The sequence below is a fragment of the Triticum aestivum genome, chromosome 2B (genome assembly GCF_018294505.1).
Source record: "Triticum aestivum cultivar Chinese Spring chromosome 2B, IWGSC CS RefSeq v2.1, whole genome shotgun sequence".
Classification (NCBI taxonomy): Eukaryota; Viridiplantae; Streptophyta; class Magnoliopsida; order Poales; family Poaceae; genus Triticum; species Triticum aestivum.
Genome location: NC_057798.1, coordinates 126,057,271 through 126,129,359, shown reverse-complemented (window position 1 = coordinate 126,129,359; position 72,089 = coordinate 126,057,271).

Sequence of the window (72,089 nt, the reverse complement as noted above, 5' to 3'; positions counted from 1 at the left end):
CAGGTTTGGAGTCCGGTCACCTCTTCCGAATTACCCCACGACGGGCCCGTCTCTTTCCAAGAGGTGAGCCGTGTGGGGATGCCAGATCGGAATTCGGGGGCTGCTGCCCATTCAGGGTCAAGCGGCTCGGTGATGTAGAACCACCCCGATTGCCAACCCTTGATGGTTTCCAGAAAGGAGCCCTCGAACCATGTGACATTGGGCATTTTGCCCACCATGGCGCCTCCGCACTCCGCTTGCCGGCCGCCCACTACCTTCGGCTTGACATTGAAGGTCTTTAGCCATAAGCCGAAGTGGGGCTTAATGCGGAGGAAGGCCTCGCACACGACGATAAACGCCGAGATGTTGAGGATGAAGTTCGGGGCCAGATCGTGGAAGTCCAGGCTGTAATAGAACATGAGCCCCCGGACAAATGGGTGGAGTGGGAAGCCCAGTCCACGGAGGAAATGGGGGAGGAACACCACCCTCTCATGGGGCCTAGGGGTGGGGATGAGCTGCCCCTCATCTGGGAGCCGGTGCGCGATGTCGTTGGAGAAGTATCCGACCTTCCTCAACTTTTTGATGTGCCCCTCTGTGACGGAGGAGGCCATGCACCTACCTCCCGCTCCAGACTTGACTGGAGAAGGTTGAGGTGGGAAGTGCGGGCTTGGGCGCTGGAGCTCGAGTGCACGGAGATGGATAAGCAAAGGAGGAAGAAGGCATAAATGGAAAGAGTGGATCCTTATCCCCTTATATGGGAGGACGAAGATATGTACCCCCACCAGCCTGGTAAAACTCGCTTATCTCCCACGCGGCGTGATTAATGGCGCGGTTGGGTTACCCACACCCGTATTGATGAGAATCCCAGAATAAGGGGACACGATCTCTACTTTGACAAGACATGCCAAGGAAACCGCCTCGCTAAACGCGCTGAGGTGGGACAATAAAACGATTCGAATGAAGGCTTGGCCGTGGCGTGATGTCACGCTACGGAATACGTCAGCAGATTAGATTTGTTCAAATGTTATTCTCTCTACGGTGGTATGTGGAACTTATTTTGCAGAGCCGGACACTATCCTTGTGTTCAACATCTTCTACAAAGTATTCGGAGGAGGAACCCGCCTTGCAATGCCGAAGACAATTGGCGCGCCGGACTCGTCGTCATTGAAGCCTGGTTCAGGGGCTACTGAGGGAGTCCCGGATTAGGGGGTGTCCGGATGACCGGACTATAACCTTTGGCCGGACTCCTGGACTATGAAGATACAAGATTGAAGACTTTGTCCCATGTCCGGATGGGACATTCCTTGGCGTGGAAGGCAAGCTTGGCGATACAGATATGTAGATCTCCTCCCATTGTAACCGACTCTGTGTAACCCTAGCCCTCTCCGGTGTCTATATAAACCGGAGGGTTTTAGTCCATAGGACGAACAACAATCATACCATAGGCTAGCTTCTAGGGTTTAGTCTCTCTGATCTCGTGGTAGATCTACTCTTGTACTACCCATATCATCAATATTAATCAAGCAGGAGTAGGGTTTTACCTCCATCGAGAGGGCCCGAACCTGGGTAAAAATATCGTGTCCCTTGTCTCCTGTTACCATCCGCCTAGACGCACAGTTCGGGACCCCCTACCCGAGATCCGCCAGTTTTGACACCGACAATAAGTTCTAAAATAGTTGTGGGGCACATATCGAGGCAGCAATGAATAGCATGTCTATCTAATATCTGGTTCACCTAGGGTATGCCTATGTTGTTCATCTTGGGTGAGAAACAAATAGTAAAGCAATCATCATCTGTCTTTTTATTAAATTAAAGCAATCATCAGTCTGCTATCATTATTTTTGGATCCATCCACTGGTTGTTACCATAATCTCACCATATTTTTTTCGAATGCATGTGATTGTACACAGTCATGCTGAACATGTAGAGAAAAGGAGAAGAGTTTTGTGCAGCAATACAATGTCATGCAGACATTGCTCCATGGTGGGTTCAATGGCAAACCCTCCCCACCCCTCTCCAGATTGTAATCCAGAGGAAGATATCTGTTCTGAGGCGGATTCAGACGCCGCTGACCACTCCTATTTACCCCCCCCCCCCCCCCCCCCGCCCCAAGGTGTTTCCTCTACCTTGGCATGATGTTAGTCATATCATGCATATGTTGCCTTGCAGTGCCTACTTTAGACATCATATATGTCATCTGCTTAGTTTAGACATGTTCTGTAATGCCACCTATTTAGTTTCTATATCATATATGGGAATTATGCAGTCTCGTGTCTTTTAGCCAGCCATAATATATGTGAAATGTTCAATGCCATCCAGTTTAACCAGGCATCATATATTTGAATGATACCTTTCCCATCCATTTCTTCATTACATTTCCATTTGTCGACAATGTTTGTACAATCAACTACTCTTCCTGTGAATCAGCCATTTGGGTGGGAGATGGAAAAATCTGGAGTGAAAACAAGGCCTTCAGAGCAGACAGTGCTACCTGTCGAAGTAGATCTCTTGTTGGGTCTCGATAGCTCCTCAGAGATGGATTCAGAGACAGATGACCAGTCCTATTCCCCCACCAAGGTTTATGCTCTAACTTGGCACGGTTGTACTGCTCATATCATGCATATGGTGTCTTTCATTGCATAGTTTAGACATCATATACACAATATTCAACACCATGTTCTTAGTTTAGACATCATATCGAATGCCCTTTATTTAGCATATAAATCACATATGTGAATGAAATCATGCGATCCTGATTACTTAGATAACATGTAGGTGAATTATGTCATGCGATCCTGTTTAGTTATTCATCATATCTTTGAATTATGTTATGCTATGTTATCCAGTTTGGATAGACATCATATATGTGAAATTATGTCATGCTATCCGTTTTAGCTAAACAATATACATGTCAACTATTTCATGCCCTCTTTTTTCCACACTATCTATTGCATCTGTCTCTCATACAATGTTTGAACATTCAACTATGTTTCCTGTTTATCGGCCATTTAAATTGGAGTGGGTGATGCCAGTATCTAGCGGAGTAAAAACACGGTCTTCAAATAAAACAGTGCTACCTCTTGGTGGAGATAGCACCCCGGTTGTACATGCATGATAACCAGCCCTACCACACATAACCCAAACTCTCGCAGATTGTACCCCTACTGCGATGGACAGAAACCAGCTTCACCCAATCTAACCCCAACCCCAGCAGATAGTAACCCAGTTCCTGTTGACACAGCACCATCTCCACCACAGATCTCCCAAACAAGAGCAGTTAGTAAGGCAGCTCCAGTGCCCAAAGGGCCAGTACTACCACAGCGAACCCCAACTCCACCAGTTAGTACGCCTATTCCTGTGGAGGAAACACAACCAGCTAGTCGTAGTTTAGCATCTATCGCATTTGATGTTGTTAAATCGTATGTGCGTATCTTCTCATCTTGGAAATATTATACTGAAGATGAAGGAAAATGCCAGTTGCAGGTGTTTGTCAAGGAGTTATGTGTAAGTAATGTTATTCATGGCAATTACTTTGCTTTGTCCCGTACATCCTACCTCCATGATGGTTATAATACAACAAATTTTCCCATTTTTCTCTATAGAGAAGGACTGATTTGGAAACTTAGGATGAGGTAACCTGTGCTAATACCTCTGCTATCTTCAAGAATGCTTGGTGGCAGTATCGGAATTACCTGAAGAAAACGTACTTCACCGGCAAAGAAACTCGTCAAATTCCCTTACGTTCTCCTAAGACACATTTATTGGTCGATGACTGGGAACGCCTTGTTCTGTAATGGTCCCGAACCAAGAATGTGGTAAGGTCTATGAGCTCATTTTTATTTTTAAGTACTATATTCTTGCATCTTACTGTACTCTGGACATGTAGAACAAGTGCCTAAACCTGAAGAACAACTATTCTAATTTAAGATTCGATTGCTATCATAGTTCAAAAAAGCGCTAGGCGTTAATTGTGCATTTTGCCACTGCCTTGCGCTTTACTGACCAAAGCACATGCTTATGCACAGTTATGCACAGATTAAGCATAGTTATGCGTAATGCGTTTTGCCAACGCCAAGAGCCTAGGCACGCTTAAGCGCTCGCTTAGGCGCGCCTTTTTTAACTATGATTGCTATCGTGCATACTGCTTTGCTCTTGTATCACTGTATTTACTCATACAAACTTATTTTTAAATTGAAGGATCCAATCAAAACTCCAATGGCACAACAGGTACGTTCACGCATGTTTCTTTAACAGGTTTGCTCTTATCAATAGCTCTGTTGATTTCAATTTCAATTGTGTATACAGTTGACTTCTCATATCATGCACATTACTAGCATCACAACAGAGTCAATAGTGTTGTTGTACATGCAGACCCGTGGTACCCATCTGAAATCTTGTTGTGCCGTGTAGTTTCCCATGCTTTGTATTCTTTCACTACTGCTTTGTCTTGAACTGATATGATTTCAACTGTGTCTCTATTTTGATTTGGCAAGCCAATGCAGTGACCATAGGACATAAATATATGTTTGTTTGATGCTTTTAATATGTACTAGTACTTGTCAATAGAAGACTTGGTAGTTTAATCTTGTCCACCTTACAAATGAACTGGTTCACCGAAAATGAGTTTCATATACTAGTACATGCTAAACCTGTTATGTGTCTGCTTGTTTCTTCTTTTAGAATGCTGACAGAATATTGGGGAAGAGTGCCTTATTAAGCAATGGTAAAGGAAGTAATGCAGATAAGGTTCAGGATAGTGACATATCCGTGTTGGTCTCCAACAAAGCTGATAAAACAGCTAAGGAAGACTATCTTGAAGACAGTGAGACAACCCCCAAAGTCATGTCTTGGTATAGTGTTTGAGTTACAGGCCACTACCACTTGCACAAGCTATTCAAACTCACTGTCTAAATCAGTTCAGTTTCTTGAGTCTCAACTGCAAGCTGAAAGACATCAATCAGCTGTGCTGCGACAAGAAGCGGAAGGACTGCGGAAGTCCCTGGAGCATTCAGATGCATACTTTCTGGTGCAACAGCAAGCGTTGGAGGATTTTAGCGCCAAATAGGACAAAGCTAATAAGCTTGCTAAACTTATTGCCAGCATGGTGGATACCCAGGATAATGTTTCTTGAGCTCTTCTGAAGTTGTTTCAGTTGTGCTCTTGTTTTGCTGCCACGTTTATTTGCACTGGTGGCCAATTTTGACGACCAGTGTATGTAATATGTTGCTTTGTTCCCTATATTTGCACTGGTGGTGAACTTCGATGTCCAGTGGATGTAATATGTGTAATAGCGCTAATAGGCTAGCATTAATTGCTTGCTTATTTATTTCCTTATTGTCTTGTTTAGTTGTTTGCTTGTAGTCACTGCAGTTATTTTTTTGTGTTTTTCTAGTGGCCACAATAGCCTATTTTTGGTAACTAGGCCAAAATAATCATGGCAACACACGGACTGTTGTAACCATGGGCCTCCTGCGGGTCGTATGATCCATGGGCCTTCTATGGGCCGTAGGATCCATTGGCCTTCTATACGGGTTGTAGGATCCACGGGCCTTCCACGGGCCGTAAGATCCATGGGCCTTCTACCGGTCATACGATCCATGGGCCTTATATGGGCCGTAGGATCCATGGGCCTTCTACGGGGCATATCATCATTTCACCAATCATGGGTCGTACTATTCATGGACCATAACGGGCCGTTAATAGGTCGTACTTGATAACTCTATGAAAATAGCCCAACAGTTTTTTTACATGAAAACGGCCCAACGTATTAACGGGCCGACTGTAACGACGGGCTGAATTTGGCCCACAAGAAGAAAATGACAATAACGGGCCGTAAGTAACCGAATGCTGGAAATGAGCCCAAGAATAAATGGGTCGTGAGAAGGCCGAAAGATAACTTGGGCTGGAAACGGCCCAATGGAATAATGGGCCGTTAATGGGTATAAAGTGATACACTGTTCATTACGGGTCAGTTTCACCACGGGTCGTTAATGGGCCAAGAGTTACAAAGGGCCTCATATGGGCCGAAAGAAGCCATGGACCATGCATGGGCTAGAAGTTAAAACGGGCTGGAATCATATTGGATGGTCCAGATGACGCTACTGGGCCTAATTCGTAGAGGTCGTAATGGGCCCTGGGTTAGCAGGTTGTAAATGGGCTATATGCAAACAGGTCGTTAACAAGCTTTCCGTGGGCCGGCCCGCCACCTTTTGACCAAGTCAAATGGGCCGACCCTTTCACAGGAATGGGCCTCTGTTGGGCCGTGCCACGTGTCGACGTATCATAGGCGCCTTGGGTCCAATGAGTGGATGACATCTGTCCCAACGGTGAGCCGACACGTGTTTCCTCCAGCCAATGATGATTTTACACGTGGAAAACCCAATTGGTCGGTGATGACCCACGAGTGTAGGGGATTGTCGGTGTCAAAACCGGCAGATCTCGGGTAGGGGGTCCCGAACTGTGCGTCTAGGCGGATGGTAACAGGAGACGAGGGACACGATGTTTTTACCCAGGTTCGCCCTCTTGATGGAGGTAAAACCCTACGTCCTGCTTGATTAATATTGATGATGTGGGTTACAAGAGTAGATCTACCACGAGATCAAGGAGGCTAAACACTAGAAGCTAGCCTATGGTATGATTGTTGTTCGTCCTATGGACTAAAGCCATCCAGTTTATATAGACACCGGAGAGGGCTAGGGTTACACAGAGTCGGTTACAAAGGTAGGAGATCTGCATATCCGTATCGCCAAGCTTGCCTTCCACGCCAAGGAAAGTCCCATCCGGACACGGGACGAAGTCTTCAATCTTGTATCTTCATAGTCTTGGAGTCCGGCCGATGATGATAGTTCGGCTATCCGGACACCCCCTAGTCCGGGACTCCCTCAGTAGCCCCTGAACCAGGCTTCAATAACGACGAATCCGGCGCGTATGTTGTCTTCGGCGTTTGCAAGGCGGGTTCTTCTTCATGCTCCATGTGTTTGCCGGATAGTGTCCGGTTGCTTCATAAATGCTGCGCTTCTTGGCTTCCGCGTCCAATAATGGTCTTCTTCCACGCGTCGCACGAATGTGAAAAGCCAGGGTATTTTTATGTTTTACCCCCTAGCTGCGCAAATAAGCTGCCTATAAGAGAGGCGAGGATCCAGATCCAAATCACATCATCCTCCTTCCGCAAGCACTCATCGAGGCGCATCTGACACCAAACCCATTCCAACATGGACAGTCGACGCGGCTCCTCTTCTCGCGCTCCCAGCCCTAAGCCAGGAGATTGGAGGAGATGCTCAGTCCCGCACAGCGAGTTAGTGACGCTCCAAGAAAAGGGATATCTTCCCCCGGCCTTCATGGTTCCGGTTCGAGCCGGACTGGCCACCTACAAAGGTGGGAAGCAGGCGGAGAGTGCTCCCAATCCAAAGGAGAGCGGGTGTGCTTCGTCTCCTACTTAATAAGGGGACTCGGATTTCCTATACATCCGTTTCTCCGGGGGCTCCTGGAGTACTACGGACTCCAGCTTCATCACCTTACACCTGCCTCCATTTAGCACATCGCAGGCTTCGTAGCTCTGTGTGAGCTGTTCTTGGGCATTGAGCCCCATTTTGCGTTGTGGAAGAGGCTGTTTTGCCTTGTACCCCGCTCTCACGAGGAGTCGATATATCAAGTGGGCGGAGCCGAAATATGGCGCATCGCCGGGACCGGATACCTGTCCGGGACCCCGAAGAAGGCGTCCGAAGATTGGCCTTCGGAGTGGTTTTATATGGAGGACGCTCCGCTGCCGGATCCAGTCCGGATCGGCCTTCCGGAGTTCAGCAACGCTCCCCTGAAGAAACGCCTAAGTTGGCGCCCACGGAGCCCTCGACGAGAAGATGATAGTAGCGTCCATTACTTGATGGGCCGGATACGGCTGCTAGCCCATTCCGGATTAACCATGATCGGAGTCATGGCCACATGCATTATGCGTGGGGTGCAGCCGCTCCAATATAGGGGCCACCCCATGTGGGATTTCAACGGAGACGACGACGCCACCCGTCACGGCCGCAAGGGACCTGGCTCGGCCGACGATCTGGTGAAGATCCTGTCCGGCTTGTACAAGGGGGAGAAGGAGGACTTCCTCCGCATGAATCCTCTAAACGGATTTTCCATGAACAACCCTCGGAGCTGGGTAAGCGGTCGCATGCATATCTGAACCGTGCCTTTAAAGGCAATTGTCTTATTGTATGATTTTGACACAGGAACTGCGTCGGGATGTGGAGGGCATAAAAAGGCCCAGCCCCACAACCCGAAGACCCAGAAAGGTCCTCGATCCGGCCTCCGAAGAGGATCCGGACTTAGCGGTGGAACTGATCGACGGGGTGTACCACCAGCTCAGCATAGATAATGCTTTAGTCGCCATTATGGCTGACTACCCCGGTTTGTGTCCGGCTTCCCCGGTGAGTACGACCGAAGTCCTGGCGCCGTTACTTCTTTAATGCTTAGTTCTGACCACCATGCTCCAATGGTGTTCGGCAGGAAGCGCCTTTAAGGCAGGAAGTCGAGCCCGCGGCGACCGGCCAACAAGGGTCAGTCCGGCCCAGCAGGCGGAAGAGGAGTGCAACGCGAACTGAAACGTCGCCGCAACGGTACGGAGCACCGTTATTTTTTAAGGGAAGGATTCCCAGGAGGTATACTAATGCTCATAACCTTTCCAGAAAGAGCGCTCGCCGGACAGTGTCCGGAGAGGTTGCCAATCAAGCCTCCGCCAGCCATGCTCCAACGCATGGCCCGGAAGGGGAGGCGAATACAAGGCATGAGTCGGACGCTCCTCCGACGGAGGATGCCGACAGGCTGTCCGCCACCCGGTCTGAGGTGGAGAGCGCCATGAATCACAGGCGTCGCCGGACAGTTCTTCGTGACGCGTGTTTCTCCCCGGAGGCGTTAAATGCCTTTGATGCGGGAAACGCGCACCTCCGTGCCGCTCAAGATGGGTTAACCAGAGCCACGGAGCAGTATGTGAAAGACATACGTGTAAGTAATTTTAATAGTTATATATGCCAGTAGCCCCCGAGACTTAAAATGGTTAAAATAACTGATTTAAGGATCAATTTTTATGCAGGATCTTACGGAGAAGAATACCCATCTGTCCCAGGAGCTCCAAGAGTGCAAGGCCCAACTTGAGGCCGCACTGGCCGCCACAGGGGGAGCCACAGAGACCCCCGCTGGTAAGACGTACTTTGAAAAGATAATTAATTAACAAAGTGCGGCGTGAATCTGACAATAATATTGCAGAGGGCGCCGGACTAGATCCGGACAAGCAACAGCTACTGCGTCAGCTAAAGGCTGGCGAGAGGGTGCTTATGAAGGTGCAGCAGGAGAGAAACAAGCTCCAAGATGCCCACACCCAGCTAGGAGAAGAGCTGAAAGGTGTTCGGGCCCAGCTGTCTGGCTCCTTGAAGGAGAATCAGCGACTTCGTCGCGGCATTTATAGTAAGTGCTTGAGCAAATTCCTTTGAAAAGAAGAATTCGGCGAGGAAGTCGTTTGACAGAAATATGTCTTTAGGTGTGCTCACAGGTCGCCCTGCGGAGGAAATGCCTGGGTCAACAGGTGACCAACTTCCCGAGCTGGTGCAATTGTTCGAACGTGTTCGGCAGGCGATGAGTGGCGTCGTTCAGGCTTTATGGCCATCCGTCTCCCTACCCGAGGGCCTTGGTGAGCTTGCTGAGAAGCTCCAGGGAGCACGGCGACGCCTCCGTTTGTGGAAGATATCGGCCTGCCGTCAGGGCGCCAGGGAGGCCTGGGCCATGGTGAAGACGCGCTACCCGAAGGCTGACCCAAACCACATGGCCGAGGTCGGACCTGCGGGGCCTGATGGGAAGGAGATCCCTGTGAGCTTGATGTATGGCCAAGTAGAACTGGCCGCGAAATATTCCCAACAGGACTGTAAATTAGACAGCCTGTTAGATGGGATTGAGGAGGAGTACAATCAGTCGGTTTGACGATGTAATTTGAAATGACATGTAAGATGCCTTCTAGCCGGATTGTAGATCGTTTGTCTTTGCGGACCGTTTCGCTTCAACCTCGGGACCCAACAGTCCGGAGTGTGTCCGAATACCCCTACGGTTATAAAAGAACCGGGGCATGCATGGAGACAAGGCGTCGGGGTCATAATTGCTTTATCAGACAAGTGCCCAACTAGTTATGTTATATTACATGGTTAGTAAGAAACATCTTCCAGGGAGAATAGTTCCGTTAAGGGTTCCTTTCCCTGGGAGGCATGCCCTAAGGTGCAATGCCGGACTGCGAAAATAGCAGAAAAAGCATCTGGGGCTTATAAATAAGTAAGTAATAAATCATCTTTCAAGTCACCGACCGAATATTCTCTTAAGAACGCTAGCTTTCGGCTTCACCCAGTCTGAGGTACACATCCGGCTGACCCGGCAGTAACAATCGCAGAGGTGCTCCCTTTACCTCCTAGCCGAACAATCGGGAACGTAGGGGTAAGCATAGGAGCCAGGCAACCCAGCTTGGCCAAAACTTAAGTCATATCGATGCATATAATGGTGAATGAAAGGTACATGCAGAAGTATGACACATGTATTGGGCGTGAAGCCCATATTAATAAGCTTCTGGTAAAGAAGCCCCCAGGTATAATGAGTGCTAGGAGCACATCAAGTGTGTGCGAACAAAGCGCAAATCAGCCTAAAAAAGGTAGTGAAAAAAAAGTGGGAAGAAGGAGGGGGACAAGAGACAATAAAAAATATAAAAAGGTGGACGGGGGAGTGAGACGAACTCTGAGTCTGGTGTTTAGGCGTAGAATCTTCGGAGACGGGCTGCGTTCCATGGGTTCGGCTCGAGTCGGTTGTCAGATGCTTTACGTAGACGGTATGCTCCGCCGGTCAGGACTTGGTCGATGATGAAGGGACCTTCCCACTTGGGCTTAAGTTTGTCCTTTTTCTTGTCCGGCAGGCGTAGAACGAGTTCGCCGACATTGTAAGTTTTGGCCCGTACTTCTCTGCTTTGATATCTTCGAGCCTGCTGCTGATAGAATGCGGAACGAGCCTTTGCCACGTCCCGCTCCTCCTCTAAGGCGTCCAAACTGTCCTGCCGATCCAACTCGGCTTCTCTTTCTTTGTACATGCGCACACGAGGTGAGTCATGAATTATATCGCAAGGCAGAACTGCCTCTGCGCCATACACCATGAAAAATGGTGTGAATCCAGTAGTTCGGTTTGGCGTGGTCCGCAGCCCCCAGAGTACGGAGTCGAGCTCCTCTACCCAGTGCGTGTTAGATTCCTTGAGGGACCGCACTAGTCTGGGTTTGATGCCGCTCATGATTAGACCATTTGCTCGCTCGACTTGACCGTTAGTTTGGGGGTGATAGACTGAAGCGTAATCGAGCTTGATGCCCATGTTTTTGCACCAGAGTTTAACCTTGTCGGCAGTGAAGTTCGTGCCGTTATCAGTGATGATGCTGTGGGGGACGCCAAAACGGTGTACTACCCCGGATAGGAAGTCTATCACCGGTCCGGATTCTGCCGTTTTAACCGGCTTGGCCTCAATCCATTTGGTGAATTTGTCCACCATGACCAATAAGTATTTGTGCTTGTGGGTTCCCCCTTTAAGGGGTCCAACCATGTCAAGCCCCCAGACCGCGAACGGCCAGGTAATGGGTATAGTTTTGAGGGCGGTGGGTGGCATGTGGCTCTGATTAGCAAAGAGCTGGCAACCGACGCATCGTTGGACTAAGTCCTGAGCATCTGCCCGGGCTGTCGGCCAATAAAATCCTGTACGGAAGGCCTTGCCGACGAGTGCCCGGGCTGCAGCGTGGTGCCCGCCGAGTCCGGCGTGAATTTCAGCCAGGAGATTCCGCCCCTCCTCTTCGGAGATACACCTTTGAAGGACTCCGGTTGTGCTTTTCTTATAAAGTTCTCCCTCATGGACCTTGTAGGCTTTAGATCGCCGAACTATGCAGCGGGCCTCATTTTGGTCTTCGGGAAGTTCCTGCCGAATTAAGTAGGCTAGGAATGGTTCTGTCCACGGGGCAATTACTGCCATTATTTCGTGAGCTGAAGGTGTTATTTCGTTGGCTGAGCCGCCGATTGTGTCAGAATGGTCTGAGTTAGGTGATGCAGCTGGCTCCGGATTGTTATTTCCGGACTCCTCTTCCCATAACACGGATGGCTTGAAGAGCCATTCCAGGAAGATGTTTGGAGGGACGGCGTCTCGTTTCGCGCCGATGCGTGCTAACACGTCTGCTGCCTGGTTATTATCCCGGGCTACATGGTGGAATTCGAGTCCTTCGAACCGAGCTGACATTTTTAGGACGGCGTTGCGGTAAGCTGCCATTTTTGGATCTTTGGCATCAAAGTCTCCATTTACTTGGGATATTGCGAGGTTTGAATCCCCGCGCACCTCTAGGCATTGAATGCCCATGGAGATTGCCATCCGGAGGCCATGTAGAAGGGCCTCGTATTCGGCTGCGTTATTGGAGTCCATGTACATTATTTGAAGTACGTATTGGATTGTGTCTCCAGTTGGGGACGTCAGGACGATGCCAGCCCCCAAGCCAGCCAACATTTTGGATCCGTCGAAATGCATGATCCAATTGGAGTATGCGCCGTACTCTTTAGGGAGTTCGGCTTCGGTCCATTCGGCGACGAAGTCGGCCAGAACCTGCGATTTTATAGCTCGCCGTGGTTTATAGGTTATGTCAAATGGTAAGAGCTCAATAGCCCATTTTGCAATCCTGCCCGTTGCGTCGCGATTGTTTATAATATCGTTGAGAGGTACTTCGGAGGCCACCGTTATGGAACACTCTTGAAAGTAGTGTCGCAGCTTCCGGGATGCCATGAACACCGCATATGCTATCTTTTGATAATGTGGGTACCGGGACTTGCATGGAGTTAGAACAGTGGATACGTAGTACACTGGTTTTTGAAGAGGGAATCTGTGCCCTTCTGTCTCTCGCTCGACGACGAGTACCGCGCTGACAACTTGATGTGTTGCTGCGATATATAATAACATAGGTTCGCCCAGGTTGGGCGCGGCCAGGACCGGATTTGTTGCCAGTATGGCCTTTATTTCTTCGAGTCCGGCTGTGGCAGCATCCGTCCATTCGAAATGTTCGGTGCGCCGGAGGAGGCGGTAGAGGGGCAGAGCCTTTTCTCCCAAACGGGAGATGAAGCGACTTAAGGCCGCTACGCATCCGGTTAGTTTTTGTATTTGCTTGAGGTCTTTTGGAATATCCAATTGTGACAGAGCTCGGATTTTGGCCGGGTTTGCTTCAATTCCTCTACCGGATACGATGAAGCCCAAGAGCTTTCCGGCTGGTACGCCGAAGACGCATTTTTCCGGATTGAGCTTAATGTCATATGCTCGGAGGTTGTCGAATGTCACCCTCAAGTCTTCTACTAGAGTTTCGACGTGTTTGGTCTTGACGACCACATCGTCTACGTATGCCTCTACTGTTTTGCCTATCTGGGTAGCCAGACATGTTTGAATCATGCGCTGATATGTTGCGCCGGCGTTTTTGAGTCCGAAGGGCATTGTGTTGAAGCAGAATGGCCCATATGGAGTAATGAATGCCGTTGCGGCCTGGTCTTTCTCCGCCATCTTGATTTGATGGTATCCGGAGTATGCGTCGAGGAAGCACAATGAATCGTGCCCTGCGGTAGCATCGATGATTTGGTCGATGCGAGGGAGGGGGAAAGGGTCCTTTGGACAGGCCTTGTTAAGGTCTTTAAAATCGACGCAGAGGCGCCAGGATTTGTCCTTTTTTGGTACCATTACTAGATTGGCTAGCCAGTCCGGATGTTTTATATCTCTGATGAATCCGGCTTCTAAGAGTTTGGCTAGCTCTTCTCCCATTGCCTGTCTTTTGGGTTCGGAAAATCGCCGAAGAGCTTGTTTGACCGGCTTGAATCCTTTTAGGATGTTTAGGCTGTGCTCTGCCAGCCTGCGTGGGATTCCTGGCATGTCTGAAGGGTGCCAGGCAAAAATGTCCCAATTTTCCCGAAGGAATTCTCGTAGTGCGGCTTCGACATCAGGACTTAATTGTGCCCCAATGGAGGCCGTCTTTGTGGGGTCCGTTGGATGGACCTGAAATTTGACTATTTCGTCTGCTGGTTTAAAAGAGGTGGACTTGGACCTCTTATCGAGTATCACATCGTCCCTATCCACCATGGAGCGCAGCGTAGTTAGTTCCTCTGCGCTAGGGCTTCGGACAATGCCTCTAGGGCCAGTGCGGCTGTCTTATTTTCAGCGTGGAGTGCTGTATCTGGATCACTGGCAAGAGTGATTATCCCATTGGGTCCGGGCATTTTGAGCTTCATGTACCCGTAGTGGGGTATAGCTTGGAAGATTGTGAATGCCTCTCGCCCTAACAAAGCGTGATATCCGCTGCCGAATGGGGCCACTTGGAACGTGACCTCCTCGGACCTGTAATTGTCCGGTGAGCCGAACACTACATCTAGTGTGATTTTTCCTGTGCAGCGTACTTCTCGACTAGGGATTATCCCTCTGAAGGTTGTGCTGCTTCGCTCGATGCGGCTCCAGTCAATATCCATTTTTTGAAGGGTTTCCTCGTAGATGAGGTTTAATCCGCTGCCGCCATCCATGAGTACCTTGGTAAGGCGAAAGCCGTCCACTATCGGACTGAGGACCAATGCGGCTGGTGCTCTAGCTGTTCGGAATTTAGGTTCGTCGCTGGTGTTGAAGGTGATAGCCGTGTCACTCCATGGATTTGCTGTTGCTACTTGGTAGACTTCGGCGAGGCCGCGGATTGTTCGTTTTCGCATGTTATTTGATGCGAAAGTCTCGAAGACTGTTAATACCATACCGGTACTGCTGGGCTGTTTGCCTGGGGCTAAAAAGCCTTCGCCACTTTTGGCCACCTGCCGTAGTATCCAACATGCTCGAAGGTTGTGTGTACGACTGGCGCCCTCCATACTGTGGATTTTGCAGGGTCCGTTGAGCCAGCTCTCCAGTACGGTTCCATGCCCTTTAGGGGGTCTTTGCTTTTTGGTTTTTAACCCAGGTGCTTGAGTATGGCGCACCCTTTTACTTCGGACTAGGGTTGTGGTCAAGGCCGGACTGTCCCCAAAACCTAGTTTCGGTGTTCCCGGCACTCTCTACCACACAGTATTTTTGTATGATAGTCGCTAGGTCGATGAAGCGTGAAACTTCGCGACGACTTATGGCGTTCATGATTCCCTTGTCCATGCAATTGTTGCAGAAAATTGAAATCGCGCTTTCTTCGCAGCAGTCCTTTATCATGTTCATGACCAGGAGGAATCTGGCCCAGTAATGATGTACTGTTTCATCGGGCTCTTGCTATATTCGAGATAGATCGCTTATGTTTGGGTGGGCGGGTGGAATCAAGTTCGGAACCCCGCCCGATCTGAGGCTCAAAGGCCAAGAAGTTTCCGGATTTGGAAGCTTGACTTGCTGGATGCTTTCCAACGAATCTAGTCTGATGCCTGACTCTAAGTTTAGTATTTGATTAGTGTCCGTCCCTTCGCGGGAATCCGGCTTGGGGGGATCGAGAATCCGGACATAGTTGGTTTTCAACGTAGAAGAAGGGTTGCCTCATTGTTCCTCTACCATGACAACGTGGTGGGTGGCCTGAGGAGAGTTAATCTCTCTCAGATCGGGTTTAAGCCCAATCTGATCGTAGTCTGTGGCGACTCCCAGGGCGGCGATGCGATCCAAGAGCTCGTTTACAGAGGAGAGCTCAATCGGATCTAACTGCTCGGCGAATTCTGGGCTGACGTGAAGATCGCTTTTGATGACCTGAGAGGTCATCGTCGGAGCGGTGGCCGAACAGGCGGTCATAAGAAAACCACCTAGCCGGACAGTTTGGCCGGCGGCCAAAGCTCTCTTGACGATGGTGTCATCTTTAAAGACGGGAGAAGGCATCCTTCCTGATCGCGATGGCACAGAGGAACTCTCAATGAAAGCACCAATGTCGGTGTCAAAACCGGCGGATCTCGGGTAGGGGGTCCCGAACTGTGCGTCTAGGCGGATGGTAACAGGAGACGAGGGACACGATGTTTTTACCCAGGTTCGGGCCCTCTTGATGGAGGTAAAACCCTACGTCCTGCTTGATTAATATTGATGATGTGGGTTACAAGAGTAGATCTACCACGAGATCAAGGAGGCTAAACCCTAGAAGCTAGCCTATGGTATGATTGTTGTTCGTCCTATGCACTAAAGCCATCCGGTTTATATAGACACCGGAGAGGGCTAGGGTTACACAGAGTCGGTTACAAAGGTAGGAGATCTACATATCCGTATCGCCAAGCTTGCCTTCCATGCCAAGGAAAGTCCCATCCGGACACAGGATGAAGTCTTCAATCTTGTATCTTCATAGTCTTGGAGTCCGGCCGATGATGATAGTTCGGCTATCCGGACACCCCCTAGTCCGGGACTCCCTCAGGGATCTATCGTAGTCCTTTTGATAAGTAAGAGTGTCAAACCCAACGAGGAGTAGAAGGAAATGACAAGCGGTTTTCAGTAAGGTATTCTTTGCAAGCACTGAAATTGTAGGTAACAAATAGTTTTGTGATGAGATAATTTGTAACGGGTAACAAGCAATGGAAGTAAATAAGGTGCAGCAAGGTGGCCCAATACTTTTTGTAGCAAAGGACAATCTTGGACAAGTACTTATAATGAGAAAAACGCTCCCGAGGACACATGGGAATTATCGTCAAGCTAGTTTTCATCACGCTCACATGATTCGCGTTCGTTACTTTGATAATTTGCTATGTGGGTGGTCCGGTGCTTGGGTACTGCCCTTTCTTGGACAACCATCCCACTTATGATTAACCCCTATTGCAAGCATCCACAACTACAAAAGAATTATTAAGGTAAACCTAACCATAGCATGAAACAAATGGATCCAAATCAGCCCCTTATGAAGCAACTTATAAACTAGGGTTTAAGCTTCTGTCACTCTAGCAACCCATCATCTACTTATTACTTCCCAATGCCTTCCTCTAGGCCCAAATAATGGTGAAGTGTCATGTAGTCGGCGTTCACATAACACCACTAGAGGAGAGACAACATACATCTCATCAAAATATCGAACGAATACCAAATTCACATGACTACTAATAGCAAGACTTCACCCATGTCCTCAGGAACAAATGTAACTACTCACAAAGCATATTCATGTTCATAATCAGAGGAGTATTAATATGCATTAAGGATCTGAACATATGATCTTCCACCAAATAAACCAACTAGCATCTACTACAAGGAGTAATCAACACTACTATCAACCCACAGGTACCAATCTGAGGTTTGGGTACAAAGATTGGATACAAGAGATGAACTAAGGTTTGAGAGGAGATGGTTCTGGTGAAGATGTTGATGGATATTGACCCCCTCCCGATGAGAGGATCGATGGTGATGACGATGGTGACGATTTCCCCCTCCCGGGGGGAAGTTTCCCCGGCAGAACAGCTTTGCCGGAGTCCTAGATTAGTTCCGCCAAGGTTCCGCCTCGTGGTGGCGGAGTTTCATCCCGTGAGCTTGCTTATGATTTTTTCCAGGGTAAAAGACTTCAAATAGCAAAGATGGGCACCGGAGGGCTGCCAGGTGGCCCACGAGGTAGGGGGCGCGCCCAGGGGGTAGGGCGTGTCCCCCCACCCTCGTGGATGGTGGGTGTCCCCCTTAGGTATTTCTTCTGCTGAATATTTTATTAATTCCCAAAATGACTTTCGTGGAGTTTCAGGACTTTTGGATTTGTGCAGAATAGGTCTCCAATATTTGCTCCTTTTCCAGCCAAGAATACCAGCTGTCGGCATTCTCCCTCTTCATGTAAACCTTGTAAAATAAGAGAGAATAGCCATAAGTATTGTGACATAACGTGAAATAACAGCCCATAATGCAATAAATATCGATATAAAAGCATGATGCAAAATGGATGTATCAACTCCCCCAAGCTTAGACCTCGCTTGTCCTCAAGCGGAAGCCGATATCAAAAAATATGTCCACATGTTTAGAGATTAAGGTGTCGATAAAACAAAATACATACATGAGGGCATCATGATCATTCTTATAACAGCAACATAAATATATTTTGTCATATGATTTCTTATGCTCAAGTAACAATCTATTCACGATGTGAAGTATGATTCAGAAACTTCATTGAGAACTAACAAACTATGATCTCGGTCATTGAAGCAATTGCAATTTATCATAACATAGGAAAGAGTCAACATAAGAGCTTTTCAGCAAGTCCACATACTCAACTATCATTTAGTCTTTCACAATTGCTAACACTCACGCAATACTTATGGTTATGGAGTTTTAATTAGACATAGAGAAAGATAGGGGCTTAGAGTGTTGCCTCCCAACCTTTTACCTCAAGGGTAATGTCAACAATAATACTTCATGCTAACTTACATCCAATTGGATATATGTATCAGGATCTTTCCAACATGAGGTGCTTGCCAAAGGATAAAATGTAAAAAGGAAATGTGAATATCACCTTGACTCTTGCATAATGTAAAAGATAGGCCCTTCGCAGAGGGAAGCAGAGGTTGTCATGTGCTTTTATGGTTGGATGCACGAAATCTTAATGCAAAAGAACATCACTTTATATTGCCACTTGTGATATGAACCTTTATTATGCAGTCCGTCGCTTTTATTACTTCCATATCACAAGATCGTATAAAGCTTATTTTCTCCACATTAATAAGTCATACATATTTAGAGAGCAATTTTTATTGCATGCAACATGACAACTTACTTGAAGGATCTTACTCAATCCATAGGTAGATATGGTGGACTCTCATGGCAAAAACTGGGTTTAAGGATATTTGGAAGCACAAGTAGTATCTCTACTTGGTGCAAGGAATTTGGCTAGCATGAGGGTGAAAGGCAATCTCAACATGTTGGACGATCCATGACAATATACTTTAACTGAGATGTGAGAAAACATAACCCATTATGTTGTCTTCCTTGTCCAACATCAACTCTTTAGCATATCATACTTTAATGAGTGCTCACAATCATAAAACATGTCCAAGATAGGATATTTATATGTGAGAAACTCTCTTTCTTTATTACTTCCTATTAATTGCAACAATGACCAAAACTATGCTTGCCAACTCTCAACAACTTTTAATCATCACACTCTTTATATGTGAAGTTATTACTATCCATAAGATCAATATGATCTCTTTTATTTCTTTTATTCTTTTATGCACTTAAGTCATAGCAAGATAGCAAAGCCCTTGACTCAACACTAATCTTTATTATATATAGCTCACGGACTCGATTACATAGAGGGATCACAAAGCAAAACTCAAAACTAATTCATACCAAAACTTTATTCTACTAGATCAAGATATTACCAAAAGGATCGAACTAAGTAAAATGGTAAAGATAGGAGTGTGATGGTGATACGTTACCGGGGAAACTCCCCCAAGCTTGGCAGTTGCCAAGGGGAGTGCCCATACCCATGTGATTATGTCTCCTTCTTCGGAGTTGGTGGTGTGATCTTCTTGGCGATGATGCCCCTCAGGATACAATTCTCCTCCTCGAGCTTATTGACTTGTTGCTTGAGGTCCACATTTTCCCTGCGGAGCTTGCCCATGACGGCTAAAGCTCCTTTCACCCATGGATGTTGCATAGCTGCTGGAGAACAAGTGACACTCTTTTTCATATTTTCATAAGAAAGAAATTTAACATTGGAAGGGATGACTGAGTTTGGACTAGATGAGCTCTGTAGTTCCCCCATCGTGAATCCGGCTTGGAAACAAGAGGTAACTTCTTGATCCTCCTCCATGGCATCTATCCTTTTTAAGTCGGCCTCCATCTCATCCTCCGTTGATGTCCCAAAGTGATAAGCATCGATGTTTGCTTCTGGACCTGGCGTCGGGTGAGACACCCGATTCTCCCCGACTGACTCTTGAGAAGACATCTTTCTCTAAATCTGCGACAGAAACAGCTCGAAACAAATACATAGGATATTTGTGTGATACGGTGGTCAAAACCTTCGGGAGATTATATAATGAATTTTTACCGACTGAAAGAACTATCATGCAAGAAGACGGAGTCCGGAGAGCACACGAGGTGCTCACGAGGCAGGGGGGCGCCTCGTGTCCTTCTCGGACTACTTATTTTCCTATTTTCTTAAATATTCCAAAACGGAGAAAAATTGCTATTAGAACTGTTTTGGAGTCGGTTTACTTACCGTACCACATACCTATTCCTTTTCAGAGTCTGAAACATTCTGGAAAGTGTCTCTTATGTATTCCTCCGGGGTTACAGTTTCAATAACATTAGTTTCAACATTTATAGGATTATCTGAGATATAATGTTTAATTCTTTGACCGTTCACCACCTTCGGATTTGTGCCTTCGAAGTTGTTGATTTTTATGGCACCGGAACGATAGACCTCCTCCATAACGTAAGGGCCTTCCCATTTAGAGAGAAGTTTTCCTGCAAAAAATCTTAAACGAGAGTTGAAAAGCAAAACATAATCACCCACATTAAACTCACGCTTTTCTATCCTTTTGTCATGCCATCTTTTAACTTTTCCTTTAAACAGTTTAGCATTCTCATAGGCCTGTGTTCTCCATTCATCAAGTGAGCTAATGTCAAATAACCTCTTCTCACCGGCAAGTTTGAAATCATAATTGAGCTCTTTAATGGCCCAATATGCCTTATGTTCTAGTTCGAGAGGTAAGTGACATGCTTTTCCATAAACCATTTTATATGGAGACATACCCATAGGATTCTTATATGCAGTTCTATAAGCCCATAATGCATCATCAAGTTTCTTGGACCAATTCTTTCTAGATCTATTAACAGTCTTTTGCAAATTAATTTAAGCTCTCTGTTACTCAATTCTACTTGACCACTAGACTGTGGGTGATATGGAGATGCAATTCTATGATTAACATCATACTTAGCAAGCATTTTACGAAAAGCACCATGAATAAAATGTGAACCACCATCAGTCATTAAGTATCTAGGGACTCCAAACCTCGGAAAAATAACTTCTTTAAGCATCTTAATAGAGGTGTTATGATCAGCACTACTAGTTGGAATAGCTTCTACCCACTTAGTAACGTAATCAACAACAACTAAAATATGTGTATACCCATTAGAGGCAGGAAACGGTCCCATATAATCAAAGCCCCAAACATCAAATGGTTCAATAACAAGAGAATAATTCATAGGCATTTCTTGACGTCTACTAATATTACCAATTCTTTGACATTCATCACAAGACAAGACAAACTTACGGGCATCTTTGAAGAGAGTAGGCCAATAAAAACCGGATTGCAATACCTTATGTGCAGTTCTATCTCCAGCGTGGTGTCCTCCATATGCCTCGGAGTGACACTTGCGTAGGATCTGTTCCTGTTCATGCTCAGGTACACAACGTCTAATAACACCATCTACTCCTTCTTTATAAAGGTGTGGGTCATCCCAGAAGTAATGTCTTAAATCATAGAAGAACTTTTTCTTTTGCTGGTATGTGAAACTAGGTGGTATGAATTTAGCAACAATGTAATTAGCATAATCAGCATACCATGGAGCAGTACGAGAAGCATTTATGAAAGCTAATTGTTCATCAGGAAAGCTATCATTAATAGGTAGTGGGTCATCAAGAACATTCTCTAACCTAGACAAGTTGTCTGCAACGGGGTTCTCAGCTCCCTTTCTATCAATAATATGCAAATCAAATTCTTGTAGCAAGAGAACCCATCTAATAAGTCTAGGTTTAGCATCTTTCTTATCCATAAGATATTTAATAGCTGCATGATCAGTGTGAACAGTTACTATAGAATCAACAATGTAAGGTCTGAACTTATCACAAGCAAATACAACTGCTAATAATTCTTTTGCAGTAGTAGCATAATTTCTCTGGGCAGTGTCTAGAGTTTTACTAGCATATTAAATAACATTTAGTTTCTTATCAACTCTTTGTCCTAGAACAGCACCTACAGCATAATCACTAGCATCACACATAATTTCAAAGGGTAAATTCCAATCGGGTGGCTGAACAATAGGTGCAGAAATCAAAGCTTTCTTAAGTATTTAAAATGCTTCTACACAATCATCATCAAAGACAAAAGGAATATCTTTTTGCAATAGATTAGTCAGAGGCCTAGAAATTTTAGAAAAGTCCTTAATGAACCTCCTATAAAAACCGGCATGACCAAGGAAACTTCTTATACCTTTAATGTCCTTAGGACATGGCATCTTTTCAATAGCATCAACCTTAGCTTTATCAACTTCAATACCTTTTTCATAAATTTTATGCCCCAAGACAATGCCTTCATTAACCATAAAGTGGCACTTCTCCCAATTCAAGATGAGACTAGTATCTTCACATCTCTGCAAAACTCGATCAAGGTTGCAAAACTCGATCAAAAGAGGATCCATAAACGGAGAAATCATCCATGAATACCTCACAAATCTTTTCACTAAAGTCAGAGAATATAGCCATCATGCATCTTTGAAAGGTAGCAGGTGTGTTGGCATATGTCTATAAGCAAAAGTATCGAAAGGGCAAGTAAAAGTGGTCTTTTCTTGATCCTCCGCTAATACATGTATTTGAGAGAAACCAGAGTAACCATCTAGAAAGCAAAAATGTGTATGTTTGGATAATCTTTCTAGCATTTGATCAATAAAAGGTAAAGGGTAATGATCTTTTTTAGTAGCTTTATTTAACTTGCGGAAATCAATTACCATCCTATAACCTGTAATAATTCTTTGCGGGATCAATTCATCTTTATCATTAGGAACAACAATAATACCTCACTTCTTAGGGACACAATGGACATGACTTACCCACTGACTATCAGCAACGGGATAAATTATACCTGCCTCGAGGAGCTTTACTATTTCCTTTCTTACCACTTCTTTCATCTTAGGATTTAATCGTCGTTGGTGATCAATAACTGGTTTGGCGTCTTTCTCCAATTTTATTTTGTGTTGGCATAGAGTGGGACTAATGCCCTTAAGATCATCAAGAGTATATCAAATAGCAACACGGTGCTTCTTCAGAGTTTTCAATAATCTTTCCTCTTCCTGCTCTGAAATGTTAGCACTAATAATAACAGGATATATCTTCTTTTCATCAAGATAAGCATATTTAAGAGTATCAGGTAATGGTTTAAGCTCAAACACGGGATCACCCTTGGGTGGTGGAGGATCCCCTAGGATTTCAACAGGTAAGTTGTGTTTCAAAATAGGTCATGTTTAAAGAATACTTCATATATCTCCCTTCTTTCATTCAATACATATCATTTTCATGGTCTAGCAAATATTGTTCTAAAGGATCAGTAGGAGGTACGGTAATAGAAGCAAGACCAATAATTTCATTCTTACTAGGCAATTCTTTATTATGAGGTTGTCTACCAAATTTATCAAAATTAAACTCATGAGACATATCCCCTAACCCAATAGTAACAACAACATCATTTTCGCAGTATATCTTAGCATTAACAGTATTCAAGAAGGTTCTACCAAATATGATGGGACAAAAGTCATCTTGTGGGGAACCAAGAACAAGAAAATCAGCAGGATATTTCACTTTCCCACACAAGACTTCAACATATCTAACAATCCCAATTGGTGAAATAGAATCTCTATTAGCAAGCTTAATTGTAACATCAATTTCTTCTACCTCAGCAGGTGCAATATCATGCATAATTTCTTCATATAAGGAATAAGGTATTGCACTAGCACTGGCACCCATATCACATAAGCCATGATAACAATGATCTCCTATTTTAACAGAAATAACAGGCATGCCTACAATAGGTCTATGTTTCTTAGCATCGGGTCTAGCAATTCTAGCAGCTTGATCACAGAAATAAATGACATGCCCATCAATATTATCAGCCAAGAGATCTTTAACCATAGCAATACTAGGTCCAACTTTAATTTTCTCAGGTGGTGTATATGTTCTAGTATTACTCTTACGAACCATAGTTGAATCTTCAGCATGATCCTTTATCCTAACAGGGAAACATGGTTTCTCAATATAAGTAGTAGGAACAATAGGATCATTATAAGTGATAGTCTTTTCTTCAACTACAATGGGTGCAACTACTTTTACTTCAGTGGGAGGATTATATTTAAACCACTTCTCCTTAGGGAGATCAACATGAGTAGAAAATGACTCACAGAAAGAAGCTACTATCTTAGAGTCAAGTCCATATTTAGTGCTAAATCCACGAAAAGCATCGGTATCCATAAAAGATTTAACACAATCAAACTTAGGTGTCATACCTGACTCCTTACCATCGTCAGAATCCCAATCTTCAGAGTTGCGTATAATTCTTTCCAATAAATCCCATTGGAATTTTAATAGTCTTCATCATAAAAGACCCAGCACAAGAAGTATCAAGCATGGTCCGATTGTTGAGAGAAAGTCGAGCATAAAATTTTTTAATAATCATTTCTCTTGAGAGCTCATGATTGGGGCATGAGTATAACATTGACTTAAGCCTCCCCCAAGCTTGAGCGATGCTTTCTCCTTCGTGAGGCCAGAAATTATATATGTAATTGCGATCACGATGAACAAGATGCATAGGATAAAACTTCTGGTGAAATTCCAATTTCAATCGTTTATAGTCCCAAGATCCCATATCATCACATAGCCTATACCATGTCAATGTGTCTCCCTTAAAAGATAAAGGGAAAACATTCTTCTTAATAACATCATCAGGCATACCTGCAAGCTTAAATAATCCACAAACATCCACATAGATAAGGTGTAAATCCGGATGCAATGTTCCATCTCCTGCAAAGGGATTAGCTAGCAGTTTCTATACCATACCCAAAGGAATTTCAAAGTACACATTTTCAATAGGTTCAGTAGGTTGAGGAGCAACTCTTTGCTCTACTGGTCAGGGTGAAGATACCCTGAACAAGCCCCTCAAAGGATTAGTTTCCATAGTAACAAGTGACAGTAAATTTCAGCACACTATATAAATGTTTCCTTACCAAGTTCCACTTACCAAAGGCGCTTCACTCCCCGGCAATGGCGCCATAAAAGAGTCTTGATGACCCACAAGTGTAGGGGATCTATCGTAGTCCTTTCGATAAGTAAGAGTGTCGAACCCAACGAGGAGCAGAAGGAAATGACAAGCGGTTTTCAGTAAGATATTATCTGCAAGCACTGAAATTGTAGGTAACAAATAGTTTTGTGATAAGATAATTTGTAACGGGTAACAAGAAATGAAAGTAAATAAGGTGCAGAAAGGTGGCCCGATCCTTTTTGTAGCAAAGAACAAGCCTGGACAAGTTCTTATAATGAGAAAAGCGCTCCCGAGGACACATGGGAATTATCGTCAAGCTAGTTTTCATCACGCTCACATGATTCGCGTTCGTTACTTTGATAATTTGATATGTGGGCGGACCGGTGCTTGGGTACTGCCCTTTCTTGGACAAGCATCCAACTTATTATTAATCCCTATTGCAAGCATCCGCAACTACAAAAGAAGTATTAAGGTAAACCTAACCATAGCATGAAACATATGGATCCAAATCAGCCCCTTATGAAGCAACTTATAAACTAGGGGTTTAAGCTTCTGTCACTCTAGCAACCCGTCATCTACTTATTACTTCCCAATGCCTTCCTCTAGGCCCAAATAATGGTGAAGTGTCATGTATTCGACGTTCACATAACACCACTAGAGGAGAGACAACATACATCTCATCAAAATATCGAACGAATACCAAATTCGCATGACTACTAATAGCAATACTTCACCCATGTTCTCAGGAACAAACATAACTACTCACAAAGCATATTCATGTTCATAATCAGAGGAGTATTAATATGCATTAAGGATCTGAACATATGATCTTCCACCAAATAAACCAACTAGCATCAACTACAAGGAGTAAGCAACACTACTAGCAACCCAGAGGTACCAATCTGAGGTTTTGGTACAAAGATTGGATACAAGAGATGAACTAGGGTTTGAGAGGAGATAATGCTGGTGAAGATGTTGATGGAGATTGACCCCCTTCCGATGAGAGGATCGATGGTGATGACGATGGTGATGATTTCCCCCTCCCGGAGGGAAGTTTCCCGGCATAATAGCTCCGCCAGAGCCCTAGATTGGTTCCGCCAAGGTTCCGCCTCGTGGCGGCGGAGTTTCGTCCCGTGAGCTTGCTTATGATTTTTCCAGGGTAAAAGACTTCATATAGCAAAAGATGGGCACCGGAGGGCTACCAGGTGGCCCACAAGGCAGGGGGCGCGCCCCCCACTCTCGTGGATGGTGGGTGGCCCCCCTCAGGTATTTCTTTTGCTGAATATTTTTTATTAATTCCCAAAATGACTTTCCTGGAGTTTCGGGACTTTTGGAGCTGTGCAGAATAGGTCTCCAATATTTGTTCCTTTTCCAGCCCAGAATCCCAGCTGCCGGCATCATCCCTCTTCATGTAAACCTTGTAAAATAAGAGAGAATAACCATAAGTATTGTGACATAACGTGAAATAACAGCCCATAATGCAATAAATATCGATATAAAAGCATGATGCAAAATGGGCATATCAGCCAGGGCTGTTAATGGGTTATCGGATCCAAAATCGGGTCCGATAGCTTAACGGCGTTCCGTTACGGTGGATGCCGCATGTTGGTCACCCTTGACGAAAGCACTTCTATGACGCGCGATTTATCGTCATGGAAGTGGACACTTTCGTGATGATAATTTTGGTGATGTCATGGAACACTTCTACGACAGCACAGGTATGACTATCTTGATTCTGTCATAAAATCGTCATGGATGTACATGCATGACAGAAAATGCTACCTACTATGACAAACACGTATCATCACGGAAGTGTATTTTTTGTGTAGTGCATCTGGACCCAGACTCTAGGGACCCTGGCGTCTGGCCCCTGGACTCCACAAAACTTCCTTTTGAGCTTTCCAAATACCTTGTGGGCTTTCCCTTTTGGCCCAAATAAAGTGTTCTCGTACCCAAACATTTCGGGAAACATCTGGAACCCCTTCTGGTGAATTCTGGAACCCTTCCGGAGACCAAACACCATTATCCCATATATCAATCTTTATCTTCGGACCATTCCGGGGTTCCTTGTCTTGTCCATGATCACATCCGGGACTCCGAACAACATTCAGTCACCAACATATATAACTCATTCAATAATATATCGTCAACGAACGTTAAGCATGCAGACCCTACGGGTTCGAGAACTATGTAGACATGACCGAGACACCTCTCTGGTCAATAACCAATAGCGGAACTTGGATGCTCGTATTGGCTCCTACATATTCTACGAAGATCTTTATCGGTCAAACCACATAACAACATACGTTGTTCCCTTTGTCATCAGTATTTTACTTGCCCGAGATTCGATCGTTGGTATCATCATACCTAGTTCAATCTCGGTACCGGCAAGTCTCTTTACTCATTCCATAATACTTCATACCGCAACTAACTCATTAGTCACATTGCTTGCAAGTCTATAGTGATGAGCATTACCGAGAGGATCCAGAGATACCTCTCCGATACTCGGAGTGACAAATCCTAATCTCGATCTATGCCAACCCAACAAAACACCTTCGGAGACACCTGTAGAGCATCTTTATAATCACCCATTTATGTTGTGACGTTTGATAGCACACAAGGTGTTCCTCCGATATTCGGGAGTTGCATAATCTCATAGTCCGAGGAACATGTATAAGTCATGAAGAAAGTAGTAGCAATGAAACTGTAACGATCATAATGCTAAGCTAACGGATGGGTCATGTCCATCACATATTCTCCTAATGATGTGATCCCATTCATCAAATGAAAACACATGTCTATGGTTAGGATACTTAACCATCTTTGATTAACGAGCTAGTCAAGTAGAGGCATCCTAGGGACACTATGTTTTGTATATGTATTCACACATGTACTCCCTCCATTCCCTTATACAAGGCCACAAACTCATATTACAGGTACCAAGATAAAATTTAATGATTGCTTTGCAAGTCAATTTTTCTTCTTGCTAACCGGGGTCATTAATACACCATAAGCATGCAACGAATGAATAGAAAGGAAATAGTTGAGTGTCATTATGACTACATGCATGTAATTATTAAAAAGTTGCTAGTAGGAGGAAACATCATTAATTTTTGCCTCGGTTATTGTTGGTGGCCTTATATTGATGCAAAATGTATTTTTGATAGTGGCCTTGTATAAGGGAATGGAGGGAGTATTAAGTTTCTGGTTAATACAAGTCTAGCATGAATAATAAACATTTATCATGAAATAAGGAAATAAATAATAACTTTATTATTGCCTCTAGGGCATATTTCCTTCACTATTATCAATTCATATTCATCATGAGGCTTAAATAAATTTTCAAGATCATAAGAAGAATCACACCAATCATGATCATTACAATAAGTAGTGCACATAGCAAAATTAGCATCCCAAGCTTGGGAGTTTTTGTAGAATTTATAGTAACGCCGTTGCAATCATGCTTTTTATTAAAGGACCTATCATGAATCACTTCATAAATTTCTTCGTTTAACACTTCATCACAATTTTCAGGTTCATGAATCTCAAGCAAAACTTCATAAAGATAATCTAGTGAACTCAATTAACTATCAATTGGTTCATCATAGTTGGATCTTTTGAAAAGATTAGCAAGTGGATGAGGATCCATATCAATAGATTTTTAGCAAGAAAAGATGCAAGCAAATAGAAGACACATGGCGCACAAGCAAAGATAGAAAATGAAAAAAAAGAAAAAAAATTGTGAAGTGGGGGAAATGAAAACAAGAGGCAAATGGCAAATAATGTAAATGGCAAGGAGATGAGATTTGTGATTAGGAACCTAATAGATGTTGATGATGTCTCCCCAATAATGGCGCCAGAAATTCCTTTTGATGTCGCTTGAACTATGTCGGTATTTCCCCAAAGAGGGAGGGATGATGCGGCATAGCTACGATAGGTATTTCCCTCAGTTATGAAACCAAGGGATCAATCCAGTAGGAGAACCAAGCAACACTATGTAAATGGTACCTGCACACAAAGAACAAATACTTGCAACCCGACGCGTAAGAGGGGTTGTCAATCCCTCCACGGAAAAAAGATAGATAGATTTGTGGTAGGTTGGATAAATAGCTCTCGGTAAAATGCGAAATAAAATAAGTAATAAAAAAAGTGCAGCAAGGTATTTTTGGGTTTTTGGAATAATAGATCTAAAAATAAAAGAAAATAAAAATAGATCTCAAAACAAATATGAAAAAAATAGACCTGGGGGTCGTAGATTCACTAGTGGCTTCTCTCAAGAAAATAGCACACGGTGGGTAAACAAATTACTGTTGGGCAATTGACAGAACATTGAATAATTATGACGATATCCAGGCAATGATCATTATATAGGCATCACATCCAAGATTAGTAGACCGACTCCTGCCTGCATCTACTACTATTACTCCACACTTCGACCTCTATCTAGCATGCATCTAGTGTATTAATTTCATGGAGAAACGGAGTAATGCAGTAAGAACGATGACATGATGTAGACGAGATCCGTCTATCTATTGCGGTAGATATAGATCTCATCTTGTTATCCTTAATAGCAACGATACATGCGTGTCTTGCTTCCCCTTATGTCACTGTGGAAAGAACACCGCATGATCAAACCCATCACAAAGTACCTCTTCCCATGGCAAGAAAAATCGATCTAGTTGGCCTAACTAAACCACAGATTCGAAGAAGAAATACGAGGCTATAATTAATCATGCATATAAGAGATCAAAGAAACTCAAATAATTTTCATGGATATAGATGTGATCATAAACTCAAAGTTCATCGGATCACAACAAACACACCGCAAAAAGAGTTACATCAAATAGATCTCCAAGAGACCATTGTATTGAGAATCAAAAAGAGAGAAGAAGCCATCTAGCTACTGCCTACGGACCCGTGGGTCTATGATGAACTACTCACGCATCATCAGAGAGACACCAATGAGGATGATGAACCCCTCTGTTGGGGATATAACTATTGGTATGACCCACCCAGGAGGGGCCGGGTCATACTTGCAAATACTCATGAAGCCCAAGACCCAGGTTATGGATGGCGGTTTAGTTAAAGGCCCATGGCCCAGAGGCGACCTAAGGCCCGTAGTGATAAACCGCCATGTATGTGTGACTTGTATTGTAAGGTAAGAATAGTTAAGAGACCGAGCCGAACACTGTTTATGAGCCGGTCGGGACTCTATAGAGCCGCTGGGCGTCGGCCTTTGTATATAAAGGGACGACCCAGTGGCGGTTCACGGAAAGTAACATCAACTCGAGAGCTAGGTCAGCGATTCGCTCCCTGGTTATCGAGACATAAGCAATCCCACTCAAAACTGGACCGTAGGCTTTTACCTTCACCGTAAGGGGCCGAACCAGTATAAACCTCGTGTCCTTTGTCCCGATTAACCCCTTCAGGATTCCTAGTTGCGATGGCTCCATGACTAAGTCCTTTCACTAGGACATCTGCCGTGACAATTCCATGACAGTTGGCGCCCACCGTGGGGACAGCACACGGTGGATTCGAGTTCTTGAAGGGCAGCTTCGAAGGGCTCAAGGGATACACTGTGGGCCGGATGACCAAGAGTCGTCGCGGCAAGCTCTACATTGACGACGCAGGCTGGGGCCCCGAGGCCGGCTCAATTGAGTACGGGTACCGGGTCCTCTTCGGTGGAATTCACGTCTTCATTGGCAAGATCAGCGAGCCGGGACCTGAGCCGGACATCTGCACCGACCTCATCGAAACTGCTCAACGCGCGAAACTTGCCCGGGCTCTGCCTGCTGTGAAACATGCCTTCATGGGATGCATCCATGAAGGGCTCTCTGAAGGATCTGCATCTGGCGGCGAGATGACCATCTACTCTGATGGCGGGTCATCCACAGGTGAGACAGATTCGTTGTATCAATTACAAGATGGCGGGCTCGGGGGTTGTTCCGATGGCAGCAGTATTCCGGATTGCTTTGAGCCGCCGAGCAGAGTTGGGATCTTCATGGCCGGCACACAACCTATCCAAGACTCCACAACTGCGGCAGCCATGACCTCCGGGTCAGCAGCAGCCGGGGCAGGAGGCCCTGTGTGCTCGCCGGCTCAGGTGTTGATGGATCTCATAGATAAACTGGCCACTCTGTTAACCGCCGTGATCAACGTGGATCAAGCTCGTCATGATGCGGAGGAGGCACAGTTAAAATTGGATATGGTGCAGGCTAAAGAAGACCTGGCAGCGGAAGATGTCAGGATAACCACAGAGCAGGCGGCACTGGATGTTCAGGCTCGGCAGATTCAGGCACAGACTCTCCGGCTCATGCAAGACCAGAACGCGTCTAATGATGTCATGAGGTTAAGGCATCAGAAGACTCAGTCCCGACTCCCCCCGGTTTATGATCCTCGAAACCTCTTTCACACACCGGGGCAGGGCCCAGTAACCCGTCGTGGCTCTCCCCGCATACAAGTAACCTGTCGTGGCTCTCCCCGTGTACAGGGGCGGACCGTGTTGCAACACCCGGAGACGGCGCGCCGGTTCAACCGTAGGTGATGGGACCTCCCCGTGTAAACATGGCTCCACCTCAGTATGTACCAACATCTCCGGGTCACTATTCTAACCCGTTGGAGAACATGATAGCGGCAGCGGCACGGTTGGCGGCTCTCCCAATTGATGGTGACTCTCCGGTGGTGGTTGAAACCCGTCGGGTCAGAGAACTTCTTAAGACGGCCTTAGCACAGCAGGAGGCGTACTCATATAGCCGGGACAGGATCCATTCGACCCCTCGCCCAAGCCGAAGCCCGACTTATAGCAGGCACATGGATTCAGCGGCCATTTCAAGCAACGTCCGGCACTGTAACCAGCTAGGTGGGCATGACCCAGCGCGCCATGAGGCCCTTAACTTGGTGGATCAAGACAGAATACATCAAGAGGCTGAGCGGGCGGCCAAGCAGGCGGCTCAGTTGACGGCTTACCAGCCGTATCCGGCTTATCCGACTACTTCTATCGAGGCAGGTGTGGCCACCAGGACCGGAGGAGTCCCCTGTCTGGTGCCGGCTCTACGCAATGAGCATTTGCCCAAAGATTTTAAGGGACCTAGGAAGGTGTCGAATTACACGGCCGACTTACAGCCCGGGGCATGGATCGAAAGCTACGAGATGGCTATGGAGTTATTGGAGGTCAGTGATGCTGCAGTGGCTAAGCACTTTACCATGATGTTGGATGGGACTGCCCGCACTTGGTTGAAAGGCCTGCCACCTAATTCAATTAGTTCATGGGCGGAGCTAAAGGCCCGGTTCATCCAGAATTTCAAAGATACGTGCAAGCAGCCCATGTCGATTGTGGATCTGACAAATTGCAAGCAAGAGGAGGGAGAGTCTACAACCCATTGGGTGCGCCGGGTTAAGGCCATAATACATGCATCTGATAAGATGGATGCCGGCTCTGCAGTCTTAATGTTGGAGAAAAATTGCCGTTTTTTGCCTCTAAAACAAAAACTAGGGCGGCTCAAGCGCGATTGTAGTGATATGGGCATGCTGATGGAGGCTCTGGTCAAGTACGCCGACTCTGATAGTACCAAGGATCCCGAGTCTGATGATGACAAGGCAGGGAAGGGAAAGAAGAATGGCAATGGCAAGGGCCCTCAGCACAACCCGGTAAATCAAGGAGGTAACAAACGTAAGGCTGACGGTAGTTTGGATTTTGTGGCTAACACTAGCGCGCAGGGTAACAACCAACGGCGCAAAGGGAGGACACCTCCCCGGTCTTATGGGTCAGGCCCCACACTTGAGCAATTGTTGAACGAACCCTGTCCGAGACACGGCACCCAGCAGAAGCCGGCTACCCATCTGTGGAAGGACTGTATGGTCATGAAGGCTTTCAAAATTCCAACATGTTCGATGGTAACAACGGGCAGGGCGGTGGCTCAGGCGGTGGCGGCTTTCATGGCCCGGACGGCGGTTCAAATCCCAATTTTCAAAATTCTCAAGGCAACCAAGGCGGGTAAAACCAACAATCTGGTCAAGGCGGTTAGCAACAGCGGCAAGGTGGATACCAGAGCAATCGAAAGCAGCTGAATAGTGGGAAATATCATGTGTTTACCACCAGTTTATGTAAACGAGACCAGAAGCTTCATAAGAGGGTTGTGCATGTTGTTGAGCCGGCAGTTCCTCGTTACTTGAGATGGTCTGAACAGCCTATTTTATGGAGTAGGGAGGATCACCCTCCCCGGGTAGATAATCCGGGTCACTTAGCCCTAGTGGTGGCCCCTCAGGTGGGTGGATATAAATTCACCAAGGTACTCATGGATGGAGGCAGCAGCATCAATATCCTCTATTATGAGACCTTCCGTCGCATGGGGCTAACTGATAAGAGCCTTAAGCAGTCCAACAATGTCTTCCATGGAGTCGTACCCGGTAAATCGGCGTATCTAGTCGGTAAGATCGAATTGGAGGTAGCCTTTGGGGATGAATATGACTCCAGAGCGGAGAAATTGGCGTTTGAAGTAGTCAAGATCAAGAGCCCGTATCATGCTCTGTTCGGGCGGGCGGCTTATGCAAAATTCATGGCACGGCCGTTTTATGTGTATTTGCAGCTCGCCGGGTCATAAGGGAACCATTACAGTGCATGGGATCCGGAAGGTGGCCTTGGAATGTGAAGAAGGTGACGCGGCTTATGCTGAGTCGGTCTGTGCGACGGAAGAGTTAAAATTCTACAAGGACAATGTTGACCCGGCGGATATGACATCTTTAAAGAAGCTAACCACAGAACATGAGCCAGTCATGAAGTTTAAGTCAGCCGATGATACTAAGCTTGTTGATTTTGTTCCAGGTGACTCATCCAAACAGTTCAGTATCAGTGCTAATTTGGATCCCAAATAGGAAAGCGCGCTCATCAAGTTCATCCATGAGAACCGGGACATTTTTGCATGGAAACCTTCTAACATGCCAGGTGTACCGAAAGAACTCGCTGAGCACACTCTTAATATTGATCCAAAGTTTAAGCCAGTCACGCAGTTTCTTCAGCGATTCAACGAAGAGAGGCGAAAGGCCATTGGTGATGAGGTATCTCGGCTCTTAGCAGCTGGGTTCATCATTGAAATGTTTCATCCATAGTGGTTGGCTAACCCGGTGCTTGTGCTTAAGAAAAACGGCACTTGGCGCATGTCTGTGGATTACACGGATTTAAACAAGGCTTGTCCAGCTGGTCCTTTTGCTATCCCTCGTATTGATCAAATCATTGATGTTGCGGCGCGTTGTGAGTGTTTGAGTTTTTTGGATGCTTACTCTGGTTATCATCAGATCAAGATGGTAGTTAAGGACCAGGAGAAGACGGCGTTCATTACTCCGTTTGGAGCCTTCTGCTATGTATCAATGCCCTTTGGGCTCAAGAGTGCCCAGGCGACTTACCAGCGATGTGTGCAGAATTGTCTTCATAATCAAATTGGGCGCAATGTTCATGCTTATCTAGATGACATAGTGGTGAAATCCAGAGAGAAGGAGACCTTGATTGATGATCTTAAGGAAACCTTTGACAAACTTTGGGTTTACAAGATGGTGCTTAACCCGGCCAAGTGTGTCTTTGGTGTGCCTGCAGGCAAGCTTTTGGGTTTTCAGGATTCTAACAGGGGCATCGAGGCTAACCCGGAGAAGATCAAAGCCATCACCTCTCTGGCCAAACCAGCATGTATCAATGATGTTCAGCGTTTGGCGGGTCGTATCGCTGCTCTAAGCCGGTTCATAAGACGGTTAGGTGAGAAGGCCATACCACTATATCAAATGATGAAGAAGACAGATAACTTCACCTGGAGTGATGCTGCCAATGGTGCTTTTGAAGATCTAAAGAGACAGCTGGCTAAGCCGCCAGTTCTTGCTGCTCCCATTGATAAGGAGCCCTTATTATTATATGTGGTTGCTAACACACGTGCCGTCAGCATGGCTATCGTGGTGGAGTGCAAGGAGGCTGGCAAGGAACACCCGGTTCAATGGTCGGTTAACTACATTAGCGAGGTGCTTATTGAGTCCAAGCAACGATGTCCGCATTGGCAGAAGCTCGTTTATGGGGTGTTCATGGCAAGCCGGAAGCTTAAGCAATACTTTTTGGGCCACCCCATCACTGTGGTTAGTTTTGCTCCTTTGGGGGATATCATTCAAAACAAACAGGCCACAGGACGAGTCGCCAAATGGGCCATTGAGCTTGGGCCTCATGGCCTAAAGTATGTGCCACGCACAGCTATTAAATCTCAAGCACTAGTGGATTTCATCAATGATTGGACAGAGCTGCAGATGCCTGAAGAAAAGCCGGACAACACGTATTGGACAATTCATTTTGACGGGTCCAGGCAATTGCAGGGCTCGGGGGCTAGATTTGTTTTGGCTTCCCCTCGAGGTGACAAATTTTGTTATGTGCTCCAGTTGATGTTTCCCTGTACTAACAATGCAGCTGAGTATGAAGCCTTACTCCATGGTCTCCGTATGGCTAAGGAGATGATCTTAAGCCGGGTAAGGTGCTTCGGCGACTCGGATCTGGTGGCTCAGCAGGTATCAGGCAAGTGAGATTCTAAGGATCCTCTCATAGCGGCTTATCACCGTGAAGTCGATGCAATTGCGGGACACTTCAAGAGTTATCAGGTGGAGCACATTGACCGTAGAAAGAACGAGGCGGCTGATGTTTTAAGCCGGCTGGGATCTCAGCGTAAGCCGGTGCCGCCTAATACTTTCTTGGATATTCTGCATAACCCTTCTGTCAAGCTACCCACAGAGGAAGACTTGGCTGTTCCTGACCCAGAAGCGCAATTGGTGGCGGCTCTTCATGTCATTCCAGATTGGACGATGCCATACCTGGCTTATATGACTCAGGGAGAGTTGCCTGAGGATGAAACCTTGGCCAGGCAGATAACCTGGCAGTCTATGTCTATGATGATTGTCAATGGTGAGTTGCATCATTGCAGTGTTACAGGGGCATTTCAGCGTTGCATCTCTCTTGAAGAAGGCCAAGAAATTCTTCATGAGATTCATGAATGAGATTGTGGTCACGACGCCGAGTCAAAATCCCTCATGGCTAAGGCTTTCCGTCATGGATTCTATTGGCTGACGGCTCATGCTGATGCAGAGAACTTGGTCAGTAAATGTAATGGTTGTCAGAAGTTCTCAAGACGGGCTCATGTGTCGGCTCAAGAATTGAGGATGATTCCAATTACATGGCCATTCGTAGTCTAGGGGCTTGACATGGTTGGGCCTTTTAAAAGGTCCAAAGATAAAAAGACCCACCTCTTGGTGGCGGTTGATAAATTTACAAAGTGGGTTGAGGCAGAGCCAGTCAGTAAGTGTGATGCAGCTATGGCAGTTCAATTCATGAAGAAGGTGATATTTTGATTCGGCTTTCCACACAGCATTATAACTGACAATGGCATTAATCTGTCTAAAGGCGCCATGGAAGAATTTTGTCAACGGGAGCATATTCGGCTTGATGTTTCATCAGTGGCTCACCCCCAATCCAATGGTCAAGCCGAGAGAGCCAATCAGGAGATCTTGAAAGGCATCAAGCCCCGGCTTTTGGTCCCTTTGCAGCGGACGTCGGGTTGCTAGGTTGAGGAGTTACCCTCTGTGTTATGGAGCATTAACACTACTCCTAACAGATCTATGTGTTATACACCTTTCTTCATGGTCTATGGAGCTGAGGTAGTTTTTCCTAGCGACATCCGTCATGACTCGCCTTGCGTGGCGGCTTATGTTGAAGCGGACAATGAACAGGCACGTCAGGATGCTCTAGACCTGTTAGATGAACAGCGGGACTTGGCAGCAGCTTGCTCGGTGATTTACTAGCAAGACTTGCACCGATATCACAGCCGTCGGGTCAAGTTCAGAGCCTTTTAGGAAGGTGATTTGGTGCTCCAGCTCATCCAGGATCAAACTGATGCGCACAAGCTATCCCCACCTTGGGAAGGGCCCTTTGTGGTCAGCAAGAACTTGAACAACGGGTCATATTACCTTATCGATGTTCGAGAGCGCAAAGACTCACGTAAGTCGGAGGAAGAGACCCGCCGGCCGTGGAATATCGCTCATCTTCGGCCCTACTACACTTGAGCCATAGGCTCTCCTGATGTACATATTTTGCCAATGTATATATTATGATAAATAATAAAGCAGGACCTCTGTCCTTTTTTCCTTTCCCCAAGGTAAATTTGTCATTATTATTGTCATTATTTTCTCACATAATCACTTGGGGGCTGATCACATTTGATCCGGCTTACGATCGAATTCGAATCTAGCCATTAAAAATTATGATCACTAGGGGGCTTCCTGTTCAAACATAGGTCGTATTCGAACCAAAGAGAACACAGCTGTCGGTACCCTTTTGATTGGCACACTGCCGAGCTCACTAGGGGGCTTCTTGATCGTATTTGAATCATAGCTTAACCCCTTTTGGGAACCAACTTTGATCGTATTCGAATCAGAGTCGTTAAAAAACTCTCAAGGTCATTAGGGGGCTTCCTGTTCAAACATAGGTCGTATTCGAACCAAAGAGAACACAGCTATCGGTACCCTCTTGATCGGCGCAACACCAAAGCCATTGGGGGCTACATGATCGTATTCGAATCCTAGCTTAAACCTCTCTGGAACAGTTTACTGATCGTATTCGAATCAGTAGCCTGGAAATTTTCTATTCTATTTCGATTTAAGTTTTCTTTGGAAACACCCTTCATTTGACTTGCGACTTTTTCTGAGGCTTACAAGTTTAAGTATGGTTGCTTTTAACCCGGCTCAATATCGACTGATGAGTCGCCGATACATAAGCATCATTATACCTTTGAAATTTTGGGTATCCAAAGTCTGGGTTATCACCCTTACCGACCGGGTCATGTAAACCGGCGGTGCAAATCTAAGAAGTCATAAGCATAGGATCATAGTTGTGTTTTTTACAACAAGTTAATCTACGATTCTTTTTAAATCCTTTTGACCTCCTGGTGTTAAGTTGTCAAGGGATTTTGCAGTCTGTTTTCACATGCAGGACAGTTTGCAAAGTCTGATTAAGCATACGGTAAGCAGATGTAAAGTAACACGGATGGATGCAACACGGTGGTTTAATGGCATTAAGCATTAAAACGTGCATGACGGCACGGCCAAAATAAAGTTATTTCTATCCTATTACAGGACTTCCTAAGTCCAAATAATTCACATTGTATTTAAGTACATCCCAGGTATGAGACGCCACGGCAGGTTCACCTTCATGATTGGCCTGAAGCGTCCGGGTTAGCCCTCTCCGCGCCTTCGCCCTGCTCTCTTTCCTGGAAGGTTGACGATGAACAGTCAATGTTGTTCAAGGCTTCAAATTCAGCTTCAGCATCAACAAGGCCGGCCGGGTCAACTTCAGGAGCAAAGGTGTGCTTACAGAGTGGGGGAATCAGACTGGTCACTTCATAGTGAGGCGTTGGAATTCTCCGGTTCTCTTCATCATAATCCACCTGGTACTTGGTAAGATCCACTTCATTTGCTATCAGAGTAGCCACGGGGCGTATCTCTTTGACACGGGCGAGAAAGTCGGCGTCTTCAAAAGGAGTGCCATCTTCCTTCAGGCTTGGGTAGCCAGTGGCAATGTCAGCCGGGTCTAATTCTGGTAACCAAGCCTTGGCCTGGCTTAAAGCATTTACCACTCTGGCTCTTGCAGCTGACCGCCTCAGTTCATTGAACCGTGGAGGGAGAACGGAAAGCTTCTTCAAGACCTCTACCAGGAGGGTTGGCACTTCATTCGACAGAGCCACCATGGCTAATGCACATTGAGACCCGGTGTACAATTGTTCCACCAAAGTGTACACTGCCTTCAGTTTGATCAGCATGTCTTGGTTCAAGTTTGAGCTTCTAGGGCCTGCATAAACGTGATCAGATGAGTTAATTCCAGTCTTATGGTCAATTGAAAGGCTTAGATATTTAAACACTTGCAGGGCGACTTACCAAAGATGGCTGAGACCATTTGAGAGACATGGCGCTTTAAACCGGCTAATTCACCGGTGACTTCTTCAAGAGCCGCCTCTATTTTTTCAGCTCGGTTAATCAGTGCGGTCTTTTCATCAGCCCAGGCTTTATTTTCAGCTTCAAATTCTTTCTTCAGTTTTTCATGTTCAGAAACGCTAAATTTGAACTTGGTGTTGGCCTTTTCAATTTCCGTCTCTTGAGTCTCAAGGCGGCTCTTCAGATTAGTCACCTCGGATTCAAGATGGCTCGTGGTGGCCTATACAAGTGCAGAGTCAAAATCAAGCCAATTGTTTATGCAATATTAAAGTCCAAGCATTTTGCCAGCAACAACACTTGGCACTTGGGGGCTAATGTTATCAAGGAGTTTTACTTTCAATGGCGGTTCATAAGATGGCGATTTATCAGAGTAAATCCCAAGCATTTTTCAAGCAATAATACTTGGCACTTGGGGGGCTAATGCATATTGCTGTTCAAGGACCCATAAGAATTTTTTATATAAGGACCGGCTCAGCCATCTTGGTTAAGCCGCCCCTTGGGGACTACATGGTAAGCCGGAACTTTTATATGGTTCTTTCATTTATGTTGCTAAGTTTGTTTCAAAGTCTACAGCATAAGCATCATAAGCAGTAGACTTGGGGATAGCATAGTAAAGGTTAATGAACAAAAGAGAACAGGTTATACCTCGAATTTTTGGTGCATCTGCTTCACCATATCAATCTCGAGGTTCCGGCTGCTGTGCACTTGGCTCATATAGCCAGAAAAGATGTCTCCAATACTCATATGAGCATAGTTGGCAACATCCATCTTGACCCGGCGCTGGTCTAGAAGTTCTTCCTTGGCGGGGCACTTGGCTAGTACAGTCGGCCTTCCCGGCTCAACATAGCCGGTTCTGGTGATCACTACATCAGCATTTGAAGGGTCATCATTCCAGACCGGGCTAGGAACCTTTGGATTCTCTGACTCGTTGGCAGCTTGATCGGTGGGCAGGTCAGTAGCAGGAGTTGGTAAGTCTTGAGCTGGCTCAGATGGCGGCTCATGGGTGGTCGAGTCTGGCATGGCTGTTTCAAGAACTGGCTCAGTCGCAACTGTATCTTCAGCTGGTTTATTTTCCTAACCCGATTGCTGGGTTTAGCTTGACCACTGCGTCAAAATAAAGGTTAATACAGATGCAAGGGACTAAATAAATGAAAGATGAGCGGGTCATCATACCCTGGTGCAGTCTTGAAAGCCGGCAAGTTGGAGTGTAGTGACTCGCCGGAGGAAGGGGAAATATCCTGATAATCCGAGTTAGAAGAATTGAGTGGTTGACGAAAGAGACCCGCCAAGGGGTAAAATCTATTTAAAACATAAGTGACCTCATTCTGACGCTTCCTTGGAGTGTTTGGTAAGCCAGAGGAGAGCTCCGCGTCCTTGCTGGTCCGGGTCTGCCTCCGGCTCTCATGAATTTGCCGCTTCAAAAGAAATTGAGGATCGTGATGAGCTAAAGGATGAGAAAACCTTACTTTCCGGGTCACTCTGCGGATTTTCCGTCTTGGCAAAGGCTCGGAGTCGGAGGAAAGGATAGTTACCTCATCAGCCTTGTTAAGGCTTGCTCTGGTGTCCTCCTGCTGATAATCAATGTCAATAAGATGGTTAAAAAATGAGCCAAGGGATTCAAGGGCTACCTCCGACTCGGAAGAGTCCGCTAGCCGAAGCAGGTCAGAAGCGGTGGCTTTCTTGCCCTTCTTTTTGACAGCTTCTTTCCTGGCGACTTTCTTTTCTTTTCTAGCTTTATTGGTGGCTTCATGATCGTAAATATGCATGAATATGGGTGAAACATTAAGAAATTAAGGTAGTCATTTCATATGGGCGGTTTACCTTTGGAGCCGGGTTAGCTTTGCATAAGGGGGATAGGCCCACCTTGCCGCAATCCTCCAGACTCTCATTCAGAAGAGACTTGGTCATGTCAGCAATGACATGGGCAGGTAAGTCGTCAGGGCTATGACGCAGAGGATCATTCTTGGCGCCAGTGTATTCGCACATCAGGCCGGTGCGACGGCTCAACGGAATAACCCGCCAGGCAAGCCAAACCCGGACCAGATCAATGCCTGTCAGCCCGTTCCCCAGCAGAGCCTTGATCTTGGCCAAAGTAGGAGCAAGTGACTTACGTTCTCTGGCTGTAATTTTGCCAGGCAGAGGATGGTTCATCTCAAGACGAAGGGCACGAAAGCCGGGCAGAGGGTTTTCATTAGCTGGAGAGGTATCTTTGCAGTAAAACCATGTCATATTCCAATCTTTGGGGTGGCTTCGCGGGTTAGCATAAGGAAAGATCACAGCCCTGCAGCGCTGGATCGAGACTCTGCCAAGTTCTAAGCTCTGGCCGCTGGCACATTCAGTCTGGCGGTTCAAATAGAACAGTTCTCTGAAAAGCAGCAAATTGGGTTCTTCACCAAGGTATAGTTCACTGAATACTTGGAAGTTGCAGATATTAGACACAGAATTGGGTCCGATGTCTTGTGGGTGAAGATCAAAGAAATTCAGCACATCCCTGAAGAATTTTGAGCCGGGAGGAGTAAATCCCCGGTTCATATGATCTGTGAAAACAACAACCTCTCCGTCTTTGGGTTGAGGAAATTCTTCATCCAGGTTAGGAGCATGATAAGTCATGACTTCTTTTTTCGGCACATAACCGGTCTTCACAAAGTCATCCAAGGTGTTGTCAGTGACAATGGATTTAACCCAATTGCAGGAGGTAGGTGCCTTGGGTGCCATTCTGATTGAAAGCCTAAGACAAAGTAAAAGTGTCAGTTCAAATTTATGCCGGGCAGGACAAAAATATTACTGTGCATATTCAAAATGGCGGCTTACGAAGGGGCCTAATGGTATAAGGATAATTATGTCCTGATTAGTTAAGCCGCCATAAGCTCTATAAGCCGTCAAAACTATTTAAAACGCCAAGTGTGGTTCAAGTTATTAATTGAGCATTGCCTCCATAAAGCCGGAGATCAGAGTCGCCATGACTAGATAAATCTAACAAGTGCAGATTTTGCCTAAGTGTTGTACAAACAGGTTTCACAATTTGCAGCTGTTATTTTGGATCAAATAGATGTTCAGAAAAGAAAACTTACTAGGCCTAAAACAGGGCGCAGGGGAGTTCATGTGCTATAATAGGGTTTTCTTACATGGAAAGGAGATCTACTGGTACCCAAAATGGATGCGGAATACGTACCACATAAGATCTATGGGGTTTTTGGATCAAAAGAAGCCATAGCAGGTGAAACACAAGAACTCGGATGAACTGCGCGCGGTACAGAGGAACATGCTAGCCCTAGCGTAGATCTACGGCGCGGAAAGGGGAAAGACTTACTGCAGAAGATCTGCGAAGGAGGGAGGCTGCCGTTCTTTGGTCAAAGTTAGGTCGATGCAGCGGCCAAGCTCGACGGAGACAAGGTGCGCTGTGGCGACGGTGGTGGAGCTCCAATAACAGATGGGGGCGAGAGGAAGAAGATGCGGAACGGGAAGAATGAAGGAAGACCTAGTCAGGTCTATTTATAAGGAGGGGCCACTAAAGAGCACGAAAAACAAGGAGGCCGAAAACAAGAGTTATTCAACTGCAAGGATGCCTCGATTTTCGGATGGTCATCAAGACAAACATCCGTTGGGATATATTGGATAAATTGCAATTTTATGACAGGTGACGTCATGGCGGGTTACCACAAATCCAGAAGATGACGTCATGACGGGTTACAAAAATTTCACAAGGGTAGAAGATTTTTTCCTTAAGTGTCGAAGATTGACATGAACCAGTTCAAATCAATCTGGGGCCTAATGTTGGGGATATAACTATTGGTATGACCCGCCCAGGAGGGGCCGGGTCATACTTGCAAATACTCGTGAAGCCCAAGACCCAGGTTATGGATGGCGGTTTAGTTAAAGTCCCATGGCCCAGAGGCGACTTAAGGCTCGTAGTGATAAACTGCCATGTATGTCTGACTTGTATTGTAAGGCAAGAATAGTTAAGAGACTGAGCCGGACACTGTTTATGAGCCGGTCGGGACTCTATAGAGCCGCTGGGCGTCGGCCTCTTTATATAAAGGGACGATCTGGCGGCAGTTCAGGGAAACTAACATCAACTCGAGAGCTAGGTCAGCGATTCGCTCCCTTGTTATCGAGACATAAGCAATCCCACTCAAAACTGGACCGTAGGCTTTTACCTTCACCGTAAGGGGCCGAACCAGTATAAACCTCGTGTCCTTTGTCCCGATTAACCCCTTCAAGCTTCCTAGTTGCGATGGCTCCACGACTAAGTCCTTTCACTAGGACATCTGCCGTGACAACTCCACGACACCCTCCGTGATGGTGTCTCGATTGGATCTCGTGCTTCTAGAACTTGCGGCGGCTGGACTTATTTTTTCTTGACTGCCCTAGGGTTTTTGGAATGTCTGGGTATTTATAGGGCGAAGAGGCGGTGCGGGAGGTCACCGAGGTGGGCACAACCCACCGGGGCGCGTTTGGGCTCCTGGGCGCACTCTGGGGGGGGGGGGGGGTTGGGCTCCCCTCGGGCCTCCCCTCTGGTACTTCTTTGGCCCATCTTGTGTCTTCTGGTAAAAAAATCCCAGAAAAGTTTCGCTGCGTTTGGACACCGTTTGGTACTGATATTCTGCGAAGTAAAAAACAAGCAAAAAACAACAACTGGCACTGGGCACTATGTCAATATGTTAGTCCCAAACAATGATATAAAGTTGCTATAAAATGATTGTAAAACATCCAAAAGTGATAATATAATAGCATGGGACAATCAAAAATTATAGATACGTTGGAGACGTATCATGCCTCTCAAAAACGGAAAAAACGTACTTTTTTCCTTTTTTTTCCTATCGTGAGAGGCACGGTTTTGCTTCCGTGAAAGGCAGTGCCTCTCCGAAACGGATAAAAAATGAGTTTTCTCTTCTTCTTTTTCAGCGAGAGGCATGATTTCCTTCTGCGAGAGGCATGGCCGTGCCTCTAGGAAACGGCTTTCAGAAAAAGAGAAAAAAATGTGCTCCCGGCCTAGTTTTTTCATCTGGTTTTTCTTCGATTTTTCCGTGAAAAAAAGTTCGTCAAAAGCTATCAACAGGGGATCTAGTTTTGAAGATCCCGATGCGAGGAATCCAATGGTGAAAAACAACTCAAGATTTGGACACATGGTTTAAGAGGTAAATCGTTTTGAATAAACGGATCTACGGAAAAAGGGAAAAACTCACAGGTTGCAACAAGTGGCACACATGCAGCGCCACTTGTCGTGGCCTGGGAGGTGGAAGTGATCTTTTGAAGGGAGTACTCCTTAGTTAGTGATTTTAGTGTGCGTGTGTGTCGTGGGTCGTCGGCTAGGATTTGGATGGTTGTGGTCATGCTCGTAATATGGATAGCATGTGAGGGTGGATTTGAGGATGTCGGCCTAAATTTCACCATTGTTCTTCCTAGTGGAGCTTTTAAATTCGAATTCGAGAGCTAGATAGAAATTTGGATCTGAGTAGCTCACAGTGGATTTGAGGATGCGCTCGATCTTGGCCACCACACCGTCGGGATCAAGGTTGACACGGCTGCCGCCGGCAATGATGAAGCCACTGACTGGTTATCTCATATATAACTAAATTGCAAAGGTCCTTTGCCCATTCCTGGCGGGGCATCAAGCTCTAAATGAGCACCGGTGATGGCGGCTCTTCGGGTGGGTCATCGATCATGCTGCCTAGCAGCTCTGGATCTTTTGCAATTTTGATGGCAAACTGCTCATCACACTTCCTATGCAATATGTCCATTGTGCGCCCAAAGACTGGCACGACGATATCGCTACCGATGGGCCATGGCGCCTACACCGGTCGATGAAGCTCTTGCTCCCCGACCTGCTCCGGCTCGTTCTCCTCGCCGAAGATATAACGTAGGTAGGGGTCGACGTCGAAGCTTTGGTCATTGCCTGGCATGCTTGGAATACCTAATGGTAGATGGGTGTGGACTAGATCTGCGCACAGTGTCACGACGGTGCGTTCCCGCCTGGGTCATATGGAGCAAGCCACTTGTGACGCCCGGATAATTAAGCTACAGTAATTATCTGCTAATGATGCCACGCCATCATGATTACTGTTGATAAACTCATGATGTTTCAAACCCACTCTATATTAAAAATTCAAAATCAAGCTAAGCATTAAAAGTTTTCAAATGTCAAAACTAAAATGTTCGAATAATTATATAAATTCCCCTGATCGTTGTCATGTTTAAACCAACTTCTTTTGACTCATCAATAAATTCCTAGTAAATTAATGAGTGGTTCTAAAACAAATATTTTTGCCTTCTCAAAACAAATAAATGTTTATGAATTTTTAGATTGACTAGAAACTTTGTGGGCCTCTCTAGAGTAATGACATATATTTATGTGTGAAGATTCACCTATAACAAGGATTGTTTGCTCACTCAAATAAATGCAAACAGTAGCTATTTATTTGACAAAAAATGAGAGAACAAAAAGCCTACCTAATGTGTACTTGGGTCCTAGGTCTACTGGGAGGCTCAACCCACACCCCACTCATCTCCCTCCTCGCTACAGGAGAAGAAGGGGATCATGGCAGCCATCCCACCATGGCCGCGCACCCCCCCCCCCTAGGTGACGTGATGGCCATTTTGGGGAACGTTACAGAAAATAAAAAATTCTACGCTTCACCAAGATCAATCTATGGAGTCATCTAGCAACGAGAGAGAGGAGTGCATCTACATACCCTTGTAGATCACGCGCGGAAGCGTTCAAGAGAACGGGGTTGAGGGAGTCGTACTCGTCGTGATCCAAATCACCGGAGATCCTAGCGCTGAACGGACGGCACCTCCGCGTTCAACACACGTATGGTTGGGGAAGACATCTCCTCCTTCTTGATCCAGCAAGGGGGAGGGAGAGGTTGATGGAGATCCAGCAGCATGACGGCGTGGTGGTGGAAGTAGTGGCGATCTCAGCAGGGCTTCGCCAAGCTCTACGAGAGGGAGAGGTGTTGCAGAGGGAGAGGGAGGCGCCAGGAGCAGGGATGCGCAGCCCTCCCTCCCCCCTCTTTATATACGGGCCCTGGGGGGCGCCGGCCCCCTAGAGATTGGATCTCAATGGGGGGCGGCGGTCCAAGGGGGGTGGCTTGCCACCCAAGCCAAGTGGGGCGCCCCCCATCCCTAGGGTTTCCAACCCTAGGCGCAGGGGGAGGCCCAAGGGGGGCGCACCAGCCCACCAGGGGTTGGTTCCCCTCCCCACTTCAGCCCATGGGGCCCTCCGGGATAGGTGGCCCCACCCGATGGACCCCGAGACCCTTCCGGTGGTCCCGGTACAATACCGGTGACCCCCGAAACTTTCCGATGGCCGAAACTGGACTTCCTATATATAATTCTTCACCTCCGGACCATTCCGGAACTCCTCTTGACGTCCGGGATCTCATCCGGGACTCCAAACAACTTTCGGGTTACCGCATACTAGTATCTCTACAACCCTAGCGTCACCGAACCTTAAGTGTGTAAACCCTACGGGTTCGGGAGACATGCAGACATGACCGAGACGACTCTCCGGCCAATAACCAACAGCGGGATCTGGATACCCATGTTGGCTCCCACATGTTCCACAATGATTTCATCGAATGAACCACGATGTCGAGGATTCAAGTAATCCCGTATACAATTCCCTTTGTCAATTGGTATGTTACTTGCCCGAGATTCGATCGTCGGTATCCCAATACCTCGTTCAATCTCGTTACCGGCAAGTCACTTTACTCGTACCGTAATGCATGATCCCATGACCAACCACTTAGTCACTTTGAGCTCATTATGGTGATGCATTAACGAGTGGGCCCAGAGATACCTCTCCGTCATACGAAGTGACAAATCCCAGTCTCGATCCGTGTCAACCCAACAGATACTTTCGGGGATACCTGTAGTATACCTTTATAATCACCCAGATATGTTGTGACGTTTGGTACACCCAAAGCACTCCTACGGCACCCGGGAGTTACACGATCTCATGGTCTAAGGAAATGATACTTGACATTGGAAAAGCTCTAGCAAACGAACTACACGATCTTGTGCTATGCTTAGGATTTGGGTCTTGTCCATCACATCATTCTCCTAATGATGTGATCCGTTATCAATGACATCCAATGTCCATAGTCAAGAAACCATGACTATCCGTTGATCAATGAGCTTGTCAACTAGAGGCTCGCTAGGGACATGTTATGGTCTTTGTATTCACGCATGTAATATGATTTCCGGATAACACAATTATAGCATGAATAATAGACAATTATCATGAACAAGGAAATATAATAATAATCATTTTATTATTGCCTCTAGGGCATATTTCCAACAGTCTCCCACTTGCACTAGAGTCAATAATCTAGTTACATCGTGATGAATCGAACACCCATAGAGTTCTGGTGTTGATCATGTTTTGCTCGCGGAAGAGGTTTAGTCAACGGATCTGCGACATTCAGATCCATATGCACTTTGCAAATATCTATGTCTCCATCTTGAACATTTTCACGAATGGAGTTGAAGCGACGCTTGATGTGTCTGGTCTTCTTGTGAAACCTGGGCTCCTTGGCAAGGGCAATAGCTCCAGTGTTATCACAGAAGAGGGTGATTGGCCCCGACGCATTGGGTATGACTCCTAGGTCGGTGATGAACTCCTTCATCCAGATTGCTTCATGCGCTGCCTCCGAGGCTGCCATGTACTCCGCTTCACATGTAGATCCCGCCACGACGCTTTGCTTGCAACTGCACCAGCTTACTGCCCCTCCATTCAAAATATACACGTATCCTGTTTGTGACTTGGAGTCATCCAGATCTGTGTCAAAGCTAGCATCGAGGTAACCCTTTACGATGAGCTCTTCGTCACCTCCATAAACGAGAAACATATCCTTAGTCCTTTTTAGGTACTTCAGGATGTTCTTGACCGCTGTCCAGTGTTCCATGCCGGGATTACTTTGGTACCTTCCTATCAAACTTACGGCAAGGTTTATATCAGGTCCAGTACACAGCATGGCATACATGATAGACCCTATGGCCGAGGCATAGGGGACGACACTCATCTTTTCTCTATCTTCTGTCATGGTCGGACATTGAGCCGAGCTCAATTTCACACCTTGCAAGATAGTCAAGAACCCCTTCTTGGACTGATCCATATTGAACTTCTTCAATATCTTATCAAGGTATGTGCTTTGTGAAAGACCTATGAGGCGTCTCGATCTATCTCTATAGATCTTGATGCCTAATATGTAAGCAGCTTCTCCAAGGTCCTTCATTGAAAAACACTTATTCAAGTAGGCCTTAATGCTGTCCAAAAGTTCTAATTATTTCCCATCAAAAGTATGTCGTCCACATATAATATGAGAAATGCTACAGAGCTCCCACTCACTTTCTTGTAAACGCAGGCTTCTCCATAAGTCTGCATAAACCCAAACTCTTTGATCATTTCATTAAAGTGAATGTTCCAACTCCGATATGCTTGCACCAGCCCATAGATGGAGCGCTGGAGCTTGCATACCTTGTTAGCATTCTTAGGATCGACAAAACCTTCTGGCTGCATCATATACAGTTCTTCCTTAAGATGGCCGTTAAGGAATGTCGTTTTGACGTCCATTTGCCATATCTCATAATCATAGTATGCGGAAATTGCTAACATGATTCGGACGGACTTCAGTTTCGCTACGGGAGAGCAAGTCTCATCGTAGTCAACCCCTTGAACTTGTCGATAACCCTTAGCGACAAGTCGAGCTTTATAGATGGTAACATTACCATCCACGTCCGTCTTCTTCTTAAAGATCCATTTGTTTTCTATCGCTCGCCGATCATCGGGCAAGTCTGTCAAAGTCCACACTTTTTTTTCATACATGGATCCTATCTTAGATTGCATGGCTTCAAGCCATTTGTTGGAATCTGGGCCCGCCATTGCTTCTTCGTAGTTCGAAGGTTCACCGTTGTCTAACAACATGATTTCTAGGATAGGGTTGCCATACCACTCTGGTGTGGAACGTGTCCTTGTGGACCTACGAATTTCAGTAGTAACTTGATCCAAAGTACCTTGATCATCATCATTAGCTTCCTATCTAGTCAGTGCAGGCACCACAAGAACATCTTCCTGAGCTGCGCTACTTTCCGGTTCAAGAGGTAGTACTTCATCAAGTTCCACTTTCCTCCCACTTACTTCTTTCGAGAGAAACTCTTTCTCCAGAAAGGACCCGTTCTTGGCAACAAAGATCTTGCCTTCGGATCTGAGGTAGAAGGTATACCCAATGGTTTCCTTAGGGTATCCTATGAAGACGCATTTTTCCGACTTGGGTTCAAGCTTTTCAGGTTGAAGTTTCTTGACATAAGCATCGCATCCCCAAACTTTTAGAAACGACAGCTTAGGTTTCTTCACAAACCATAATTCATACGGTGTCGTCTCAATGGATTTAGACGGTGCCCTATTTAAAGTGAATGTAGCTGTCTCTAGAGCGTATCCCCAAAATGATAGCGGTAAATTGGTGAGTGACATCACAGATCGCACCATATCCAATAGAGTGCGATTACGACGTTCGGACACACCGTTACGCTGAGGTGTTCCAGGCGGCGTGAGTTGTGAAACGATTCCATATTTCCTTAAGTGCGTACCAAATTCATGACTTAAATATTCTCCCCCACGATCTGATCGTAAGAACTTTATCTTTCGGTCACGTTGATTCTCCACCTCATTCTGAAATTCCTTGAACTTTTCAAAGGTCTCAAACTTGTGTTTCATCAAGTAGACATACCCATATCTACTCAAGTCATCAGTGAGAGTGAGAACATAACGATAGCCTCCGCGAGCCTCAACGCTCATTGGACCGCACACATTAGTATGTATGATTTCCAATAAGTTGGTTGCTCGCTCCATTGTTCCGGAGAACGGAGTCTTGGTCATTTTTCCCATGAGGCATGGTTCGCATGTGTCAAATGATTCATAATCGAGAGACTCTAAAAGTCCATCAGCATGGAGCTTCTTCATGCGCTTGACACCAATGTGACCAAGGCGGCAGTGCCACAAGTATGTGGGACTATCATTACCAACCTTACATCTTTTGGTATTCACACTATGAATATGTGTAACATCACGTTCTAGATTCATTAAGAATAAACCATTGACCAGCGGGGCATGACCGTAAAACATATCTCTCATATAAATAGAACAACCATTATTCTCGGATTTAAATGAGTAGCCATCTTGTATTAAACGAGATCCAGATACAATGTTCATGCTCAAAGCTGGCACTAAATAACAATTATTGAGGTTTAAAACTAATCCCGTAGGTAAATGTAGAGGTAGCGTGCCGACGGCGATCACATCGACCTTGGAACCATTCCCGACGCGCATTGTCACCTCATCCTTCACCAGTCTCCGCTTATTTCGCAGCTCCTACTTTGAGTTACAAATATGAGCAACCACACCATATCAAATACCCAGGAGCTACTACGAGTAATGGTAAGGTACACATCAATTACATGTATATCACATATACCTTTAGTGTTGCCGGCCTTCTTGTCCGCTAAGTATTTGGGGCAGTTCTGCTTCCAGTGTCCCTTTCCCTTGCAATAAAAGCACTCAGTCTCAGGTTTGGGTCCATTATTTGGCTTCTTCCCGGCAACTGGCTTACCGGGCACGGCAACTCCCTTGCCGTCCTTCTTGAAGTTCTTCTTAACCTTGCCTTTCTTGAAACTAGTGGTTTTATTGACCATCAACACTTGATATTCCTTTTTGATTTCCACCTCTGCTGATTTCAGCATTGAAAATACTTCAGGAATAGTTTTCACCATCCCCTGCATATTGTAGTTCATCACAAAGCTCTTGTAGCTAGGTGGGAGCGACTGAAGGATTCTGTCAATGACCGCCTCGTCCGGGAGGTTAATGTCCAGCTGGGACAAGCGGTTGTGCAACCCGGACATTTTGAGTATGTGCTCACTGACAGAACTATTTTCCTCCATCTTAAAGTTGTAGAACTTGTCGGAGACTTCATATCTCTCGACCCGGGCATGAGCTTGGAAAACCATTTTCAGCTCTTCGAACATCTCATATGCTCCGTGTTGCTCAAAATGCTTTTGGAGCCCCGGTTCTAAGCTGTAAAGCATGCCGCACTGAACGAGGGAGTAATCATCAGCACGTGACTGCCAAGCGTTCATAACGTCTTGGTTCTCTGGGATGGGTGCTTCACCTAGCGGTCCTTCTAGGACATATGCTTTCTTGGCAGCTATGAGGATGATCCTCAGGTTCCGGACCCAGTCCGAATAGTTGCTGCCATCATCTTTCAGCTTGGTTTTCTCTAGGAACGCGTTGAAGTTGAGGTTGACATGAGCGTTGGCCATTTGATCTACAAGACATTTTGCAAAGGTTTTTAGACTAAGTTCATGATAATTAAGTTCATCTAATCAAATTATTTAATGAACTCCCACTCAGATTAGACATCCCTCTAGTCATCTAAGTGATACATGATCTGACTCAACTAGACCGTGTCTGATCATCACGTGAGACGGACTAGTCATCATCGGTGAACATCTCCATGTTGATCGTATCTTCCATACGACTCATGTTCGACCTTTCGGTCTTTTGTGTTCCGAGGCCATGTTTGTACATGCTAGGCTCGTCAAGTCAACCTAAGTGTTTTGCATGTGTAAATCTATCTTACACCCGTTGTATGTGAACGTTAGAATCTATCACACCCGATCATCACGTGGTGCTTCAAAACAACAAAATTTCGCAACGGCGCACAGTTAGGGGGAACACTTTCTTGAAATTATTATAAGGTATCATCTTATTTACTACCATCGTACTAAGCAAATAAGAAGCAAAACATGATAAACATCACATGCAATCAAATAGTGACATGATATGGCCAATATCATATTGCTCCTTTGATCTCCATCTTCGGGGCGCCATGATCATCTTCGTCACCGGCGTGACACCACGATCTCCATCATCGTGTCTTCATGAAGTTGTCACGCCAACGATTACTTCTACTTCTATGGCTAACGTGTTTAGCAATAAAGTAAAGTAATTTACATGGCGTTATTCCATGACACGCAGGTCATACAAAAAATAAAGACAACTCCTATGGCTCCTGCCGGTTGTCATACTCATCGACATGCAAGTCGTGATTCCTATTACAAGAACATGACCAATCTCATACATCACATATATTTCATTCATCACATCCTTTTGGCCATATCACATCACAAGGCATATGCTGCAAAAACAAGTTAGACGTCCTCTAATTGTTGTTGCATGTTTTTATGTGGCTTCTATAGGTTTCTAGCAAGAACATTTCTTACCTACGTAAAACCACAACGTGATATGCCAATTTCTATTTACCCTTCATAAGGACCCTTTTCATCGAATCCGATCCGACTAAAGTGGGAGAGACAGACACCCGCTAGCCACCTTATGCAACTAGTGCATGTCAGTCGGTGGAACCTGTCTCACGTAAGCATACGTGTAAGGTCGGTCCAGGCTGCTTCATCCCAGGACGCTGCCGAAACAAGATAAGACTAGTAGTGGCAAGAAAATTGACAACATCTACGCCCACAACAGGTTTGTGTTCTACTCATGCATAGAAACTACGCATAGACCTAGCTCATGATGCCACTGTTGGGGAACGTTGCAGAAAATAAAAAAATTCTATGCTTCACCAAGATCAATCTATGAAGTAATCTAGCAACGAGAGAGAGGAGTGCATCTACATACCCTTGTAGATCACGCGCGGAAGCGTTCAAGAGAACGGGGTTGAGGGAGTCGTACTCGTCATGATCCAAATCACCGGAGATCCTAGCGTCGAACGGACGGCACCTCCGGGTTCAACACACGTATGATTGGGGAAGACGTCTCCTCCTTCTTGATCCAGTAAGGGGGAGGGAGAGGTTGATGGAGATCCAGCAGCACGACGGCGTGGTGGTGTAAGTAGCGACGATCTCGGCAGGGCTTCGCCAAGCTCTACGAGAGGGAGAGGTGTTGCAGAGGGAGAGGGAGGCACGAGGAGCAGGGGTGCACAGCCCTCCCTCCCCTCCTCTTTATATAGGGGCCCTCGGGGGGCGCTGGCCCCCTAGAGATTGGATATCAAGGGGGGCGGCGGTCCAAGGGGGGTGGCTTGCCCCCCAAGCCAAGTAGGGCGCCCCCCACCCCTAGGGTTTCCAACCCTAGGCGCACGGGGAGGCCCAAGGGGGCGCACCAGCCCACCAGGGGCTGGTTCCCCTCCCCACTTCAGCCCATGGGGCCCTCCGAGATAGGTGGCCCCACCCGGTGGACCCCGGGACCCTTCCGGTGGTCCCGGTACAATACCGGTGACCCCCAAAACTTTCCCGATGGCCGAAACTGGACTTCCTATATATAATTCTTCACCTCTGGACCATTCCGGAACTCCTCGTGACGTCCGGGTTCTCATCTGGGACTCCGAATAACTTTCGGGTTACCGCATACTAGTATCTCTACAACCCTAGCGTCACCGAACCTTACACTACTAGGAAAGGCCTACTAATGGCGCACCAGTTTTGCCTACTAATGGCGCACTACTGGTGCGCCATTAGTATCACGCCACTAGTATTTTTTACTAATGCTATACTAATGGCGCACCACATGGTAGTGCGCCATTAGTAACAATTTTTTTAATTTGTTTTTCTTAATCTTAGGTCACTATTTCACATATGAGATATCCAACACATATATATACAACAAGCATCCATATAACAATCATATCCAACAGACATGTTTCATCATATATACATACATAGCCAACACATAGTTCCATCGTTACATATTACCAAAGTTTCACATTGTTCATCCAACACCGTTATCCATCAATTCACAAAAGTTTCACATTGATACAAAATAAAAACACAAATGGAAAAGAAGCACTCCATCCATGCAAGCTTCCGTGAATTAAATCAAATCTGCAAAATGATAAACAAGAAGTTAGAAGAAGAAGAAGAAGAAGAAGAAGAAGAAGAAGAAGAAGAAGAAGAAGAAGAAGAAGAAGAAGAAGACTAGAAGAATACTAGAAGAAGAAGAACACTAGAAGAAGAATAAGAAGAAGAATAAGAAGAATAAGAATAAGACTATAAGCTTATTATGTAAACTTGATCATTTTGTGCTAACATAAGTAATTTTGGAGCTAACCTATAGGAAACTAAGCATATAAGCTCTAAGTTAGCATATTAGAGCCAACTTAGGTAAAATGAAGCTAACCTATGTCATTTTGGAAAAGAAGAAGAATAAGAAGAAGACTATAAGCTTATTATATAAACTTGATCATTTTGTGCTAACATAAGTAATTTTGGAGCTAACCTATAGGAAACTAAGCATATAAGCTCTAAGTTAGCATATTAGAGCCAACTTAGGTAAAATGAAGCTAACCTATAGGAAACTAATCATATTAGAGATAACATAGGTAACTAAGTATATATATATATATATATATATATATATATATCATTTTGGAGATCTGACATACCTGACATAGTTCAGTTCTCATTGTTCTTCTCCTTCTCCTTCCTCAGCCTGATGCGCCAAGAGCGGCGAGGCGATGGAGGCAGTGGGACGTAGTCTTCTACCACAATTGGCGTGGTCATGTCGCCCAGCTGTGGGATCGCCGGCGCCACCACCGGTGCGTGGTCATTGTCAGGCACCAGCACCATCGTGAGGCCACCTTCAGGCAGGACGGGCACGACCATCGCTAGGTCATCCTCAGCCACCTCCATCTCTTGCCCATGGTCAGCCACCACCATCTCTTGCCCATGGTCAGCCACCACCATCTCTTGCCCTTGGTCAGCCACCACCAGCGCTAGGTCATCCTCAGCCTGATGCCCATCATCATCCTGCAGCTCCTCATCCCCACTCTGCTCCTCTTCTCCCACACTCTAGTCCGGATCATCCTTCTTGTTGTCTATGTTGCTGCCAGAATCGCTGCTGCTTTCGCTAAAGCCAGAATTGGTGTTGCTTTTGCTACAGCCATAGTCGATGTTGCTTTGGCTGTAGCCAGTGTCGCTGCTGCTGCTCCCATTACCTGTCCAAATGCAACAGTGACCGTTAACAATCGATGTGAGACAAAGCCAAATGTAGAGGAGTAAGAAGAGGCAGAACGTACTGGCATCATCATCGTCAGTGTAGCGCATGCGACACATAGTCGCGTTGAACACCTTCACGATGAGCATGGTGGCGTCGTCGTCGTACCTGAAGAGAAGGAAGTACCCCAGCCGCAGGTCGTGGGCACGGTAGAACTTCTCCCACCCACGATACAAGTACATGTGGCCCTCCTTGATCACCAACTCCACATCCCACTGCCTGCGAAAACCGCTGCCGGCCTGTCGCAGCTTCACATTATTTGGTGGATCTTCACCCAGCATGTTCATAAAACTATCAGGCAGCCTCTACAGTTTGGGACAATGAGTGATGTAGCAAACAACAGATATCATAATGAGATGGATGAAGGGGAGATCTCTCGTTTTATATACCTGTGTCATGGATGATACTGAAGTCCCAAGTATGATACTGAAGAACTCGGAACCATCCAACTCATACTGCGGTGTGGCAGAGCGGCGGTGGCTGCTTCCCCCCATCTTTGATAAGCAGCATAAGAGACCAATTAGTACCCTTACAACAGATCATAAAACATGCATTAGTCGCAAGTACCCCATATGTCCTATTTTTAGCAAAGTCAATGCTAAAATTCACGGAAAATTTCAGCATGACCTTTGCTGAAAATAGGACATATGGAGTACCCAAATTTGCCGGAACGGAAGTTAATCGACATTCCGGCAAACTCAAGGGCCTCTCGGGGTACCTGCAAATTCATCACGACACAATGGTCGGAGACAAAACCCAGCAACTTTACAAGTCTTTCAATGTTGATTTGTTTGCATTATTTTAGGAGTATAAACTGAGTACGCAAACTGGATATACACTGAATTTAAATAAATTTACAGAAAAATATCATGTGCTTGTGGGTGTGGTGTCCTATTTGCGGAAAAATACCATGTGTAAGTGGAGTGCAGTGTTCTGCAGAAGCAGATGTTCAGTTGGGTTTCTGCTACTGAAACTTGCCGATTGCAAAGAGTACTGCTGTTGTAAAACTACTGTAAATCTACTCCTCTATACAAATCTTAAAAGCAAGTCTACTTCACCTAAAATTCACCTAAGAGCTACTGCAAGTAGGTCTACTTGCTTTTGGTGTGTTCTTGCACAACCTGTTTCTCTGCAATGCCACATAAGCATGTGTGCTAAACCTCTGTCTAACAAGTATTGAGGCAAACAAATATTGCTCCAACTGAACATTTTCAGTTAACTGTAGCAACAAGTGTTGGTACACTTTGCTCAAAAAGTTCAGTTAACAGTATTGACTGCAACTCATTGAAACAAAAAGGGCAGATAATCCTTTTAACCATTCTGTGAGTTTTGAATGAGCTGGTTACTTGGCTACTTTTGTTTACAGATAGTCTGCACCTGCATACTTATTCTTCTAGCGGAGCCTAGTTATAGTAGAAACATGGAAATAAGCACATGTGACACAGCCTCTTAAACCAGCATCTTCCTCTTGCTGTCCATCTACAGTAGAAAATTGAAATGAAAGAAGAAGAAAAATAACTTCTAAGATGTCATGCACAAAACTGAACTAATGTTGTCCTCCGAACTGCAGCTAACCAATCAGAAGGAAGCACGCCATACAAGGCATGCACACGAGCCATCGCATACACACAAATCACACAGAAGCAGCACTTGAGATCAGCATGCACACAATCAGCGAATCTACTGCCCAAACAGATCGAACAGCTAGGGTTACAGTACCTGGGGAGGAATCAGCAACGGGGAAGAGAGGGGTGTTGCTGGTCGCCGGCCTGCCGCTCGTCCCTGACCTCCTTCGCGCTTCAGCTCAGAGAGGAAAAATCAGATCAGGGTGGAGAGAGGGGGAGGGGAACCAGAGCAGGGAGAGAGGGCATCCAACGCCGCCGCCGTCAGCCACCCATGGGGACGCCCGAGAGAGAGGGGGCGGAGCAGCCCCAAGGGGAAGGGGGCGAGGGAGAGGAGAGGGGCAGCACCTCGACGCGCTGCCGGCCGAGGCTCCAAGTCTTCGGCGGCTCCGAGGGTTAGGGAGGGAGGCGAGGGAGGCGGCGCTCGCCGGGGAGGCGGCGCTCGAGGGGGGGTAAGGGGAGAGGGAGGCGGCGGGGGCGCGTGGGCGGCTGCAGCGGACGGAGGCGAAGGACGGCGGGGGCGCATGGGCGGCTGCGGCGGCGGCGTACGGTTGGGGTCGATCGAGTGGGGAAACCTGGTACTAAGAAAAAATTAGTAACCCTGGTACTAATGGCGCACCATATGCAAATGCGCCATTAGTAACCCTGGTTACTAACGGCGCACCTGCTTCTGGTGCGCCATAAAAAAAAGTATATATTCTAATGGCGCACCGTGGCACAGTGCGCCATTACTAGTTCACCGTGGCACAGTGCGCCATTACTAGTTTAAAAACTAGTAATGGCGCACTGTGCCACGGTGCGCCATTAGTAGTTTTGCAAAAAAAAGAAAAAAAATTAAACAACAGTAGTGGTGCACCATGTTCCTGGTGCGCCATTAGTGTCTTCCACACTAATGGCGCACCAGAACATGGTGCGCCATTAGTATATACTAATGGCGCACCACATGACTGGTGCGCCATTAGTGTCCATCCCATCTATAGCCCTTTTCCTAATAGTGTTAACTGTGTAGACCCTACGGGTTCGAGAGACATGCAGACATGACCGAGACGACTCTCCGGCCAATAACCAATAGCGGGATCTGGATACCCATGTTGGCTCCCACATGTTCCACGATGATCTCATCGAATGAACCACGATGTCGAGGATTCAAGTAATCCCGTATACAATTCCCTTTGTCAATCGGTACGTTACTTGCCCGAGATTCGATCGTCGGTATCCCAATACCTTGTTCAATCTCGTTACCGGAAAGTCACTTTACTCGTACCGTAATGCATGATCACGTGACCAACCACTTAGTCACTTTGAGCTCATTATGATGATGCATTACCGAGTGGGCCCAGAGATACCTCTCCGTCATACGGAGTGACAAATCCCAGTCTCGATCCGTGTCAACCCAACAGATACTTTCGGGGATACCTGTAGTATACCTTTATAGTCACCTAGTTACTTTGTGACGTTTGGTACACCCAAAGCACTCCTACGGCATCCGGGAGTTACACGATCTCATGGTCTAAGGAGATGATACTTGACATTGGAAAAGCTCTAGCAAACGAACTACACGATCTTGTGCTATGCTCAGGATTTGGGTCTTGTCCATCACATCATTCTCCTAATGATGTGATCCCGTTATCAATGACATCCAATGTCCATAGTCAGGAAACCATGACTATCCGTTGATCAACGAGCTAGTCCACTAGAGGCTCACTAGGGACATGTTATAGTCTATGTATTCACACATGTATTATGATTTCCAGATAACACAATTATAGCATGAATAATAGACAATTATCATGAACAAGGAAATATAATAATAATCATTTTATTATTGCCTCTGGGGCATATTTCCAACAGGCCATCCCCCGGTCCCCTAGCTATTTAAGAGCGTGCCTCCGAGCTCACTCGACCAAAACCCTAGCTTCTCCCCCTCCTCCTAGCGCCTCTTTCCTCTCTCCCGTGAACAACCGCATCGTGGTAGCCATGGACCTCATCGATCCCGCGGCCACCGGCCTCCCCGTCACCGGCTAGAATGCCCAGGAGCTTCCATGCGGTCGTCTCCTTCGACTGCACCGAAGAACCCGTGCCGGACGCCCCGCAGCCTCGCCATTGTCCTTATCTTCTCCCATGGGCGCCGACGTCCATCGTCGGTTGCCGCTACTCCGGGCCGCCCCCGACCTCCCAACCTCGTCCACAAGCACCGGGGTGATCCTCTCTGCCGATTCCCTCACTTTGACCCTTCGATCTGTGTCATTTGTTGCCGCTCTCGTGCTCGTCTATAGTCGCCATGGCCGGAGCCCGAGCTCCTCTATACGTGCTGCTGCCGCTTCTCTTACTGGTCGGGGTGGACGTAACGAGCGGTCTTTCTGGCCCGCTCGTGGCCCGTTCGGTCTTGGCCCACTCGGTCCTGGCCCGCTAGAGAAAAGGGTCGGTCCGGGCTGCCAAATCCGGCCCGAAAAAATCTCGGTCCGGTCCGGTCTTTAACCGGTCCGACCGAGCGGACCGAGAAAGCACGATCACCGTAGTCACCGTTCCTCGCCATCGCGGCCACTAGCAGCCCCTGGATGAGCCACCATGTCCCCGAGCTTCCCCTCTCCTACCCTTGCGACGTAGCCTTTTGCCGCCGCTCGCCATCGCTGCCATGCGTGCACTGCCGCCGATCTCGGGTTCTCGACAATGGCGTCGACCCAACTGTGGCAGCATCCAGCAATTCCTGCCATGGCAGCGCTTTTTGCAGTGCAGACGGAGTGGCATAGCAGCTGTTTCAGCGCATCACACACGCAGCCCAGTCGGATCGTGGGAGAAACGCTCTGTCGTGATTTTTGAATCGTGGGCGAAATACTCGGTCGTGATTTTCACATCCAACAAATCAGGAAAGTTATTGTTTTGGAAGGCCCAAGATTTAATACTAGCGCCCTCTTCCTATTATCACGCGCCATCAATCCCACGCTGCCCTTCCAGTCGAACAGAAAATAGAAAGTACGAGAGAAAGAGGATCTGATCCGAAAGTCACGGCGCCATTTGACGATCAACTCCACGTTCAATTTGATCCTCTAATCACCGCGAGGCCCTTACAGAGAAAATCATGGGCTCATGCAGGCGCTATATTACTTGAATGCAATAGAAAAACTGCTAAAGGAAGAAACGTCACGGTACAGAGAAAATAATGCCTAACAGCCGCGCCATCCAGAGCACTTCCCATAGCACGTCGCCCTTCGACGCCGGCGCTAACGCATACCGCCCACCTCGCCATAGTCGTGCGCACGTCGCCCACCATGCCAGCGCACTCGTGCACGTCGTCGCTGGTAGTCGTTGGCCGGTCTGCTCGGTCCGGCCCAGGCTTCGCTGCCGCCGGTCCGGTCCTTGAAACTAGGACCGGGAGGATGGCCGGTCCGGACCGCCGGCGGCCGGTCCAAACGGCGGCTCGGTCGGGGACCGGACCGGCCCGGACCGTGTCCACCCTGAGTTACTGGTGCGTGTTGCGTGCCCGCCTCCCCGCGTCGGGCCTCTGCCAGGCCGCGTCCCCTAGCCGCGTCCAGCCGCGAGCCACTATCCCCTGCTCGCGCCCGCCACTGCCGCACGCCTGCGCGCCCAGCTGCCCTTGGCCGCGCCCCTGTGCCTGTCGCCGCTGCTCTCTCCCTGCTACTGCGATGCTGTTGTTGCTCCTGCAGCTAGCCGCACTGCTGCTTTTGCATACTGTTGCTGCTCTTGCGTACTTCCCCGCTACGCACCTGGCCGCTGGCCGCCAGCACTAGCCTCGCTGGACAGGGCACCCCCTATGCCCCGGCAATGGCCTTGGCCACTTCACGTCAGGGGCTGGCCCTCTGTTTAACGTAGGGGCTAATCCCCAATTAAAAACAACCCCCCCCCCCCCCCCCCCCCCCTTTTGTTAGTTTTTAATATTATTGTAGGTTTAGTTCTAGTTGTACCCCTTTGACATGTGGGTCCACTGCTAAATTAATCAAAATAAATAAAACTGTTAACACATCAGTCCAAGACAGCTGGGACCCACCGCACTGTTCACATTTGACTAGTCAACTATTGACTGCTGAGTCAACAGTCGACCTAGCCCCACCTGTCAGCCCCTCTGTCCTTTGGCTGGGTACACTTTCGGGTGCATCTAGCCATTTCCATTTAATATATTTTCGAAATTAAATAAATCCAGAAATTTCAAAAAATCTTTTAAACTTCAATAAATCATATAAAATGAATCGTAGCTCGGATCGAAAAACTTTCTACATGAAAGTTGCTCAGAACAACGAGACGAATCTGAACCCGTGGTCCGTTCGCCCGCCACACGTCCCTAGCATAGCAAACGTTGAACCTTTCCCCTCCGATTCATCTGTTTGACAGACGTCCGGAACCGGGAAAACTTTCCCGGATGTTTCCCCCTTCGCCAGTATCGTGTAGCCCTGCGCTAGAACACCGCTAGTGCTGCTTTTTCTTGTCATGCATAGTATTGCTCTTGTTTGCTTTGTATTTATTGTTTCTTCCCCCTCTTCTTCTCCGGTAGACCCCGAGACAGCTGTTGATGCCGATGTGATCGACTACGTCGACGACGACCCTCCTTCTTGTCTGAGCAACCAGGCAAGCCCCCCCCCCCCTTTTGATCATCCCGATATCGCCCATTCCATTCTCTCATGCTTGCATTAGTTCTTGCTACTGTATTTGATTGCTCCTAGTCTGATGCATAGCCTGCTTTTGTAACCTGCTTATTGTTACTTACCTGCTTACCCTAAACTGCTTAGTATAGGTTGATTAGTGATCCATCAGTGACCCCCAACTTGTCCTTGTTACCCCTGCTTCATCATCGATGCCTCGATCAACGTGATCGACGACCAGAGCCCGACACCTCACATCACATCACGCCCCTTTTGATGCTCGACTCTGCAGAGTTACCATCGAGTGCTGAGGGTGGAACCTCATACATCACTCCTGATGAGATCTCTGTAGTGTAGCTATTCGGTCGTGGTCAACGAGGGTAGTTCCTCTTTCACCATTCCCGATACGGCTGCCGTGCAACACCTCAAGTGTGAACCTCGAGGGTGGATCCTCTTACGTTCACCTTGATGATTACATCGAGTGGAATCCTCCGTGGGTGATTCCTCGGGTTTTCGCCTTGATGTTTGGACACACGGTTACCTTGACTTTACATGAGACCATTGTTGAAGTCGGGTCGGCCCTGAGGGGTACCCGCCAGTTGATGTGAAAGTCGAGCGGGCCCGTTGAGCACCCGCGACTTTTCCACGTGGCACTGCCAGGCAGTCTGGACCCTTGCTGTAAGTCCACGAGATGGGGCGACGGGGTCAAATTATCGTGAGTCTCTGCTTGTCTCCGCGAGCCCCCAATGCACTAACAGGTTTGGGTATTTGTTCTGAGTTGGCCTCTGGCCTTTACGCACTAACCACCACGCGAGAATAGTTATGGGTCTCGACGTCGCAGTATCAGCCGAACCTTTGTCAGACGTCCAGTTCAGCAGTGTGGCACGGTCGGATCATGCTGGCCATTCGAGGCGGTGCTAGTATCCACCCTGCTCGCAATGACCCGGAGTGCTGCGGGCGATGGGCCCAAGACCCCGGAGTGCTTAGGATGTAGACCGGCGGGGACCTCTCTACTGAGCCTAGGTAGGGTTGCGACGTGTTGATCTTCCGAGGCCGGGCATTGCCCCCAGAAAGGTGTGTCCGGCCAGAGTGATCGAGTGTGTTGGGTAACGTGGTGCACCCCTGCAGAGAAGTTATATATTTGAATACCGTGTCCATGGTAATGGACGTTCAGACTTATATCCTGATCTTATATAACTAGAAATGGATACTTGAGATATGTGATGGATATGTGGCTCCGAGATTGCTTTCCCGCAGGGAGTCGAGGAAGGATCTCTGGGCGTTGATGTTACAACATGTTTGTTAATTAAACTGCTATTCTTTACTCTTCTACTTGCTGCAAGATGCTTGGAGCTGCTTGAAGATGCTAGTCTTTGATAGGCTAGGCCTTCCCCCTCTATTCTGGCATTCTGCAGTTCAGTCCACAGATACAAACCTTCCTTTTGATACCAATGCATACTTAGTATAGATTTGATGCTTGCAAGTACTTTGGATGAGTACTCACGGTTGCTTTGCTACCCCTTTTCCCCCTTCTTTCTTCTTTCCGGTTGATGCAACCAGATGGTGGATCCCTGGAGCCAGATGCCACCGCTGACGGATACTGCTACGTGGAGACCGCCGACGACCAGGAGTAGTTAGGAGGTCCCAGGCAGGAGGCCTTGCCTCTTCGATCGTTGTTGCTTTTGTGCTAGCCTTCTTAAGGCACCCTTGTTTAACTTATGTCTGTACTCAGATATTGTTGCTTCCGCTGACTCTTGTGTATCGAGCTTGTATTCGAGCCCTCGAGGCCCCTGGCTTGTAATATGAAGCTTGTATTCTTTTATTTGTGTTCAGAGTTGTGTTGTGATTGAAGGAAATATGCCCTAGAGGCAATAATGAAGTTATTATTTATTTCCTTATTTCATGATAAATGTTTATTATTCATTCTAGAATTGTATTAACCGGAAACATAATACGTGTGTGAATACATAGACAAACATAGTGTCACTAGTATGCCTCTACTTGACTAGCTCGTGAATCAAAGATGGTTAAGTTTTCTAGCCATGGACAAAAGAGTGTCGTTTGATTAACGGGATCACATCATTAGGAGAATGATGTGATTGACTTGACCCATTCCGTTAGCTTAGCACACGATCGTTTAGTATGTTGCTACTGCTTTCTTCATAACTTATACATTTTCCTGTGACTATGAGATTATGCAACTCCCGTTTACCAGAGGAACACTTTGTGTGCTACCAAACGTCACAACGTAACTGGGTGATTATAAAGGTGCTCTACAGGTGTCTCCGAAGGTACATGTTGGGTTGGCGTATTTCGAGATTAGGTTTTGTCACTCCGATTGTCGGAGAGGTATCTCTGGGCCCTCTCGGTGATACACATCACTTAAGCCTTGCAAGCATTGCAACTAATGAGTTAGTTGTGGGATGATGTATTACGGAACAAGTAAAGAGACTTGCCGGTAACGAGATTGAACTAGGTATTGGATACCGACGATCGAATCTCGGGCAAGTAACATACCAATGACAAAGGGAACAACGTATGTTGTTATGCGGTTTGACCGATAAAGATCTTCGTAGAATATGTAGGAGCCAATATGAATATCCAGGTTCCACTATTGGTTATTGACCGGAAACGGTTCTAGGTCATGTCTACATAGTTCTCGAACCCGTAGGGTCCGCACGCTTAAGGTTTCGATGATAGTTATATTATGAGTTTATGAGTTTTGATGTACCGAAGGAGTTCGGAGTACCGGATGAGATCGGGGACATGACGAGGAGTCTCGAAATGGTCGAGACGTAAAGATCGATATATTGGACGACTATATTTGGAGTAGGTTCCGAGTGATTCGGGTATTTTTCGGAGTACCGGAGAGTTACGGGAATTCGCCGGGGAGTATATGGGCCTTATTGGGCCATACGGGAATAGAGGAGAGAGGCCAAAAGGAAGGAGGCCTGCGCCCCCCCCCCCTCTGGTCCGAATTGGACAAGGGGTGCAGCCCCCCTTTCCTTCTTCCTCTCCCCCTCTTTCCCCTTCTCCTACTCCAACAAGGGAGGTGGAATCCTAGTAGGACTCCACACTTGGCGCGCCCCCTCCTAGGGCCGGCCTCCTCCCCCCTTGCTCCTTTATATACGAGGGCAGGGGGCACCCCATGACACACAAGTTGATCTACGGATCGTTTCTTAGCCGTGTGTGCTGCCCCCCTCCACCATATTCCACCTCGGTCATATCGTCGCGGAGTTTAGGCGAAGCCCTGCGCCGGTAGAACATCATCATCGTCACCACGCCGTCATGCTGACGGAACTCATCCCCAACGCTTTGCTGGATTGGAGCCCGGGGAACGTCATCGAGATGAACGTGTGCTGAACACGGAGGTGCCGTACGTTCGGTGCTTGGATCGGTCGAATCGTGAAGACGTACGACTACATCAACCGCGTTGTCATAACGCTTCCGCTTACGGTCTACGAGGGTACGTGGACAGCACTCTCCCCTCTCGTTGTTATACCATCACCATGATCTTGCGTGTGCGTAGGAAATTTTTGAAATTACTACGTTCCCCAACAGTGGCATCCGAGCCTAGGTTTTATGCGTTGATGTTATATGCACGAGTAGAACACAAGTGAGTTGTGGGCGATACAAGTCATACTGCTTACCAGCATGTCATACTTTGGTTCGGCGATATTGTTGGATGAAGCGGCCCGGACCGACATTACGCGTACGCTTACGCGAGACTGGTTTTACCGCCGTGCTTTGCACACAGGTGACTAGCGGGTGTCAGTTTCTCCAACTTTAGTTGAACCGAGTGTGGCTACGCCCGGTCCTTGAGAAGGTTAAAACAGCACCAACTTGACGAACTATCGTTGTGGTTTTGATGCGTAGGTTAGAACGGTTCTTGCTCAGCCCGTAGCAGCCACGTAAAACTTGCAACAACAAAGTAGAGGACGTCTAACTTGTTTTTGCAGGGCATGTTGTGATGTGATATGGTCAAGACGTGATGAGATATAAGTTGTTGTATGAGATGATCATGTTTTGTTGAAGTTATCGGCAACTGGCAGAAGCTCTATGGTTGTCTCTTTGTTGCATAAGATGCAAGTGCCAAATAATTGCTTTACTTTATCGCTATGCGATAACAATAGTTGCAAGAGCAATAGTTGGCGAGACGACCATGTGACGACACATTGATATAGATCAAGATGATGAAGATCATGGTGTCGTGCCGGTGACGATAGAGATCATGACAGTACTTTGGAGATGGAGATCAAAGGCGCAAGATGATCATGGCCATATCATGTCACATATTTTGATTACATATGATGTTTATTTGTTATACATCTTATTCTGTTTTGTTTGACGGTAGCATTATAAGATGATCTCTCACTAATTATCAAGAAGTGTTCTACCTGAGTATGCACCGTTGCCAAAGTTCGTCGTGCCGAGACACCAAGTGATGATCGGGTGTGATAAGCTCTACGTCCATCTACAACGGGTGCAAGCCAGTTTTGCACACGCGGAATACTTAGGTTAAACTTGACGAGCCTAGCATATGCAGATATGGCCTCGGAACACGGAGACCGAAAGGTCGAGCGTGAATCATATAGTAGATATGATCAACATAATGATGTTCACCATTGAAAGCTACTCCATTTCACGTGATGATCGGTTATGGTTTAGTTGATTTGGATCACATGATCACTTAGAGGATTAGAGGGATGTCTTTCTAAGTGGGAGTTCTTAAGTAATATGATTAATTGAACTTAAATATATCATGAACTTAGTCCTGGTAGTATTTTGCAAATTATGTTGTAGATCAATAGCTTGCGTTGTTGCTTTCATATGTTTATTTTGATATGTTCCTAGAGAAAATTGTGTTGAAAAATGTTAGTAGCAATGATGCGGATTGGATCCGTGATCCGAGGTTTATCCTCATTGCTGCGCAGAAGAATTATGTCCTTGATGCACCACTAGGTGACAAACCTATTGCAGGAGCAGATGCGGACGTTATGAATGTTTGGCTAGCTCAATATGATGACTACTTGATAGTTTAGTGCACCATGCTTAACGGCTTAGAATCGGGACTTCAAAGACGTTTTGAACGTCATGGACCATATGAGATGTTCCAGGAATTGAAGTTAATATTTCAAGCAAATACCCGACTTGAGAGATATGAAGTATCCAACAAGTTCTATTGCTAAAAGATGGAGGAGAATCGCTCAACTATTGAGCATGTGCTCAGATTGTCTGGGTACTACAATCGCTTGAATCAAGTGGGAGTTAATCTTCCAGATAAGATAGTGATTGACAGAGTTCTCTAGTCACCATCACTAAGTTAGTAGAACTTTGTGATGAACTATAGTATGCAAGGGATGACGAAAACGATTCCCGAGCTCTTCGTGATGTTGAAATCGACGAAGGTAGAAACCAAGAAAGAGCATCAAGTGTTGATGATTGACAAGACCACTAGTGATGAGGACATCAATACCATTGTTACACCCACAGCCCCTACTGCTACATATACGGGACCAATTACTAGAGCTCGCGCACGCCAATTAAATTATCAGGTACTTTCGTTTCTTGGTAATGATTCTAATGTTCATGAGAATATGATGCTGCCTAAATTGGATACATTTGTTTTGCTTACAAATGAAGGGCCTAGCTTGGAGAAGGATGAACATTGGAGCAAGACCAAGCATGGAGATGATGCCATGCGCAAGGGGAACAAGAACGGAGTTACAAGTGATGATTTCAGGACTTTGAAGCCACCATAATGGGTGCATGAAGCCTTGGACGAAATATACAAGATGCCACTTCATAAATTTCGTCCCGAGGCTATTCTAGGTGCTGCGTCACCTTATTATTGGGCCAGGCCCTTGTAATTTCGAAATACATAAGTATAGGCTATTTTTAGAGTCCGTATGTGTGGGGAAAGAAGAGATAGGGTTGATTTCGGACCCCTCCATATATACAGCCCTTAGGGCACCGTTTAGACTTTGGGTTTTGTTTAGATTAAAGTTCGCCATAGCTGCAACTTCGCGTACTTCGTTTGTGTTCAACGACCAGACAAAGGCGTCACAGAACCCCACCTTGATCAATAAAGCTTTCATCTTATATTCGCAATATCCAGATTGCAATCTCAGATTCTTGCTTGTTCTTCGTTTGCTCGCAGGAAACAGACCCTCGTGGTCAGGTTGATCGTGCTCCGGCGTGGTCAATAACCTCTCGGAGTTGGTTTAGCGATTGCTAAGGCGCGACGTCCTCGCACGTTCGTAGTCGGATCGTCAAAGTCGACTTCCACCAAAGCGAAATCCATCATCTCATCGAAAGACGGGACACCTTTGCCTCTATCAAGTGGTATCAGATTTCCAGGTTGCTCGGTGAGATTTTACAGTTTTTCGTAGTTTAGATCGAGTCTTTTCTTCATACCTATAGTCCACGAAAAAGCCACAAAAAATTAGGGTTAGTTCATCATATCCGAACCAGTCTGAGCCATTGCATAATCTTTTTAGGGTTTTGCTTTGTTGAATTTGCGGTTGCATCGTCGTGTCTAGTTGCTGGTCTTAGAGTCTAGTCTTTTAGAGTTTCGAGTTCTGGTCATAAGTTGTCACGCCGCCGCAGCACCATCATCATCGCCCCTGCCATCTACCACCACCGCTTATCCGCCACCGCTTCGAATCCGTATCCATATACCACCACCGCTGTCATATACCACCACCGCTGCCATCTACCACCATATATCCACCACCAATCCGAGTTCTTGTCATATTAGGTTTGTTTTCGAGATCCATTTAGATTCCAATTCGTGTTTCCTTGCCGGGGTAGGTTTTGGAAAAAAAAAGAGTCCGGAAACCACCCTCCGTTTAGGCCCAAAATTTTCCGAAAACGCACTTGTCGAAAAATTTTCTGGCTATCCTATTTTTAGGTGTTTCTAAGCGTATTGAGATAGTCGCCGTTATAGAAAGTTTTTTTTGACCCGTTTCCAGTTTTTGGGTCCGGGTAATCGAAAAAAAAATTGGTCAAAAAAAAATTTCATGCCCATCCTGTCAGTTTGACTTGGGAAGAGTTTTGAGCCACTCGCCATTATAGTGATTTTTCGCAAAAAAAAAGAGCGCAAAAAAAAGAGCAAAAAAAATCCAGAGTGTGCTTTTCCCATGTTTACGTGCAGCGCCGTGATTTTGTTAGTGTTCTAGGCTCGCGTCTCTAGTACAGTCTAGCCTAGGATCAGCACAGTACCGTTGTTGTGCGTTTATTCAACTTTGCATCTCTGAATTGATTATTGCTGATCCTTTTTTTTGCTACCATATTATAAGCCTTCCCAGCTCCACATACATCTACATCGTGCGTTTGACTCTCCCTGGTAATCGCTCTATCCAAGCTTTGAGAGTTTTGACTACAACGCTTGCCGATCACTACCTGCTGCTGGGTAAGAACTGGTAAGAATTTGAGATTTGCTTGACGGGTTTGTGATACACCACCACCACTTCTTAGTAGTCTGTAGGATCATATTCTTGTGTGTTTCTATTTGCTGCTAACCATGGTAGGATCACAAGCCGATGAGATTGATTGGGAGAACCTGACGAACAAACAGCTACATGATAAATTTCAGCAAATGATGAGTGGACAGGTGCAAGATGTGCTAAACAGATTTGACGAGGCCATGGAGAAGGTAGATGGACTTGAGAAGACATTCGAAACGAAGCTTGATAGCAAGTTTAATGAATTGCTCGCGCGTTTTCCACCACCACCGCCGGCTGCACCTATCGCACCTCTGCAACAACAACAACAACGCCTCTTTCCGAATCAGTATGGACGAGCGAAGCGTGTTCCTATTGAGGATGGCCAAACTTCTGGTGCTGCTGTTCCTGTTGTTGATGCTTCTTTGGCTCGTGCTACTGCTGCTGCTGGTACCCAGGAGGATGATGAGTATGCGGGCGATTATGAGGATGAGGTTGATCAAAATCCGAACTACGTGCAGCCACCAGCACCACCACCAGCAGGTCGACCTCAGGTATATATTCGTAATGGTAGGCCTGCACCACCACCTCAGGTACGAGATGATGTCCATATTCCTAAACTGAAATTGAATATTCCACCATTTGAGGGTAGATATGTTCCTGATATATATCTTACTTGGGAGTTAGAAACTGAACAACGTTTTACATGTTTACAATATCCCGAGGAGAGACGGGTTGCTGCTGCTGTTTGTGCTTTCACTAGTTTTGCATGTGTCTGGTGGTCTGAACATTGTAGATTATATCCTATTCCAACTACTTGGGCTGCTTTGAAAACTGCTATGCGTACGCGTTGGGTTCCACCATATTATCAACGTGAATTGCTTCAAAAATTGCAGCGTTTAAGACAAGGGAAAAATTCTGTAGAAGAATATTATCAGGAATTACAAACTGGCATGATTCGATGTGGTATTATTGAGGAGAATGAAGCTATGCTTGCACGTTTTCTGGGTGGATTAAATAGAGAGATTCAGACCATTCTAGACTATAAGGAGTATACTAATATCACTCGTTTATTCCATCTTGCTTGTAAAGCTGAACGTGAAGTGCAGGATCGACAAGCATTGGCGCGAACTAACTTTTCTGCAGGCCGACCTTCATCATGGACACCGCGTGCATCTTCTACTTCAACTGCACCAGCACCTCAATCAGGTGCCTCCTCCAGCCGTGATACAAGAAAACAGGCACAACCACCATTATCTGCCAAGAGCGCACCTGCCGGGCCTGCACAGAGTTCTTCTTCTTCCATGGCATCAACAGGGCACACAAGTGATATTATTTGTCGTCGTTGTAAGGGAGGAGGTCATTATGCGAGAGAATGCAAATCTCCGCGTGTGATGATTGCTACCGAGGGTGGTGGATATGAGTCCGCTAGTGACTATGATGAGGAGACTTTGGCTCTTATTACACGTGAAGAACATGGTGGAGATGATTCTGATCATGAGACGCAATACATGGCTCCTGAAGACGCTGACAGGTATGAATGTTTAGTTGCTCAACGTGTTTTGAGTGTGCAGGTCACACAAGCTGAGCAAAATCAGAGGCACAATTTGTTCCATACCAAGGGAGTTGTGAAGGAACGTTCTGTGCGCGTCATAATAGACGGAGGGAGCTGCAACAACTTGGCTAGCATGGAGATGGTGGAGAAGCTTTCTCTCACCACAAGACCACATCCACATCCTTACTACATCCAATGGTTCAACAACAGCGGCAAGGTTAAGGTAACACGTACTGTTCGTGTGCATTTTAGTATCTCTACATATGCTGATTATGTTGATTGTGATGTGGTACCTATGCAAGCATGTTCCTTATTACTTGGTAGACCATGGCAATTTGATAAAAATTCTGTACACCATGGTAGAAACAATCACTATACTCTTGTTCATAAGGATAAAAATATTACTTTGCTTCCTATGACTCCTGATTCCATTTTGAAAGATGATATTAATAGAGCTAATAAAGCAAAACAGGAGAAGAATAAGAGTGAAAATCAGATTGTGGCAAAAGAATTTGAGCAACAAATGAAGCCTAATAATAAACCATCTAGTGTTGCTTCTGAAATTAAATTGAAAAGTGCATGTTTATTTGCCACCAAATCTGATATTGATGAGCTAGATTTCAGCAAATCTGTTTGCTATGCTTTTGTGTGCAAAGAGGCATTATTTTCATTCGAGGACGTGCCTTCCTCTTTGCCTCCTGCTGTCACTAACATTTTGCAGGAGTTCGCTGACGTCTTTCCACAAGACGTGCCACCGGGATTACCGCCTATTCGAGGGATTGAGCATCAGATTGACTTAATTCCCGGTGCTTCACTGCCAAACCGTGCACCATACCGTACCAATCCAGAGGAGACGAAGGAGATTATGCGTCAAGTACAAGAGCTTCTCGACAAAGGTTATATACGCGAATCCCTTAGTCCTTGTGCTGTTCCTATTATTCTAGTGCCGAAAAAGGATGGTACATCACGTATGTGTGTTGATTGTAGAGGCATTAATAATATTACTATTCGTTATCGTCATCCTATTCCTAGGCTAGATGATATGCTTGATGAATTGAGTGGCTCTACAATATTCTCCAAAGTTGATTTGCGTAGTGGATACCATCAAATTCGTATGAAATTGGGAGATGAATGGAAAACAACATTTAAAACTAAGTTTGGATTATATGAGTGGTTAGTCATGCCTTTTGGGTTAACTAATGCACCTAGTACTTTCATGAGATTAATGAACGAAGTTTTACGTGCTTTCATTGGACGATTTGTGGTAGTTTACTTTGATGACATATTGATTTATAGCAGATCTTTGGAAGAACATTTGGAACATTTACGTGCTGTTTTTATTGCTCTACGTGATGCACGTTTGTTTGGTAACCTTGGGAAGTGCACCTTTTGCACCGACCGAGTATCTTTTCTTGGCTATGTTGTTACTCCACAGGGAATTGAAGTTGATAAAGCCAAGATTGAAGCTATTGAGAGTTGGCCGCAGCCCAAAACGGTCACACAAGTGAGGAGTTTTCTTGGCCTCGCTGGATTCTATAGGCGTTTTGTGAGAGATTTCAGCACCATTGCTGCACCTCTCAATGAGCTTACAAAGAAAGATGTGTCTTTTCTTTGGGGTACCGCACAGGAAGAAGCCTTCACGGTATTGAAAGATAAGTTGACACATGCTCCTTTACTCCAACTTCCTGATTTTAATAAGACTTTTGAGCTTGAATGTGATGCTAGTGGAATTGGATTAGGAGGTGTGTTATTACAAGATGGCAAACCTGTTGCATACTTTTCTGAAAAATTGAGTGGGCCTAGTCTGAATTATTCTACTTATGATAAAGAATTATATGCTCTTGTTCGGACTTT